The 56302-nt window shown below is 40.9% G+C and overlaps 1 protein-coding gene across 2 annotated transcripts; it reads right to left on the reverse strand.

Annotated features, from left to right (window-relative positions):
- Positions 1-7861: 7861 nt before the first annotated feature.
- On the reverse strand, positions 7862-40654 carry LOC112229668 (potassium voltage-gated channel subfamily G member 2-like). 2 transcript variants are annotated; one of them, XM_024395621.2, is made up of 5 exons: positions 40145-40654; positions 34877-34917; positions 34442-34750; positions 33698-34286; positions 7862-9069 (listed from the first exon to the last, which is right to left on the reverse strand). In XM_024395621.2, exons 3-5 carry the CDS (start codon positions 34633-34635, stop codon positions 8248-8250), a joined length of 1605 nt encoding a protein of 534 aa, XP_024251389.1. In that variant the 5' UTR covers positions 34636-34750; positions 34877-34917; positions 40145-40654; the 3' UTR covers positions 7862-8247. The 2 variants fall into 2 exon arrangements, with proteins under 2 accessions (XP_024251389.1, XP_024251390.1); XM_024395622.2 differs by lacking the exon at positions 34877-34917.
- Between the last annotated feature and the right edge of the window lie 15648 nt (positions 40655-56302).

Consider the following 56302-nt stretch of genomic DNA (forward strand, 5'->3'; position numbering starts at 1 on the left):
TCTCCAGTATTTGAACACTAACAGTTCTTAACTGACTTGCCTAGTTAAATAAAAAATTCTATAAATTATTTCTATATGACCTACACTTTCTTGTTCTGAACTTCTAACACGTGCGGCTTTGTGACAATGATCGCAAGAGCAGCTGCTCACCGATTTGGGGGCTCCAACGCAGTTCCACCTCCAACACTGCCAAAACATCTGCTATGCGGGTGTCTTCTATCACCGGTTAACACTTGATCTGATGGAATCTAGGCCTTGATTCTCCCTTACGAAAAACCCATCAACCCCTACAAAAATGTCTATTAATTATAATCCACATCAATCCATTCCCGTTGCTGCAGGATTATTTTCCCGCTGTAGCAAACTGGCTCAAATTAAGATCCTACATCTGTCTACTGCTTGGATCGTTCCATCTGAGCCACTGGCTTAATCCCATTCTTGAATTGAATTGGAGATATGAGTCCAACATATCATTTTTAAATTGTCGTCACGTTAATAGGCTATTTGTTGTATTTCAAACGTGATGTTGAATTGTGTTTGTCAACTCAACCAAATATCAACATTTGAAAGAGATTTATCTTCTGCTTGGATAGTTCCATCTGTCTCACTTGACTAAATATCTGAGCATTTGGATTGACAAAGATCATGTTTAAAAAGCCTATGGATGAGCTAGTTAAAAAGCTAAGATTTAAAGCTTATTTGTTAGGAATAGATATTGCGTCTCCCTAGTGGTAGGAAGCAGATTGTACAGTCAACTTTCTTGCCAGTTCATGACTATGGTGACACCATTTACCAGATTGCAGCAACCACTACTCTTAAGCCTTTGGATGCCATCTACCATAGAGCCAAAAATACAAAATACATTAGAATTGGATGTTCTGGTGCCGCTCAGGTCATTTAAAATATTGATTGGGAATCTTCTTACTGAGTATCTGTTTTTCTTGAATATTTGTGTTGTATTTGTTTTACATTGTGTCTGATTTTGACTTCATTTTGTCTCCTGAATTGTGTATGCAGGGCTCCCTTGTGAAAGAGACCCTGGTCTCAATGGTGACTCCCTGTTTTAAAAAAATGATTTAAAAAAATCTGTCTTTAATTTCAGTTGGTCTACAAATTAATAATATATCTTGGATTTAAGTCTCCATCTTAATAAAAAATCTAAGTTATCGAATAGGACTAAATCGAATCAAACATTAAATGCACTTTAAATATAGTTTGATTTGGTCCTATTCTTAAACATTTTTGGTTGAGATGGGGACTTGAATCCAACATGTAATTTTGTTTTATTTGAAGACAAACTGGAATTAAGTGAATGGCACAGATGGAACTGACCAAGCAGAATATACATCTACTTCAAATGGTAATATTTTGTTGTGTTGACAACCAAACACAATTCAATATCATTACAATTTAATATCATTACATTTTAAATCAACCAGAGCTTGAAACCCTATTGTCTAATGTATTGTACATTTTGTTGAATTCTGGGTAAAAAAAAACATTATTTTGATGAATTTGCAAATGCCTTATAGGCCTAAATAGCGTCATTGATGGTCGATAAAGTATGGTTACATTTAATTTGCTCCGTTAAAACTACTCTTTTGAATGACTTCGATAGCACCAGTGAATCTATTTAGTTTAGTGAAGATCTCTCGACAAACAATCATTCTCACAATAGCACATTGGTAAAAAGACAGTGAGAAATATCATAGCTAAACAGGGCTGGGCTTGGTTAAAACCCTTGATGGGAGACCAAAGGGTAGCTGTAGATCAATTCTCCAGGAGGAGCTGCCCAGCTACGTTATTTATTTACGTAAGGATTCAGACCCTTTGTTATGATACTCGAAATTGAGCTCAGGTGCATCTTGTTTCCATTGATCATCCTTGAGATGTTTCTACAACTTGATTGAAGTCCACCTGGGGTAAATTCAATTGATTGGACATGATTTGGAAAGGCACACACCCGTCTATATAAGGCGCCGCAGTTGACAGTGCATGTCAGAGCAAAAACCAAGCCATGAAGTCAAAGGAATTGTCCATAGAGCTCCGAGACAGGATTGTGTCGAGTCACAGATCTGGGGAAGGGTACCAAAAAATGTCTGCAGTATTGAAGGTCCGCAAGAACACGTTGGCCTCCATCATTCTTAAAATGGGAGAAGTTTGGAACCACCAAGACTCTATGGTCACTCTGACAGACCTCCAGGAGTTCCTCTGTGGAGATGGAAGAACCTCCCAGAAGGACAACTATCTCTGCAGCACTCCACCAATCAGGTCTTTATGGTCAACTGGCCAAATGGAAGCCACTCCTCAGTAAAAGGCACATGACAGCCTGCTTGGAGTTTGCCAAAAGGCACCTAAAGACTCTGACCATTAGAAACAAGATTATCTGGTCTGATGAAACTAAGATTGAACTCATTGTCCTGAATGCCAAGCGTCACGTCTGGAGAACACCGTAGGGATGGTATCAGATTAAGCATGGTGGTGTCAGCATCCTGCTGTGGATATGTTTTTCAGCGGCAGGGACTGGGAGACTTGTCAGGATCGAGGGAAAGATGAATGGAGCAAAGTACAGAGATCCTTGATGAACACCTGCTCAGGACCTCAGACTGGGGCGAAGGTTCACCTTCCAACAGGACAACAACCCTAAGCACACAACCAACACAACGCAAGAGTGACTTCGGGGACAAGTCTATGAATGTCCTTGAGTGGCCCAGACGGAGCCTGGACTTGAACCCAATCGAACATCTCTGGAGAGACCTGAAAATAGCTGTGCAGCGACGTTCCCCATCCAACCTGACATAGCTTGAGAGGATCTGTAGAGAGGAATGGGAGAAACTCCCCAAATACTGGTGTGCCAAGCTTGTAGAGTCATACCCAAGAAGTCTCGAGGCTGTAATTGCTGCCAAAGGTGCTTCAACAAAGTACTAAGTAAAGGGTCTGAATACTTATGTAAATGTGATTTGTATTTCATTTTTAATAAACTTGCAAAAATGTCTAAACCTCTTTTTGCTTTGTCATTATGGGGTATTGTGTGTAAATTGATGAACAAAACAAATTATTTAATCAATTTTAGAATATGCCTAATGTGGAAAAAAGGGTCTGATACATTCCGAATGCACTAACTGAAAATTTGGCATTGTTTTAAAAGTACACATTTAAAATGTCTGAAATTTGGTTTCCATGATCCTGTGGTTGACTTGTCACCCTCAAAACAACAGTTTTGTATTTTCCACATTGGGCCAGTAACTGAAGGGTTGCTAGATCGAATCCCAGAGCTGACAAGGTAAAAATCTGTCGTTCTGCCCCTGAGCAAACATCAAAATCATGTTGATTCAACCAGCTTGAGCCCAGTGGGAATGTATTGCTTTTTAATTCTTGAGGTCTGTGTTTCTTAACTGAACCCTGTCTACTTGTTGTGAACATATGTGTCCATTGTCCTGAACTTGTCCACATTCAGATTCTGCCCACATTTTTAGACGGGTGTAGACGATTATAACTGATTGATCATCTTCCTGACCACTTCTGGAGTCGGGGACGAATTGATTGGTTTGATGAAAGTTCTGGGAAAACTTAGTGACAGGTCAGTTTGGAGTTTGCAGGTGAGAGTCAAATAATGGAATGTCTCGAAGGGAGGCAGGTTGGAGGGCATTAAACACAAGGTTGCCAGTTCGAATCACAATGCACCTTTTGATTTCCAACCTTAGCCAACATACTGAAGGGCAGCTGAACTCAACTAACTTCGCTGGTTGAAAACGGCCTGTTGCATCATTATTAGTCAGACATTGATTCTAGTGTAAAAATGTACTAAACTCAGCAAAGAACGAAACGCCCCCTCACTGTCAACTGCATTTATTTTCAGCAAACTTAACGTGTAAATATTTGTATGAACATAAGATTCAACAACTGAGACAAACTGAACAAGTTCCACAGACATGTGACTAATAGTAATGGAATAATGTGTCCCTGAACAAACAGGGGGTCAAAATCAAAAGTAACAGTCAGTATCTGGTGTGGCCACCAGCTGCATTAACCTGTTGAATCTAGGGGGCACTATTTGCATTTTTGGAAAAATAACGTTCCCAAAGTAAACGGGCTATTTTGTCAGGACAAGATGCTAGAATATGCATATAATTGACAGCTTAGGATAGAAAACACTCTAAAGTTTCCAAAACTGTAAAAATATGGTCTGTGAGTATAACAGAACTGATATTGCAGGCGAAAGCCTGAGAAAAATCCAATCAGGAAGGGACTCTTATTTAGAAAGCTCTGCGTTCCTATGCCTCCCTATTGAGCAGTGAATGAGATATCAACCAGATTCCCTTTTCTATGGCTTCCCTAATGTGTCTAGTGTCACAATACATAGTTTCAAGCTTTTATTTTGAAAAATGAGCCTGAACGTCAACATTGCGTCAGTGGTCAGCTGGAGTCTCTCAGAGTGTTTTGTGCGTAAGAGACAAATGCGGCCATTGTTTCTCTCTTTCCTACTAAGAAGCCACCTGTCCCGGTTGGTATATTATCGAATAAATATTTGAAAAACACCTTGAGGATTGATTATAAACAACGTTTGCCATGTTTCTGTCGATATTATGGAGCTACTTTGGAATATTTTTCGGCGTTGTCGTGACCGCAATTTCCGATCGAATTCTCAGCCAAACGTGAAAAACTAACAGAGTCATTTTGGGTACAAAAATAATAATTTGGAAAAAAGGAACATTTGCTATCTAACTGAGAGTCTTGTGAGTGAAAACATCTGAAGCTCATCAAAGGTAAACGATTTAATTTGATTGCTTTTCTGATTTTCGTGACCAGGTTGCCTGCTGCTAGCTAGGCATAATGCTATGCTAGGCTATCGATAAACGTACACAAATGCTTGTCTTGCTTTGGCTGTAAAGCATATTTTCAAAATCTGAGATGACAGGGTGATTAACAAAAGGCTAAGCTGTGTTTCAATATATTTAATTTGTGATTTCATGAATATGAATATTTTCTAGTAATATTTATGTCCGTTGCGTTATTATAATTAGTGTCAGTTGATGACAACGCTCCCGGATCCGGGATGGGAGTTACAAGATTAAATACTGCAGTGCATCTCCTCCTCATGGACTGCACCAGATTTGCCAGGGCACCTGCAAGGTCCTGGACAATTCTGGGGGGAATGGCCCTAGCCCTCACCCTCCTATCCAACAGGTCCCAGATGTGCTCAATGGGATTGAGATCCGGGCTCTTCGCTGGCCATGGCAGAACACTGACATTCCTGTCTTGCAGGGAATCAAGTACAGAACGGGCAGTATGGCTGGTGGCATTGTCATGCTGGAGAGTCATGTCAGGATGAGCCTGCAGGAAGGGTACCACATGAGGGAGGAGGATGTCTTCCCTGTAACGCACAGTGTTGAGATTGCCTGCAATGACAACAAGCTCAGTCTGATGATGCTGCGACACACCGCCCCAGACCATGACGGACGCTCCACCTCCAAATCGATCCCGCTCCAGAGTACAGGCCTCGGGGTAACGCTCATTCCTTCGACGATAAACGCGAATCCGACCATCACCACAGGTGAGACAAAACTGCAACTTGTCAGTGAAGAGCACTTTTTGCCAGTCCTGTTTGGTCCAGTGACGGTGGGTTTGTGCCCATAGGTGAAGTTGTTGCCGGTGATGTCTGGTGAGGACCTGCCTTACAACAGGCCTACAAGTCCTCAGTCCAGCCTCTCTCAGCCTATTGCGGACAGTCTGAGCACTGATGGAGGGATTGTGTGTTCCTGGTGTAACTCGGGCAGTTGTTGTTGCCATCCTGTACCTGTCCCGCAGGTGTGATGTTCAGATGTACCGATCCTGTGCAGGTGTTGTTACAAGTGGTCTGCCACTGCGAGGACGATCAGCTGTCCGTCCTGTCTCCCTGTAGCGCTGTCTTAGGTGTCTCACAGTACGGACATTGCAATTTATTGCCCTGGCCACATCTGCAGTCCTCATGCCTCCTTGCAGCATGCCTAAGGCACGTTCACGCAGATGAACAGGGACCCTGGGCATCTTTCTTTTGGTGTTTGTCAGAGTCAGTAGAAAGGCCTCTTTAGTGTGCTAAGTTTTCATAACTGTGACCTTAATTGCCTACCGTCTGTAAGCTGTTAGTGTCTTAACGACCGTTCCACAGGTGCATGTTCATGAATTGTTTATGGTTCATTGAACAAGCATGGGAAACAGTGTTTAAACCCTTTACAATGAAGATCTGTAAAGTTATTTGGATTTTTATTAATTATCTTTGAAAGACAGGGTCCTGAAAATGGGCCATTTCTTTTTTTGCTGAGTTTATAAAGTGTACATTTTCATAAAGTCAGTATCTTCCAAAACTGAGATTTGAGAGACATGGGGAAGCGGTTACATCCCTAGATCCATTGGCTATTTGAGCGTTGGGTTTTGATTTCACGTTTGCCCACCAACACAGGATGGTAACGCCTAGCTCTTTAACTCTAGAAGGCATTCTGCCTTCTCCCTACAGTTTCCAGCCTTTAGCTTCGCCCACGACTGGCTCATGTGAACTACAATTCCGACGCGGTGTTTTAAAGTTTAGAAACGTCAATAATCATCGCTTGCGATACAGCTTTCAAAACATATGGCCCTGATCTTTCACCAGCGAGCAAAAATATACATTTACTGTAGCAGTTTTGCACAGATCCATACAGCTATGGGTGCCTCCATCCAATGAAACCACTTCCGCTACACTTCCCAAGTTATGCTTACACACACCGGTGTTTGGCGCATGATAGACAGCTAACAAAACTGCCCTATGCAAAACTGCCCTATCCATCCAATGACTCTTGCGTGTAATGTAACCATGCCTGAAAGCAGAACCATTCAGAGGAGATGTGCAACTGGAGGGAAACGTAACAGAATCATGGGCTGAAATTCATTGAATAAAGTTGAGTAGAAACATACATTACATCAGCCGAGGTCATAGTTTCCTTACATTTATTAAAATATGCAGATCCTGAGTCTAGATAGAAGCAAACTAAGCATTCAGAAATCTGTAAAATGTGTTTATCGTCAATCTTTCTTATTGCACTTATCTTATTGCAATCCTTTTTATCCTAAATATATACCAACATTATAATATTTTAATCAAAGGTGTTTTTCCACTAAAATAATATCTTTACCATACTGAATATTTGTGAGAGAGAAGCTTTCTCCCCATGCTGTGTTGAAGGGCTATACTCCTGTGTTGTAGGGCTATTCTCCTGTGTTGTAAGGCTTCTATACTCCTGTGTTGTAGAGTTATTCTCCTGTGTTGAAGGGCTATACTCCTGTGTTGTAGGGCTACTCTCCTGTGTTGTATATTCTCCTGTGTTGTAGAGTTATTTGTAGGGCTCCTGTGTTGTAGGGCTATTCTCCTGTGTTGTAAGGCTTCTATACTCCTGTGTTGTAGAGTTATTCTCCTGTGTTGAAGGGCTATACTCCTGTGTTGTAGGGCTACTCTCCTGTGTTGTAGGGCTATACTCCTATGTTGTAGGGCTATACTCCTGTGTTGTAGGGCTATACTCCTATGTTGTAGGGCTATACTCCTGTGTTGTAGGGCTATTCTCCTGTGTTGTAGGGCTATACTCCTGTGTTGTAGGGCTATTCTCCTGTGTTGTAGGGCTATACTCCTGTGTTGTAGGGCTATAGGGCTTCTATACTCCTGTGTTGTAGGGCTATACTCCTGTGTTGTAGGGCTATACTCCTATGTTGTAGGGCTATACTCCTGTGTTGTAGGGCTATACTCCTGTGTTGTAGGGCTATACTCCTGTGTTGTAGGGCTACTCTCCTGTGTTGTAGGGCTATACTCCTGTGTTGTAGGGCTATTCTCCTGTGTTGTAGGGCTACTCTCCTGTGTTGTAGGGCTACTCTCCTGTGTTGTAGGGCTATTCTCCTGTGTTGTAGGGCTACTCTCCTGTGTTGTAGGGCTACTCTCCTGTGTTGTAGGGCTATTCTCCTGTGTTGTAGGGGTATTCTCCTGGGTGAAATGTCCTTTGACCACAGAGAACTTATCTTCTGGTCAGCTCTTAACCAATAATGTCAGCAAAAATACTTTTGCAGCTGTCTTATAAAATCTTAGAAACTCTATTGAAGTCTGATGGACAGAGCTATGAGGATCACAAACATCAGAGTTCCTTTTCTTCTTAAGCTTGAGAAAAATGTCCAATCCCTGTTTAGTAGTCCTCTAGCTCTAGTAGAGCACTGCACAACCTCAGGCTCTCACATTGCACACACACACACTCAGTCTTGAGTCTGCATGGCCCTCCTCTGTGACGCAATGGCGATGGACTTCTTGCGTAATGCGGAGGCGGCGGCCTCAGTGATGCCATGATAACTGTCGGTCTCGGCCGAGTCCTCGCTGTTCTGAGACTTGGTGGAGTCCTGGAAGTCTGGTTTCTGTCTCAGCGTTCTGTTCTGCTCCTCCTTCAGCTCCAGGTAGGACCGAGAGAATGTGTGGAAGATGGAGGTGACGGGGAACGCCATCAGGAGGATCCCACTGAGGATGCTACTGAGTGCCACCACCTGACCCGGGATGCTCCGCGGCACCATATCCCCGTACCCCACCGTTGTCATGGAGATCACCGCCCACCAGTAGGTGCCAGGGATGCTGGTGAAGTCATACTTGGCGCCCATCTCGCTCTCCGCCAGGAACACCAGAGGGGAGAAAAGTGCCATGGCAACACACAGGAAGAGGAGGAGCAGGCCGAACTCACGGGTGCAGCGTCGGACCGTCAGGCCTAAGGTCTGCAGCCCCAGGGAGTGGCGCGCCAGACGCATCACGTAGAAGATCCTCAGGGCCCGGAGTACCCGCAGCACCAGGCCCACCTTCTCCAGGTAGTTGTTCCCGCCGCTGGGCTTCTCCCCTCCCTCAGACAGAGAGTCTACGATCAGGGTAATGTAGTAGGGCAGGATGGCCACCACGTCGATGATGTTGAGGGGCGTCTTCAGGAACACACACTTACTCGGCGTCTGGATGAAGCGCAGCAGGAACTCCAGAGAGAACCAGGCCACACACACCGTCTCCAGGACAAAGATATTGTAGCACCTCTGAGAACACTCACCCTGGAAGACAGAGGGAACCGTGGTAAGAAAAACACAGTGGAAGAGAGAGAACAGTGTTAAGGGTTTTAAAAGTGTTGTTGAAAAAGTTAAGGGGTAAAAGTGTGAAGGTGAGCAACAATTATAATGCAAGACATTGTTAGGAAAGGACAATACATTCACTATTATAAAACACTATGGACAACTGTCTCCTAAATCACACAAGTCAGTTGTTCCTATCTGGCTCGAAGGGCCAGTTCAAGAGCCACCAGTGGTGCCAAACTCCTCTACACCAGCGTGGGGGGGCTGGGGAGAAGAGGAGAGGGAGGGTGCCAGACTCCTCTACACCAGCGTGGGGGGCTGGGGAGAAGAGGAGAGGGAGGGTGGCATGGGGGCTGGGGAGAAGAGGAGAGGGAGGGTGCCAGACTCCTCTGCACCAGCGTCGGGGGCTGGGGAGAAGAGGAGAGAGAGGGTGCCAGACTCCTCTACACCAGCATGGGGGCTGGGGAGAAGAGGAGAGGGAGGGTGCCAGACTCCTCTACACCAGCGTCGGGGGCTGGGGAGAAGAGGAGAGAGAGGGTGCCAGACTCCTCTACACCAGCATGGGGGCTGGGGAGAAGAGGAGAGAGAGGGTGCCAGACTCCTCTACACCAGCATGGGGGGAGATGGAGGGTGCCAGACTCCTCTACACCAGCGTCGGGGGCTGGGGAGAAGAGGAGAGAGAGGGTGCCAGACTCCTCTACACCAGCATGGGGGGGAGATGGAGGGTGCCAGACTCCTCTACACCAGCATGGGGGGGAGATGGAGGGTGCCAGAGCAGTGATTGAGGGAGAGCTGGAGAGGGTTTTGTACTCTGATGGAGCAGCACACAAAAAAATCTGAATGTTCCTGCTAGTTGATTGGGATCAACAGGAAAAGAGATCAGTTTCTTTGATCAAACAGCCAGAGGGAGATGTCAATTTGTCTTCCTTTGTATTATAAAAAGGCAGGCTGTCTGTCGACAGTACTTTACATGATTTATAAAGGTAAGAGGAGAGGCTTTGATGATTCATTGAGGTTGAACACTGACTGAGGAAACACTATTCCCTTCCTTTAATTGACAAGACAGTTGGGCTATACAGTACAATGTACAACTCTTTTAGACAAACCACCCTGGTAGCAATATCTGGTCACACATACAGAATCTTTGTACCCAAGATGTCCATCCACACCAGTAATCTCTCTCTCTCTCCATTAAGTGAAAATGATTTCCTTCCTGGGATCAGCAGGTAGAAAGCTAAAGCCAACTGTGACTACATTATAAATATATTATAAATACATTTACTTCTGACATGCTGAAACATCCTTACTTCCTGTAGCGTAATACATTTCCCGTCTGCTCTAAATTGGTCCATAAATATTATAGAACTGTAATTACATGTGATTATGAAAACAGGCCCAGAAGGAGAACTGTGAGAAAGGGGGAGGAGGGGATGGAGAAGGGGGTGGATGCGTAAAGCCATCTATAATGATTTATTTGTATAAAAGAAATAACCCAAGCTGTTGCTCCTCCTTTCATTGCACTCTTACTCTGGGAAACCTAGCTACGCTTCAACATGTTTAAGAACAAGTGAGCATAAAATAATGTCTTAATTACTTTTGCCAACTTTTTGTGACTTGCCTTCCGTTTCATTATACATTCTACCCAATTACTCCTTAAATGTTATTAGGGAACATGTGTCTTTGAGCAGCTATTGCGCTCTAACCTGATAGAGAATCATCCCTTGTGAATAAGAGGTGCTTAAAAACCAATCCGGTGTATCCTTGGAAACATACAACATCGCATAGTGAGGAGGGAGAGTAAGAACAGAGCTGGGGGACAATTTAGATTCTCATTATTGTAATAAATATAATTTAATCAAAGCAAATCTATGTATCTGAAAGGCTTAGAAGGCAGAACAGAAATAAACATTTCAGAAAACAACCTTTCTTCCATGTTTACTAATTCAGACAACATGCAACCACGTCACTATGCTTGGTTATTCACAGAGCACAACGATAAACCCACTGGCACAGACGTCTGGTTGAGTTATCAACTAACGTGAATTCAACATGAAGTTAACAAAAGATGCCACCATGACATTAGATTTAGGTTAAATGTTGGGTAAAAAAAGAAAGAAAGAGGAAATTCCCTTGAGTTGATGACTTTTGTAAATCCAATCAGTTTTCCACGTTGATTCAATGTCATGACATTGATTTTGTTTGTTTGTTAAAATGACATGGAAACGATGTTGATTCAATCATTTTTTTTTGTGTGCACCTGTAAAACATATTTACAATTTGGCCAGTCGTTGTTGTAGTAACGTTGTCCTTTGATGGGAATCTTTCTAGTGGAGTAGGCTACATGCACCGCAGGCCCCCTTCCCCCCTTCCCCATGCCCTACAGTGCTCTGTGATACACAGACACGGCCACAGTGGATCAAATTAAAAACACACAATTATCCGATTCAGCAAACATGCTACTCTGACCGTATCAGAGCTCCAGACAGGCGTGTACCAGCCATGAAGTGTGTTAACCAAACTTTCCCCACTCAAGCCCCCCTGCGCACGCCACGTCTATTTCTATGGGAACAAGCACTGTTCATGAAACAATCTGTTCACACCCCTCTTGTTGGCGGAGAGAAAATGTTGCAGGTTTAAAGCGGGGTGAGGACAGGACTGTTAACATAGCAGCTATGAACATGGTAACCATTTTTGAATTTCAAGACTTCCTCATCTGAGAACACACATTTCTTGGGTCTAGATTCTCCAACTTCTGTTTTGACCCCTGGGTTGAATTGAAACAATAGCTGTTGATGACTTTGCAAATGCTTTAAAAGGCCTAACTAGTACAATTGATGATAATGATGTATTAAGTATGGTTACATTTCCTTTGCTGTGTTAAACCTACCCTTTGGAATGACTTTGATAGCAACAGTGAATGTATCTAGTTTTAAGTGGGGATCTCATTAATTATTCTCATGATAGCACAGTGAGTGACAAAATCATATCTATGCAGGGCTGGGCTTGGTTAAAACCCTGGATGGGAGACCAAAGGTAGATGTAGATAAATCAATTCTCCAGTAGGTGGTGCTGCCCAGCCTATTGTTATTTTTTCTGATACTGGATATAATATAGAAGATCTGATGTTATTTTTTTAAAGGTACAAGTGCAACAGAGAAACCTTGTATAAAATATGTTGACATTCCAAAATGGGAAAGCTGTTCTGAATGTGGCAGTGGTATCTAGTGGAAATCGCTCTGTCTTTTCCCTTGTTGCAAAAATGTTACACTGTTCGCTCAATTTCAGACTGAAGACTGACACTTGGTAGTACATGTAGACTGTGGGCCGACACTTGGTAGTACATGTAGACTGTGGGCTGACACTTGGTAGTACATGTAGGCTGACACTTGGTAGTACATGTAGACTGTAGGCTGACACTTGGTAGTACATGTAGACTGTGGGCTGACACTTGGTAGTACATGTAGGCTGACACTTGGTAGTACATGTAGACTGTAGGCTGACACTTGGTAGTACATGTAGACTGTGGGCTGACACTTGGTAGTACATGTAGACTGTAGGCTGACACTTGGTAGTACATGTAGACTGTAGGCTGACACTTGGTAGTACATGTAGACTGTGGGCTGACACTTGGTAGTACATGTAGACTGTGGGCTGACACTTGGTAGTACATGTAGACTGTGGGCTGACACTTGGTAGTACATGTAGACTGTGGGCTGACACTTGGTAGTACATGTAGACTGTGGGCTGACACTTGGTAGTACATGTAGACTGTGGGCTGACACTTGGTAGTACATGTGGGCTGACACTTGGTAGTACATGTGGGCTGACACTTGGTAGTACATGTAGACTGTGGGCTGACACTTGTAGTACATGTAGACTGTGGGCTGACACTTGGTAGTACATGTAGACTGTGGGCTGACACTTGGTAGTACATGTAGACTGTGGGCTGACACTTGGTAGTACATGTGGGCTGACACTTGGTAGTACATGTGGGCTGACACTTGGTAGTACATGTAGACTGTGGGCTGACACTTGGTACATGTAGACTGTGGGCTGACACTGGTAGACTGTAGACTGTGGGCTGACACTTGGTAGTACATGTAGACTGTAGGCTGACACTTGGTAGTACATGTAGACTGTAGGCTGACACTTGGTAGTACATGTAGACTGTGGGCTGACACTTGGTAGTACATGTAGACTGTGGGCTGACACTTGGTAGTACATGTAGACTGTGGGCTGACACTTGGTAGTACATGTAGACTATAGGCTGAGACTTGGTAGTACATGTAGACTGTGGGCTGACACTTGGTAGTACATGTAGACTGTAGGCTGACACTTGGTAGTACATGTAGACTGTGGGCTGACACACCTAGTCGTATACAGTGCCTTCGTATACAGTATTAACATCCCTAGACCTTCCCACACGTGTTACAGCCTGAATTTAAAATGGATTACATTTATATTTTGTCACTGGCCTACACACAATACTTCATGTTTTTTGTTGTCGACATTTTTACAAAATAATAAATGAAAAGCTGAAATGTCTTGAGTCAGTAAGTTGAACACTTAGTTGAATGCTCATTTGTTATAGCAAGCATAATTAACTTCACGATTTAAAAGTGTGCTTAACAAGTCACATACCTTGCATGGACTCACTCTGTGTGCAATAATAGGGTTTAACATGATTGAATGACTACTTTGTCTCTGTACCCCACACATACAATACTCTGTAAGGTAAATAATGACTCAACCACAAAGACCAGGGAGGTTTTGCAATGCCTCACAAAGAAGGGCACCTATTGATAAGGTAAACAAACAAAACAATCTTTGGATGGTGTATCAATACACCCAGTCACTACAAAGATACAGGCATCCTTCCTAACTCAGTTGCCTGAGAGGAAGGAAACATCTCAGGGATTTCACCACAAGGCCAACGGTGACTTTAAAACAGTTACAGTTTAATGGCTGTGGAAAACTGAGGATGGATCAACAACATTGTAGTTACTCCACAATACTAACCTAAATGACAGAGTGAATAGAAGGAAACCTGAATAGAATAAAACTACTCCAAAACATGCATCCTGTTTGCAAAAAGGCACTAAAGTAATACTGCAAAAAATATGGCAAAGCAAATAACTTTTTGTCCTGAATACAAAGTGTTATGTTTGGGGCAAATACAACACATTACTGAGCACCACTATCCATATTTTCAAGCATAGTGGTGATGGCATCATGTTATGGTCATGCTTGTAATTTGTTAAAGACTGGGGAGTTTTTTTTGAATAACAAAGAAAGGGAATGGATGTCACATTCGTCATAATGATGAGACCAAGGCGCAGCGTGAGTAGAGTTCCACATAATTTTAATAAACTGCAACTCACCTAAGAAAACAACAAACAACCCAACGAAACGTGATGCTACTGCTGTGCACTAAGGAAACTATACATAGACAAGATCCCACAACACAAATTAGGAAAATGGCTACCTAAATATGATCCCCAATCAGAGACAACGATAAACAGCTGTCTCTGATTGGGAACCATATCAGGCCAACATAGACATACAAAAACTAGAGTACCCACCCTAGTCACACCCTGACCTAACCAAAATATATAGAAAAACAGAGATATCTAAGGTCAGGGCGTGACAATGGAGCTCAGCACAGACAAAATCCTAGAGGAAAACCTGGTTCAGTCTGCTCTCCACCAGACACTGGGAGATGAATTCACCTTTCAGCAAGACAATAACCTAAAACACAAGGCAAAATCTACACTGGAGTTGCTTACCAAGATGACAGTGAATGTTGGCAGAGTTACAGTTTTGACTTAAATCTACTTGAAAATCTATGACAAGACCTGAAATTTGTTGTCTAGCAACGATCAACAACCAATTGGACAGAATTTGAAGAATTTTTGAAAGAATAAAATGGACAAATGTTTCACAATCCAGGTGTGGAAAACTCTTAGACTTACCAAGAAAGAGTCATAGCTGTAATTGCTGCCAAAAGGGTTTCTACAAAATATTGGCTCGGGGGTGTGAATACTTCATTTAAATATGTCGGTATTTCATTTTCAATACATTTGCAAAAAAAAAACATAAAAAACATGTTTTCACTTTGTCATTATGGGGTATTGTGTGTAGATGGGTGAGAAAGAAAATGTATTTAATCCATTTTGAATTCAGGCTGTAACAACAAAATGTGGAATAAGTCAAGGGGTATGAATACCTTTCTGAAGGCTCTGTATGTTAATACTGATTTTAGATTTAAATAGCAGAGAAGACAAACCTGGTAGTATATGTAGACTGTTGGCTGACACACCTGGTAGCATTTGTACTGTGGACTGACACACCTGGTAGTATTTGTAGACTGTGGGCTGGTATAGGGGCAGCTGCCGAAGGAGAAACAACAGGGGCACTCTGAACTCAGGGAGCTGCTGTCTCTCTAACAAAGGATCAAGGTGCTGCCCGCCAGCCATGCTGTGTGCGTGTGTGAGAGAATTTGCTTGAGGCTAGATGGCCTCAGGATCCTGTTGTATGATTAGAGCAGAGAGAGATAGTAGCCGTCTCACTGCAGCGTTTGGTTTTCGCCAGACATAAATGGGACCCATCTCGTCCAAAAAGTTGACTCGCCTTAATAGAAGGAACCATGCATTCTGCTCTGAGAAGTCTACAGGAGAATGTCAGGCCATCCGTCTAAGCTAAAGCTGAAGCGCAGCTGGATCATGCAGCAAGACAATGATACAAAACACACAATCAAGTTTACATGAAAATGGCTAAAAAGCAATACATTTGAAGTTTTGGAATGGCCTAGTCAAAGTCCAGACCTAATCCCAATTGAGATGTAGAAGGACTTGAAACGAGCAGTTCATGCTTGAAAACCAACAAATGTCGCTGAGTTAAAGCAGTTCTGCATGAAAGTGTGTGCCAAAATTCCTTCACAGTGAAGTGAGAGACTGATCAACAACTACAGGAAGCGTTTGGTTGGAGTCATTGCAGCTAAAGGTGGCACAACCAGTTGAGTGTAAGGGGGGGCAATTACTTTATCACACAGGGGCATTGGGTGTTGCATACCTTTTTAAATTAAATAAGTATGTAATTCTTGTGTCATTTGTTCACGCAGGTTCCTTTTATCTAATATTAGGTTTTGGTTTGAAGATCCGATAACATTTAGTATCAAAAATATGCATAAATAGAGAATCTGAAAGGGGGCAAATCATTTTTCTTCACGGCACTGTATACAAGAGAGGAGACAGAGTAGCTGAGTGAGGGAACAAGCAAGAATTGTATTCATTCAAGACTAAAGTATCCCAAAGTCTCATGAGGAGGATTCAGTGTAAAGAATATGAGTTATTAGTATTCCATTTACAAACAGAAAAGCAACAATTCAAGGCAGAACAATTTAAAGATTTAAAGTCATTTCCCCTTGTTCTCTTGTACCTGTAAAGATGGTAACCTGAAAGCTCAGCTCTCCATTAAATCAGCCAGAGATCTCCCCAGTCATTTATCAGAGAGATCAAAACGGATAAAACAAGTCCTACATTTCCACAGACGTTACAGGGGGAGAAATAAGCCATTTTGACATGGATGAAATTGACATCCCAATCCTACTACTCTGAGGAGATAACTCTGAAGACACATTACATAGAGGACACACAGTTCTTAATCCTCTATTCATCCAGATAGAGGCAATAAGCAGACCCATAAAACTGTGTGTGCGTGCGTGCGTGCGTGCGTGCAGCGGTTATGTGGCCCCGAATCGCTCTCAGAGCTATATCAGAACAGAGAAGCTAAGTGCTTTAAAATCACCATCATCACATTGGATTTGTCCTCTGACACTTTTACACAAACCACAACATTGTTTCTGTTTTAATGGATCCACACCTGCACACAGGCAAAGGGATGTGAAAGTTAGAGCCTAACTGGAGTCAGGAAGACAAGGGTTGTCAGAACATCTCTGAGCAGGTGAGATAAGCCTGTCCTCTGGACGGAGGAACAAGCTAAATTCCTGAACAGAATGTACGATTTAACATGGTTGAGGACGCCAGCTCTTAGTGTAAGACTACAAATGTACAGTTGAAGTCAAAAGTTAACATACACCGTAGCCAAATACATTTAAATTCAGGTTCACAACTCCTGACATTTAATCCTAATAAAAATTCCCTGTCTTAGGTCAGTTATGATCACCACTTTATTTTAAGAATGTGAAATGTCAGAATAATAGTCGAGAGAATGATTTATTTCAGCTTTTATTTCGTTCATCGCATTCTCAGTGGGTCAGAAGTTTACGTACATTCAATTAGTATTTGGTAGCATTGCCTTTAAATTGTTTAACTTGGGTCAAACATTTCAGATAGCCTTCCACAAGCATCCCACAATAAGTTGGGTGAGTTTTGTCCCATTCCTCCTGACAGAGCTGATGTAACTGAGTCAGGATTATAGGCCTCCTTGCTGCACACACTTTTTCAGTTCTAACCACAAATTTTCTATACGATTGAGGTCAGGGCTTTGTGATGGCCAATACCTTGACTTTGTTGTCCTTAAGCCATTTTGCCACAACTTTGGAAGTATGCTGTGTGTCATTGTCCATTTGGCAGACCAATTTGCAACAAAGCTTTAACTTCCTGATTGATGTCTTGAGATGTTGCTTCAATATATCCACATCATTTTCCTTCCTCATGTTGCCATCTATTTTGTGAAGTGCACCAGTCCCAGCAAAGCACTCCCACAACATGATGCTGCCACCCCCGTGCTTCACAGTTGGGATGATGTTCTTCGGCTTGCTCCCCATTTTTCCTCCAAACATAACGATGGTCATTATGGCCAAACAGTTCTATTTTTGTTTCATCAGACCAGAGAACATTTCTCCAAAAAGTACGATCTTTGTCCCCATGTGCAGTTGCAAACCGTAGTCTGGCTTTTTTATGGCGGTTTTGGAGCAGTGGCTTCTTCCTTGCCGAGCAGCCTTTCAGGTTATGTTAATATAGGACTCGTTTTACTGTGGATAGAGAGTGGGGAGAACAAGTATTTGATACACTGCCGATTTTGCAAGTTTTCCTACTTACAAAGCATGTAGAGGTCTGTAATTTTTTATCGTAGGTACATTTCAACTGTGAGAGACGGAATCGAAAACAAAAATCCAGAAAATCACATTGTATGATTTTTAAGTAATTAATTTGCATTTTATTGCATGACATAAGCATTTGATACATCAGAAAAACAGAACTTAATATTTGGTATAGAAACCTTTGTTTGCAATTACAGAGATCATACGTTTCCTGTAGTTCTTGACCAGGTTTGCACACACTGCAGCAGGGATTTTGGCCCACTCCTCCATACAGACCTTCTCCAGATCCTTCAGGATTCGGGGCTGTCGCTGGGCAATACAGACATTCAGCTCCCTCCAAAGATTTTCTATTGGGTTCAGGTCTGGAGACTGGCTAGGCCACTCCAGGACCTTGAGATGCTTCTTACGGAGCCACTCCTTAGTTGCCCTGGCTGTGGGTTTCGGGTCGTTGTCATGCTGGAAGACCCAGCCACGACCCATCTTCAATGCTCTTACTGAGGGAAGGAGGTTGTTGGCCAAGATGTCGCGATACATGGCCCCATCCATCCTCCCCTCACTACGGTGCAGTCGTCCTGTCCCCTTTGCAGAAAAGCATCCCCAAAGAATTATGTTTCCACCTCCATGCTTCACGGTTAGGATGGTGTTCTTGGGGTTGTACTCATCCTTCTTCTTCCTCCAAACACGGCGAGTGGAGTTTAGACCAAAAAGCTCTATTTTTGTCTCATCAGAGCACATGACCTTCTCCCATTCCTCCTCTGGATCATCCAGATGGTCATTGGCAATCTTCAGATGGGCCTGGACATGCGCTGGCTTGAGCAGGGGGAACTTGCGTGCGCTGCAGGATTTTAATCCATTACTAATGGTTTTCTTTGAGACTGTGGTCACAGCTCTCTTCAGGTCATTGACCAAGTCCTGCCGTGTAGTTCTGGGCTGATCCCTCACCTTCCTCATGATCATTGATGCCCCACGAGGTGAGATCTTGCATGGAGCCCCAGACCGAGGGTGATTGACCGTCATCTTGAACTTCTACCATTTTCTAATAATTGCGCCAACAGTTGTTGCCTTCTCACCAAGCTGCTTGCCTATTGTCCTGTAGCCCATCCCAGCCGTGTGCAGGTCTACAATTGTATCCCTGATGTCCTTACACCCTCTCTGGTCTTGGCCATTGTGGAGAGGTTGGAGTCTGTTTGATTGAGTGTGGGGACAGGTCTTTTATACAGGTAACGAGTTCAAACAGGTGCAGTTAATACAGGTAATGAGTGGAGAACAGGAGGGCTTCTTATAGAAAAACTAACAAGTCTGTGAGAACCGGAATTCTTACTGGTTGGTAGGTGATCAAATACTTATGTCATGCAATAAAATGCAAATTAATTACTTAAAAATATACAATGTGATTTTCTGAATTTTTGTTTTAGATTCCGTCTCTCACAGTTGAAGTGTAGCTATGATAAAAATTACAGACCTCTACATGCTTTGTAAGTAGGAAAACCTGCAAAAATCGGCAGTGTATCAAATACTTGTTCTCCCCACTGTAGATACTTTTGTACCTGTTTCCTCCAGAATCTTCACAAGGTCCTTTGCTGTTGTTCTGGGATTGATTTGCACTTTTAGCACCAAAGTAAGTTCATCTCTAGGAGACAGAACGCGTCTCCTTCCTGAGCGGTATGATGGCTGCATGGTCCCATGGTGTTTATACTTGCGTGCTATTGTTTGTACAGGTGAACGTGGTACCTTCAGGCATTTGGAAATCTTGGCTGATTTCTTTAGATTTTCCCATGATGTCAAGCAAAGAGGCACTGAGTTTGAAGGTAGGCCTTGAAATACATCCACAGGTACACCTCCAATTGACTCAAATGATGTCAAGTAGCCTATCAGAAGCTTCTAAAGCCATGACATCATTTTTTTGAATTTTTCATGCCGTTTAAAAAAGGCACAGTCAACTTGGCGTATGTAAACTTCTGACCCACTGGAATTGTGATACAGTGAATTATAAGTGAAATAATCTGTCTGTAAACAATTGTTGGAAAAATTGTATATGTGTTATGCACAAAGTAGATGTCCTAACCGACTTGCCAAAACGATAGTCTGTTAACAAGAAATTTGTGGAGTGGTTGAAAAAGTAGTTTTAATAACTCCAACCTAAGTGTATGTAAACTTCCGACTTCAACTGTAGTAGATTTTTATCCTGCTGGTCTAGTTGTTCATGCGTTTAGCCTATAGCTGAAACATCACATCATGATAAACTGATTCTGAATCTACATCTCAATAAAGAAGGCGTTCTGGGGATTTAATTTCATTAGTTTCATTTGCAGCCATAGTGGGAAGATCTGTGCCATCAGAAGCCTCCTGTTAATGGATATTAGCTAAATGGAAGAGGTTGGTGGGTGGACTCCGTTCAAAAAAGGTTATTAGCTCTGGCTAATGAAGCTAGTTGATCTGGATTTCACTGAAGTGTTTAGTCACAATATTGTTCTGCCTAACATTAACACATAAACATACAGCCCACAGCACAACCTACACACCTACAGCATGGGGCTACACACCTACAGCATAACCTACACAACTCTCCTTGAACCCCCCTTATGAAAAAAGACTGCAGTCAGAGTGCAGTATAACTGCACCGTTGTCTTTTACTGCAGTAATTATGCAGTGTAACTGCAGTACAACTGCCGTACACTGCAGTTATTCTGCAATTACTGCGTCCAAAATACCAGTCGACTGCAGTTACTGCACTTTTACAGCAGTTTCAAAACGGCAATAATTTTTTGTAAGGGTCCAAACATTGAGATGGGAATACATAGAAAACATTCCATAATACTGCTCCCTATCACCAAATACAGAGTATTCTTGTTTGTTTGTCAAGTCTCTCTCATTGTAACACAGCAGTATATATCCTTGCCTGACCTCGGTCTCCCGCACTCACTTACAGTATTTACTCTTTTAAAGCTCATCCAGTAACCTCCCCTCCACTAATAGGAAATGAGCACTCCAAGAGAAGGTCTTGGTTTGGGGAGTTAGCTCGCTAACGCTATCCCTCTTTGTACAGTAACTAACCCTCCATGTAGCAACTGCAACTAGGGACTACAGACAATCATAGACTACAAAAGGAAAACCAGCCACGTCACCGAGACCGACGTCTTGCTTCCGGACAGGCTAAACACCTTCTTCGCCTGCTTTGAGGATAACACAGTGCCACCGACGCAGCCCGCTACCAAGGACTGTGGGTTCTCCTTCTCCGTGGCCGACATGAGTAAAACATTTAAGCGTGTTAAACCTCGCAGGGCTGCCGGACCAGATGGCATCCCTAGCCACGTCCTCAGAGCATGTGCAGACCAGCTGGCTGGTGTGTTTACGGACATATTCAATCTTTCCCTATCCCAGTCTGTTGTCCCCACATGCTTCAAGATGGTCACCATTGTTCCTGTACCCAAGAATGCAAAGGTAACTGAACTTAATGACTATCGCCCCGTAGCACTCACCTCTGTTATCATGAAGTGCTTTGAGAAACTAGTCAAGGATCATATCACCTCTACCTTACCTGCCACCCTAGACCCACTTAAATTTGCTTACCGCCCCAATAGATCCACAGATGATGCAATCGCCATCACTCTGCCCTATCCCATCTGGACAAGAGGAATACCTATGTAAGAATACTGTTTATCGACTATAGCACAGCATTCAACACCATAGTACCGTACCCTCCAAGCTCATCATTAAGCTCAAGGCCCTGGGTCTGAATCCCACCCTGTGCAACTGGGTCCTGGACTTCCTGACAGGCCGCCCCCAGGTGGTGGGAAACATCACCGTCACTCCGCTGATCCTCAACACTGGGGCCCTACAAGGGTACATGCTCAGCCCCCTCCTGTACTCCCCGTTCAACCACGACAGCGTGGCCAAGCACGCCTCCAACGCAATCAAGTTTGCAAATGATACAACAGTAGTAGGCTTGATTACCAACAATGATGAGACAGCCTACAGGGAGGAGGTGAGGGCTCTGGGAGTGTGGTGCCTGGAAAACAACCTCTCACTCAACATCAATAAAACAAAGGAGATGATTGTGGACTTCAGGAAACATCAGAGGGTGCACCCCCCCTATCTACGTCGACGGGACTGCAGTGGAGAAGGTGGAAAGCTTCAAGTTCCTTGGCACACATCACTGACAAACTGAAATGGACCACCCACACAGACAGTGTGGTGAAGAAGGCGCAACAGAGCCTCATCAACCTCAGGAGGCTAAAGAAATTTGGCTTGTCAACTAAAACGGCAACTGCAACGCCCGCAAACTCATGGCTCTCCAGATGGTCTGCCAAACGCATTACCGGGAGCAAACTACCCACCCTCCAGGACACCTACAGCACCCGATGTCACAGGAAGGTCAAAAAGATCCTCAAGAACATCAACCACCCAAGCCACTCCCTGTTCACCCCGCTATCATCCAGAAGGTGAGGTCAGTACAGGTGCATCAAAGCTGGGACCGAGAGACTGAAAAACAGCTTCTATCTCAAGGCCAGACTGTTAAACAGTCATCACTAACACAGAGAGGCTGCTGGCTATAGGCATAGACTAGGAATCACTGGCCACTTTAAGGAATGGAACACTAGTCACTTTAATAATGTTTACATATCTTGTATTACTCATCTCTTATGTATATACTGTATTCTACACACTATTCTACTGTATCTTAGTCTGTTCTGCTCTGACATCGCTCGTCCATATATGTATGTAGTCTTAATTCATTCCTACTTAGATTTGTGTGTATTGGGTTTATGTTGTGTAATTGGTTAGATATTACTTGTTAGATATTACTTGTTAGATATTGCTGCACTGTCTGCGAGAAGCACAAGCATTTCGCTACACCCGCAATAACATCAGATAAAATTGGATTTGAACTAGCTAACCCTCCTTGTAGTTAGCTCTGTAACCATCCTTGTAGCTACTGTAGCACGTTACACTTACAAAAAAATATAGCATTTTTGAAACTGCAGTAATTGCAGCATACTGCAGTTATACTGCACTTTAACTGCATTTTTTTGTACAGGTAACATTCCTTGTAGCTACTGTAACTAGCTAACCCTCCATGTTGCTAGCTCACTAATCCTCCTTGTAGCTACTGTAGCTTGCAATCCCTCCTTGTAGTTACTGTAACTAGCTAACCCTCCTTGTAGTTAGCTCTAACCCTCCTGGTAATTACTGTAGCGCAATAACCCTCATAGGTACTGTAACTAGCTAACCCTCCTTGTAGTTAGCTCTCTAACCCACCTGGCAATTACTGTAGCGCGATAACCCTCATAGTTACTGTAACTAGCTAACCCTCCTTGTAGTTAGCTCTCTAACCCTCCTGGTAATTACTGTAGCGCGATAACCCTCATAGTTACTGTAACTAGCTAACCCTCCTTGTAGTTAGCTCTCTAACCCACCTGGCAATTACTGTAGCGTGATAACCCTCATAGTTACTGTAACTAGCTAACCCTCCTTGTAGTTAGCTCTCTAACCCTCCTATCAATTATTGTAGCACGATAACCCTCATAGTTACTGTAGCTCTCTAACCCTCCTGGTAATTACTGTAGCTCGCTAACCCTCCTGGTAATTACTGTAGCGCGATAACCCTCAGTTACCGTAGCTCTCTAACCCTCCTGGTAATTACTGTAGTGTGATAACCCTCATAGTTACTGTAGCTCTCCAACCCTCCTGGTAATTACTGTAGCGCGATAACCTTCATAGTTACTGTAGCTCGCTAACCCTCCTGGTAATTACTGTAGCGCGATAACCCTCATAGTTACTGTAGCTCTCCAACACTCCTGGTAATTACTGTAGCGCGATAACCCTCATAGTTACTGTAGCTCTCTAACCCTCCTGGTAATTACTGTAGCTCTCTAACCCTCCTGGTAATTACTGCAGCGCGATAACCCTCATAGTTACTGTAGCTCTCTAACCCTCCTGGTAATTACTGTAGCGCGATAACCCTCCTGGTAATTACTGTAGCGCGATAACCCTCATAGTTACTGTAGCTCTCCAACCCTCCTGGTAATTACTGTAGCGCGATAACCCTCATAGTTACTGTAGCTCTCCAACCCTCCTGGTAATTACTGTAGCGCGATAACCCTCATAGGTACTGTAGCTCGCTAACCCTCCTGGTAATTACTGTAGCGATAACCCTCATAGTTACTGTAGCTCTCTAACCCTCCTGGTAATTACTGTAGTGCGATAACCCTCATAGGTACTGTAGCTCTCTAACCCTCCTGGTAATTACTGTAGCTCTCTAACCCTCCTGGTAATTACTGTAGCGCGATAACCCTCATAGTTACTGTAGCTCTCTAACCCTCCTGGTAATTACTGTAGCTCTCTAACCCTCCTGGTAATTACTGTAGCGCGATAACCCTCATAGTTACTGTAGCTCTCCAACCCTCCTGGTAATTACTGTAGCGCGATAACTCTCATAGTTACTGTAGCTCTCTAACCCTCCTGGTAATTACTGTAGCGCGATAACCCTCATAGTTACTGTAGCTCTCCAACCCTCCTGGTAATTACTGTAGCGCGATAACTCTCATAGTTACTGTAGCTCTCTAACCCTCCTGGTAATTACTGTAGCGCGATAACCCTCATAGTTACTGTAGCTCTCTAACCCTCCTGGTAATTACTGTAGCTCTCTAACCCTCCTGGTAATTACTGTAGCGCGATAACCCTCATAGTTACTGTAGCTCTCCAACCCTCCTGGTAATTACTGTAGCGCGATAACTCTCATAGTTACTGTAGCTCTCTAACCCTACTGGTAATTACTGTAGCGCGATAACCCTCATAGGTACTGTAGCTCTCCAACCCTCCTGGTAATTACTGTAGCGCGATAACTCTCATAGTTACTGTAGCTCTCGAACCCTCCTGGTAATTACTGTAGCTCTCTAACCCTCCTGGTAATTACTGTAGCGCGATAACTCTCATAGTTACTGTAGCTCTCTAACCCTCCTGGTAATTACTGTAGCGCGATAACCCTCATAGTTACTGTAGCTCTCCAATCCTCCTGGTAATTACTGTAGCGTGATAACTCTCATAGTTGCTGTAGCTCTCTAACCCTCCTGGTAATTACTGTAGCGCGATAACCCTCATAGTTACTGTAGCTCTCTCCTGGTAATTACTGTAGCTCTCTAACCCTCCTGGTAATTACTGTAGCGCGATAACCCTCAGTTACTGTAGCTCTCAACCCTCCTGGTAATTACTGTAGCGCGATAACCCTCATAGTTACTCTCTCTAACCCTCCTGGTAATTACTGTAGCGCGATAACCCTCATAGTTACTGTAGCTCTCAACCCTCCTGGTAATTACTGTAGCGCGATAACTCTCATAGTTACTGTAGCTCTCTAACCCTCCTGGTAATTACTGTAGCTCTCTAACCCTCCTGGTAATTACTGTAGCGTGATAACTCTCATAGTTACTGTAGCTCTCTAACCCTCCTGGTAATTACTGTAGCTCTCTAACCCTCCTGGTAATTACTGTAGCGCGATAACTCTCATAGTTACTGTAGCTCTCTAACCCTCCTGGTAATTACTGTAGTGCGATAACTCTCATAGTTACTGTAGCTCTCTAACCCTCCTGGTAATTACTGTAGCGCGATAACCCTCATAGTTACTGTAGCTCTCCAACCCTCCTGGTAATTACTGTAGCGATAACTCTCATAGTTACTGTAGCTCTCTAACCCTCCTGGTAATTACTGTAGCGCGATAACCCTCATAGTTACTGTAGCTCTCCAACCCTCCTGGTAATTACTGTAGCGCGATAACTCTCATAGTTACTGTAGCTCTCTAACCCTCCTGGTAATTACTGTAGCTCCTGGTAATTACTGTAGCGTGATAACTCTCATAGTTACTGTAGCTCTCCAACCCTCCTGGTAATTACTGTAGCGCGATAACTCTCATAGTTACTGTAGCTCTCTAACCCTCCTGGTAATTACTGTAGCTAACCCTCATAGTTACTGTAACTCCCCTCCTTGTAGTTAGCTCTAACCCTCCTATCAATTATTGTAGCACGATAACCCTCATAGTTACTATAGCTCTCTAACCCTCCTGGTAATTACTGTACTCCCCTCCTGGTAATTACTGTAGCGCGATAACCCTCAGTTACCGTATAACCCTCCTGGTAATTACTGTGTGATAACCCTCATAGTTACTGTAGCTCTCCAACCCTCCTGGTAATTACTGTAGCGCGATAACCTTCATAGTTACTGTAGCTCGCTAACCCTCCTGGTAATTACTGTAGCGATAACCCTCATAGTTACTGTAGCTCTCCAACACTCCTGGTAATTACTGTAGCGCGATAACCCTCATAGTTACTGTAGCTCTCTAACCCTCCTGGTAATTACTGTAGCTCTCTAACCCTCCTGGTAATTACTGCAGCGCGATAACCCTCATAGTTACTGTAGCTCTCTAACCCTCCTGGTAATTACTGTAGCGCGATAACCCTCCTGGTAATTACTGTATATAACCCTCATAGTTACTGTAGCTCTCCAACCCTCCTGGTAATTACTGTAGCGTGATAACCCTCATAGTTACTGTAGCTCTCCAACCCTCCTGGTAATTACTGTAGCGCGATAACCCTCATAGGTACTGTAGCTCGCTAACCCTCCTGGTAATTACTGTAGCGCGATAACTCTCATAGTTACTGTAGCTCTCTAACCCTCCTGGTAATTACTGTAGTGCGATAACCCTCATAGGTACTGTAGCTCTCTAACCCTCCTGGTAATTACTGTAGCTCTCTAACCCTCCTGGTAATTACTGTTAACCCTCATAGTTACTGTAGCTCTCTAACCCTCCTGGTAATTACTGTAGCTCTCTAACCCTCCTGGTAATTACTGTAGCGCGATAACCCTCATAGTTACTGTAGCTCTCCAACCCTCCTGGTAATTACTGTAGCGCGATAACTCTCATAGTTACTGTAGCTCTCTAACCCTCCTGGTAATTACTGTAGCGATAACCCTCATAGTTACTGTCCAACCCTCCTGGTAATTACTGTAGCGCGATAACTCTCATAGTTACTGTAGCTCTCTAACCCTCCTGGTAATTACTGTAGCGATAACCCTCATAGTTACTGTAGCTCTCTAACCCTCCTGGTAATTACTGTAGCTCTCTAACCCTCCTGGTAATTACTGTAGCGCGATAACCCTCATAGTTACTGTAGCTCTCCAACCCTCCTGGTAATTACTGTAGCGCGATAACTCTCATAGTTACTGTAGCTCTCTAACCCTACTGGTAATTACTGGCGCGATAACCCTCATAGGTACTGTAGCTCTCTAACCCTCCTGGTAATTACTGTAGCGCGATAACTCTCATAGTTACTGTAGCTCTCTAACCCTCCTGGTAATTACTGTAGCTCTCTAACCTTCCTGGTAATTACTGTAGCGCGATAACTCTCATAGTTACTGTAGCTCTCTAACCCTCCTGGTAATTACTGTAGCGCGATAACCCTCATAGTTACTGTAGCTCTCCAACCTCCTGGTAATTACTGTAGCTGATAACTCTCATAGTTACTGTAGCTCTCTAACCCTCCTGGTAATTACTGTATATAACCCTCATAGTTACTGTTAACCCTCCTGGTAATTACTGTAGCTCTCTAACCCTCCTGGTAATTACTGTAGCGCGATAACCCTCAGTTACTGTAGCTCTCAACCCTCCTGGTAATTACTGTAGCTCTCTAACCCTCCTGGTAATTACTGTAGCGCGATAACCCTCATAGTTACTGTAGCTCTCCAACCCTCCTGGTAATTACTGTAGCGCGATAACTCTCATAGTTACTGTAGCTCTCTAACCCTCCTGGTAATTACTGTAGCTCTCTAACCCTCCTGGTAATTACTGTAGCGTGATAACTCTCATAGTTACTGTAGCTCTCTAACCCTCCTGGTAATGACTGTAGCTCTCTAACCCTCCTGGTAATTACTGTAGTGCGATAACCCTCATAGGTACTGTAGCTCGCTAACCCTCCTGGTAATTACTGTAACTCTCTAACCCTCCTGGTAATTACTGTAGCGCGATAACCCTCATAGGTACTGTAGCTCGCTAACCCTCCTGGTACTCAGATTGATTTCCCCTTTGAAGATTCAGCACTTCCTCAGTCCCCTCACCCCCCTCTCCATCGTTGTTTCACCCCGACATGGAGGTCTCTTTGATAGTGGGAGAAGCCTGCAGAGGTTCTCTTTAATCATTTTAAAACTTTTTTGATGTCATTCGGGAGGTTGTCAGTTTATTCCACCACAAAGACACTCCAGCAGGAACCCTGAGGTCTCAGAGGCACAACTACTAGTTCTGAAACACCCAGAAAAGATTATGATATAATTACTTCATATAGTTACTTATCCCTCAGGCTGTCAGGGGAATTGATGCAGTAAGTGGCCAATGCCCAATTTCTAACCCCTATGAGACCCCCAAGAGGACAATATCTGGCTCAATGTGCCTTCAGAAAGTATTCACATCCCTTGGACTCTCGTCACTGGCCTACACATAATACCCCATAATTTCAAAGTGGAATTATGTTTTTAGACAGTTTTACAAGTTAATTAAAAATGATAAGATGAAATGTCTCGAGTCAATAAGTATTCAACCCCTTTGTTATGGAAAACCTATTAAGTTCAGGACTAAAAATGTGCTTAACAAGTCACAAATTGCATGGAATTCAATAATAGTGTTTAACATGATTTTTGAATGACACATACAATTATCTATGAATTTCGAACAGAACCACAAGAGCAGGTTTTTTTCCAAACACTCGCAAAGAATGGCACCTATTCGCAATAATTATGTGAATTCTGCCATCTACTGTGCAGGTGGACAATAAAGATCCCCAAAATTAAACAATGCAAGGTAAAAAATAAAAAGATAGATATACACATTGCAGAATAATAGTGAAGACATCAAAACTATGAAATAACACATATGCAATCATGTAGTAACCAAGAAAGTGTTAATCAAATCTAAATATATTTTATATTTGAGATTATTCAAAGTAACCACCCTTTGCCTTGATGACAACGTATTAAAAAAATACAAAATAAATGGAAATATAACATTTACATAAGTATTCAGACCCTTTACTCAGTACTTTGTTGAAGCACCTTTGGCAGCAATTACAGCCTCGAGTCTTCTTGAGTATGATGCTACAAGCTTGGCACACCTGTATTTGAGGAGTTTCAAGCTCTGTCAGGTTGGATGGGGAGTGTCGCTGCACAGATATTTTCAGGTCTCTCCAGAGATGTTCAATTGGGTTCAAGTCCAGGCTCTGGCTGGGCCACTCAAGGACATTCAGAGAATTGTCCCGAAGCCACTCCTGAAAAAGAATCCAGCACCTTCTTCACCATCCTCGTGACTTCAAAAGGGTTTCTCAAATCAAATGTTATTAGTCACATGCACCAAATACAATCCTTACCTACATTTTCTTAACTGCATTGTTGGTTAAGAAAATATTTACTAAAAACTAAAAGGAAAACATAACTTTATTTCAAAGTAAGAATAATAATAATAATAATAATAATAATAATAATGAGGCTACATTATATACAGGGGGTACTGGTACCAAGTCAATGTGCAGGGGTACAGGTTAGTCAAGGTCATTTGTACATGTAGGTAGGGGTAAAGTGACTATGCATAGATAATAAACAGTGAGTAGCAACAGTGTAAAAACAAAGGGGCACAGTCTGGTTGGCCATTTGATTTATTGTTCAGCAGTTTTATGGCTTGGTGGTAGAAGCTGTTAAGAAGCCTCTTGGACCTAGACTTGGCGCTCCGGTACCGCTTGCCGTGTGGTAGCAGAGAGAACAGTCTATGACTTGGGTGAGTAGAGTCTTTGACAATCTTTTGGCCCTTCCTCTGACACCGCCTAGTATATAGGTCCTGGATGGCAGGAAGCTTGGCCCCAGTGATGTACAGAGGGCTGTATGTACTACCCTCTGTACCGCCTTATGGTCGGATGCTGAGCAGTTGCCATACCAGGCGGTGATGCAACTGGTCAGGATGCTCTCGATGGTGCAGCTGTAGAACTTTGAGGATATTTTTTTATTTAACTTGGCAAGTCAGTTAAGAACAAATTCTTATTAAGAATAACGGTCTACCAAAAGGCCTCCTGCGGGGACGGGGAATGGGTTTAAAAAAATATATATATATATAGGACAAAAACCACACATCACGACGAGACACCACAACACTACATAAGAGACCCAAGACAACATAGCATGACAAAAACACAGGGATGTATGTGGGATCTGAGGACGCATGCCAAATCTTTTCAGTCTCCTGATGGGGAAAAGGCGTTGTCGTGCCCTCTTCATGACTTTGTTGGTGTGTTTGGACTAGAGGTCGACCGATTAATTAGGGCCGATTTCAAGTTCATAATAATCGGAAATTGGTATTTTTGGATACCAATTTGGCAGATTTAAAAAAAAAAAAATTTAATATACATTTTTTTTACACCTTTATTTAACTAGGCAAGTCAGTTAAGAACACGTTCTTATTTTCAATTAAGGCCTAGGAACGGTGGGTTAACTGCCTTGTTCAGGGGCAGAACGACAGATTTTTACCTTGTCATCTTAGGGATTTGTTTTTGCAACCTTCCAGCGCTCTAACCACCTGCCTTACATTGTACTTCACGAGGAGCCTGCATGGCAGGCAAACTACCTGTTACATGAGGGCAGCAAGAGGCCAAGGTAAGTTGCTAGCTAGCATTAAACTTATCTTATAAAAAACAATCAATCTTAACATAATCACTAGTTAACTACACATGGTTGATATTACTAGTTTATCTAGCATGTCCTGCGTTGCATATAATCGATGCGGTGCCTGTTAATTTCACATCGAATCCCAGCCTACTTCGCCAAACGGATGATGATTTAGCACTGTCGTTGCACCAAACCTAACCATAAACATCAATGCCTTTCTTTAAAATCAATACACAAGCATATATTTTTAAACCTGCATATTTAGTTAATATTTCCTGCTAACATGAATTTCTTATAATTATGGAAATTGTGTCACTTCTTGCATTCCGTGCAAGCAGCCATGGTATATGCAGCAGTTTGGGCCGCCTGGCTCGTTGCGAACTGTGTGTAGTCCATTTATACCTAACAAAGACCGTAATTAATTTGCCAGAATTGTACATAATTATGACATAACATTGAAGGTTGTACAATGTAACAGCAATATTTAGACTTAGGGATGCCACCCATTAGATAACATACGGAACGGTTCCGTATTTCACTGAAAGAATAAACGTTTTGTTTTCTAAATGATAGTTTCCGGATTTGACCATATCAATGACCAAAGGCTCATATTTCTGTGTGTTATTATGTTACAATTAAGTCTATGATTTGATATTTGAAAGAGCAGTCTGACTGAGCGATGGTTGGCAGCAGCAGGCTCGTAAGCATTCATTCAAACAGCTCTTTGGTGCATTTACCAGCAGCTCTTCGCTGTGCTTCACGCATTGAGCTGTTTATGACTTCAAGCCTATCAACTCCCGAGATTAGGCTGGTGTAACCAATGTGAAATGGCTAGCTAGTTAGCGGGGTGCACGCTAATAGCGTTTCAAGCGTCACTCGCTCTGAGACTTGGAGTAGTTGTTTCCCTTGCTCTGCAAGGGCCGCGGCTTTTGTGGAGCGATGGGTAACGATGCTTCGAGGGTGGCTGTTGTCGATGTGTTCCTGGTTCGAGCCCAGATAAGGACGAGGAGAAGGACGGAAGCTATACTGTTATACTGGCAATACTAAAGTGCCTATAAGAACATCCAATAGTCAAAGGTATATGAAATACAAATGATAGAGAGAAATAGTCCTATAATTCCTACAACCTAAAACTTCTTACCTGGGAATATTGAAGACTCATGTTAAAAGGAAGCACCAGCTTTCATATGTTCTCATGTTCTGAGCAAGGACCTTAAAGGTTAGCTTTTTTACTTTCTTCTCCAACACTTTGTTTTTGCATTATTTAAACCAAATTGAACATGTTTCATTATTTATTCGAGGCTAAATTGATTTTATTTATGTATTATTTTAAGCTAAAAGAAAAGTGTTCATTCAGTATTGTTGTAATTGTCATTATTTCAAATACAAATAAAACAAAAAAAATATTATTTGAAATCGTCCGATTAATCGGTGTTAGCTTTTTTTGGTCCTCCAATAAATCAGAATTGGCGTTGAAAAAACATAATCGGTCGACCTCTAGTTTGGACCATGATTGTTTGTTGGTGATGTAGACACCAAGGAACTTGAAACTCTCGACCCGCTCCACTACAGCCCTGTCATTGTAAATGGGGGTGTGTTCGGCCCTCCTTTTCCTGTAGGAAATGATCATCTCCTTTGTCTTGTTTACATTGAGGGAACAAGGTCACTGACAGGTCTCTGACCTCTTCTCTATAGGCTGTCTCATCGTTGTCAGTGATCAGGCCTACCACCGTTGTGTCATCAGCAAACTTAATGATGGTGTTGGAGTCATGCTTGTCAACGCAGTTGTGGGTGAACAGGGAGTACAGAAGTGGACTAAGCACGCACCCCTGAGGGGCCCCCCGTGTTGAGAATCAGCGTGGCAGATGTGTTGTTGCCTACCCATACCACCTGGGGGTTGGCCCGTCAGGAAGTCCAGTATCCAGTTGCAGAGGAAGGTGTTAAGTCCCAGGGTCCTTAGCTTAGGGCTTATCCTTATCCAAAAAACGCATTTCAACAAGCAACGAATCATTTAACAACAATTTTTTGCCCTTTTTGTTCAATTCTTGGGCTTCACTGTTATCTACTCATCTTTTTTACTAACTGTGCTTGACTCACTTTCAGCTTCAAACAACACTTCTGCTTCAGCCATCTCAACCTCTCCTCCATCAAAGATTCATCACCACAGAGAACGAGCCACCCTGCCCAAACTCATTTCCCCACAGCTGTAATCGCTGCCAAAGGTGATTCTAACATGTATTGACTGTGTGTGAATGGTTGTGGGTGTGAATACTTATGTAAATTAGATTTCTGTATTTCATTTTCAATGCATTTGCTAAATGTTCTAAAAATATGTTTTCACTTTGTCATTATGGGGTATTGTGTGTATATGGGTGAGAAAAGCCCCATCTATATTTTATCCATTTTGAATTCAGGCTGTAACAACAACATTTGGAATAAGTGAAGAGGTATGAATACTTTCTGAAGGCAATGTTAATTACAAAGACCATGTGGGCAAATAAGATTCCTTTAATGCATGAATAGGAGCAAGACCAGAGTGCAGCAGCAGTTACCTGGCAAAGGCAATACATCTGGTATTCATGTAATTGAAGTTGTAGCGTAGCAGTCATCCATGACAACATCCCTGAGCCATCACACTACCTCGGTGATGATGATTTACTATCAGAGTGAAGACTCACTATGCGGAGGTTGTCTCTCAAACATCATCCGACTAACAGTAGAATGCAGATATGGATGTACCCAGAGTTTTTCCAGGTCTGTAACTCAGTCAGGTGAAACTCCTGGCCCAATATATAACCCAACTGAGTGTGACCCGGAAGTAAAGCCTGTGAGCAGAGAATAAACAGGAAGTGAACTCACCCTCTCCTCCTCCTCCCTGAGGTCAGGCATGGTACTGATGCAGAGTGTTACCGCGGTGATGGCCACAAACACCACTGACAGAAAGGCAAAGATCTTCCCAGGAAGTCCAGATTGAGGGTTCTCCACCATGTCATGGAGACTGCGCATACACCCCGCCATGCGGCTCTCCTCCTCCTCCTCCCCCGCCGCCCCGGGGGGCCCAAGCCCATCCTCACAGCTCTGGGGGGTCAGGGTGGTGGTGAGCTCTGCTTCCTCCTCCTCCATCCTAAGCTGCTCCTTGAGCTCCTCCTGTCTTATGCGTAGCTTCCTGAGGCAGCACCACTCCAACCTGGTGTCCTCCAGGCCCCAGTAGACAAGCTCCTCCTGGAAGGACAGGGCACACATCTCCCTCAGCAGTCGGAGCCGCCCTGCCGCAAGGAACGTCACAATGGTGCGGAACGCAGATGGGCTGCGGTCGAAGAAGAACTCCTGGCGCCCGTCGTCATAGTCGTCACACACCTCCATGATCTCGTCCAATGAGCTGCAGCTCCTCAGCCGGCCCAGCCGCGTCAGAGGGAACTCCTCCAGAACGGACCAGGGGATACGGTACCTGGTGGGAGAGGAAAACATATGTTTCTGTGCCCGGTTTATATGCCTTTTAAACCTTGCACCACAGGCCTCCCGAGTAGCGCAGCGGTCTAAGGCACTGCATCGCATTGATTATAGAGTTGAACACGCCAACTCCTGATTCTGTGGGTACAGTACCTGATCCCGCCTACATTGATAACGGCTGACAGGTCGTTCTCCTCCTGCGCCTCATTGGGCCTCCGCAGCAGTCGCTGCCGTTTAAAGAACACACCCTTCTTAGTGACCACCTCCTGCTGGTTCTCCAGGGGGAAGTGGAAGGGCGTGAACTCTTTTTCCGTGCTGCCCGCTAGGAAGGCCACCTCCTGGTACATCCCTGCTGCTCCTCTGGAGGACCCTGGTTGGGAGGAAAGGGGTGGGGTGGGGGGTGTGTTTCACTGGCCGACTGGGTTGGCAGGGACCTCACCCATCCAGGAGCAGGGCTGGTCTCTGTGGAAACAAAGCAGAGGAAAGAAAGTTCTGGGTTTTTTCGAGAAGAACTCCACAGGTTTATTGGGACAAATTTGGTCAGAATCTCAAGGTTAAGCCGTTTCTAAAATCACTCTTCATACTCACTCTCTCATCACACCACAACAAGTCTTACATCAGCAGAAACCCTGATGCAGAGAGAGGAATTGGTTAAGTTGTGGTATTTAACATTGCTGAGGCCCTAAATGAGGTGCTTCTCTTTAAAGTATTGTTTATCAAGGTTCACTAAATTACAGTAAATACAGACCAATTAACTGTGGAATTTCAACAAAGAAAATAAGTAACAGGTTGGTAATACCAGAGGAAAACTTCCTGTGATTCATCTTTCATGGGCCATTGACTTAGTTTACAACAACAGAAAAAGGGCAATTCATTCTGCAGCATTAATGTCTTGTTTTAATCTTCTTCTTCCAATATATATTTTTTAGTTAGTATAACCATAGCTTCAACCAAAGAAACAAACCCCTAAGATGTGGCACTTTCTAATGGCACCTTCCAGTCTTAATACTGACAGAATGCAGCTCCGCTCCACGTAGTGAGGGTTAAATGATTCATACCAAGCCAAATGAGATCACAGTGAACTACTATCAGCCACAATACTCCTCTTCATGATTCAGCATTACACTCTAAAACTTGTCAGTTTCAATTAAGAGTAGTCATTCACGAGAGTGATCCGAACCTCAAAACCCCCGAGTGGCACAGTGGTCTAATGTACTGCATCTTAGATGCAAGAGGCGTCACTACAGTCCCTGGTTCAAATTCAGTATGTATCCCACCCGGCCGTGATTGGGAGACCCATTGGGCGGTGCACAAGTGGTTTAACGTCGTCCGGGTTTGGCTGGGGTAGGCAGTCATTGTAAATAAGAATTTTTTCTTAACTGACTTGCCTTGTTAAATAAAATTAAAAACAGGACACTGACTGTTGTTCTATCTTTTGAGAAATGATAGAATGTATATGTCCTTCATCAAACCCTAATCTCTCGTGTCCAATAATACAAGTCCACTCCAAAGTCTCCAGAGACCAGAGTGCTTTGATGAGGTATTGATTTATTGTGATGTATTTTACATTATATTGCTGCAGATGGGTGAAAATGTTTCAATCAGGTCTACTGCAACTAAAGTAGAGCGCTGAAAGATGCTAGCCTAATGATAGAGATGACAGCCTAATGAGCTAGGGAGGAGACCTCAAACAGACGACAATGATTTTACCTACCTGTTACTCGTATGCATGAAAGACAACTGCAGATTTAGGAAACCCCAAAAAAGCCAGGTTGAGCCAGGAGTATCCATCGCCCGCTGATTAAACACAGTGAAATGTGTCAGTGTGCTCCAGTGCCTGGCTCGAGGGGAAAATAAGCTCCAAATATATAATATGTCACATCTTCTGCTGAAGCCTTGTGTTCTAATGCATTTACCACATTCTCTTTGGTTAATTTTACAATGTACAAAAGGGGGCACAAAAATGGGGATGGATCCATGGTCAAGTGCAGATAACTGAGTGTGTTTTTCCTATGTCCAGGGTTGGGTAGGTTACTTTCTAAATGTAATCCGATAGTTACTATACCTAACAAAAAATATAAACGCAACATTTTCAATGATTTTACTGAGTTACAGTTCATAAGGAAATCAGTCAATTGAAATAAATAAATTAGGCCCTAATCTATGTATTTCACATGACTGGGCAGGAGCGGAGCCAGGCCCAGCCAATCAGAATGAGTTTTGCCACAAAAAGGCTTTATTACAGACAGAAATACTTTTCAGTTTCGTCAGCGGTCCGGGTGGCTGATCTCAGACGATCCCGCAGGTGAAGAAGCAGGATGTGGAGGTCCTGGGCAGAAGTGGTAACGCATGGTCTGCGGCTGTGAGGGTGGTTGGACATACTGCCAAATTATCTAGACCGAAGTTTGAAGTGGCTTATGGTAGAGAAATGAACATTAAATTCCCTGGCAACAGCTCTGGTGGACATGCTCCCTCAAAACTTGAGACACTTATGGCATTGTGTTGTGTGACGAAACTGCACATTTTAGAGTGGCCTTTTATTGTCCCCAGTACAAGGTGCACCTGTGTAATGATCATGCTGTTTAATCAGCTTCTTGATATTTCACACCTGTCAGGTGGATAGATTATCTTGACAAAGGAGAAATGCTCACTAACAATGTGTGCACAAAATTTGAGAGAAATAAGCTTTTTGCACATATGAAACATTTCTGGGATCTTTTATTTCAGATCATAAAACCAACACTTTATTAAAAAGATTGGTGTTTCCAATGACATAATCTGTGTGCATCGTGTGATTTTGACCAATTGTGAGTAGGCATTGCCTACTAATTGGTTGATGATGTCTTTGGAAATGCTTATCTTCATATTTTTTACTACAAAACATAGAAATGCACCATTTTCACATATGTTCATGATTGGGTGGTGCTGGAGATGATGAATATGTAGTTGAACAATTTGGAAATTTCCCTTTAGAAGAATTAGAAGCGTTAGAAGAAAACAACCCATCAAGCACATTTGGTGTCATAGTGGTCTCTGACTTGTGGTCTGACTCACTCAAGTGGAACAAACACTCATTTACACCTTTTTTCAATGCTGAATTGAATGTCATCGACAAAACAGAAAAGGTGTCAATGTATTTTTTTTTCTGCAAACATCCTACACATCAGATGTCATTGGTTAGCATGACATCTGTCTCTGGGGGCTCAGGTCCATAAATGCACAGAAAACCACCCCCGAGAGGAGGAGGTTATGAACTGTGACATAACACCCACAGACCATACAGTGCCATCATTTACAATCACAGGTGTAGGATCTTATATTTGATCACTTTTATTGCTGAGGATTTTCCAGCTCCACAGGAAATGCAGATGAGCTTTGTGATTTACATAAATTCACTGAAAACCCACACAGTTATAACAGTATTGTACTTTTCATGTAGCCTCCTTTTGACCAGCTAATAGACTAACCACTGATCAAACAACATCATGGACTAAACGTTCAAATGCTGTTGATGCAGGATTATTTTGCTACGACAATACTGGTCAAATGAAGATCCTACATCTGTATGATGGACCACGTAATCATACATATAGGGCCTTTGACTAGTCGTCAACATAATGAATGCTGAGACAGTAGCCTGGTCCCAGATCTGTTTGTGCCGTCTTGCTGGAAAACGGAGGATAGTACAATGCTTGGTCCTACATACAGGACTGCTGAGAGAGATGACTTTAAACTATAGGTAGCCTCTCTCCAGTTGTCCTCACCAGTGGTGACCGCTGGAGGGTCTACACTATCCTTCAACAACAAAATAGGTCCTGTGTAGTCTCTGTAGTACGATATTGTATCATAGCATTGTCTACTCTACATATCCTGCCATACTGGAGTGACGTGGGCTTCCAGCTTAATCTGCGATAATGTCTAACAGTGCACGGATGGTTTGGGGAAGAGGACAATATCCATATTTGAATGAGTAAACTTTTACCGGCTGAGAACAGAGCATGGCTGCTGCGCTGACCACGTTCATAAACACACGTCATTACATAAACATCCTGAAAGCCCAAAGATGGGCTCATGAAAATCATCCGGGCTTTATTTAACTAGGCACCTCAGTTAAGAACAAATTCTTATTTTCAACGGCTAGGTAATTGTGACCTATTTATTCAGCCCTTTAATGAAAGCAATTATAAAATACACCAGGGAAAAGTAACAACGAAAAGGCAGATGAAGGTAGCCCTAATCTAGAGGGATTCTAAAATGTAACATGTGCATCAGATTTGAGCCATCTAGTGGACCAATACTCAGAACAGTCCTGACCAACAGTCCTGACCCCTTGCCAAGGTCCCGCATCTGCTATATCCCATGCGTCAAGCTGCATGTGGAGCACATGGCTGTAAAAAGCATAGGATAGTTCATCCTTACAGTCGTAGATGGGAGATGTACTTTCAAGGTGGAGAGGAGGATGACATCAAAATAGGACAATGTAACAGAAAATAGCCATTTTGGGAGGGATTCATACCCCACGAGGAAGACAAAACAGCTCCTGTAAAAAGAGCTTGATGGTCTATTCAAACAGAAAGGCATGAACTCTTAGTAAGGTTGGGTAGTTTTGTTTATTAAAAGTGCTGTACTTTGTTCATTTGCAAAAGGGCTTTAGAGAGAATGCAAGGTACAGTATCAGATAAATAGCCTCAAGGTAGAGACTTAGAGGTTGTTTGATGCCTACTGAAATGTACAGTAGAGCACTTGTTTCTGTACAGGCATCGGTATGAGAAGTCCATCCACAATAACACTCTATTCTTCCATACATCGTTACACAACCACACAAGGGAGTGGCTGCTTTCCTACTGTTATAATGTGATTTATGCAATTAGTGGCTGCATCACATCCTTCATGTAGTTTTGAAATAGTGCAGCTACAATGTCCAAGACACATTTCCCCCTTGAGGGCAATAATGTTTCTATCGCCTTTAGAATTAGTCTTGAAGGTAATTATTTCTCCCTGCATCTACTCAGATATTACATGGACTATCTGTGTGTGGTTCCAGGACATATAGGAAAAATGGGAGAGTACTGTCATGTGTAACAGCATTAACCTCCCCAACCCCCTGTCCAGTCCACACATCAACAAGTGAATGAAATGTGGGAGGAATGCATAGACCTATATATAGATTCCATACAGGCAGTACAAGGAGAGCCATTTGAGAGGGTAGGAGCTGTTTTAAAAGGGTGTACAACCCATTGACTTGTATGGAACTCAATCACAGTCCATGATAGGAAAGGGCTAGAAAGGGCTTAGCTGAGAGGGTGGAATTCAGTAGACTATAGAAATCTTTTGTTTAATACAATTATAGCCCCATTTGTTTTGGGGTTATACAATTATTGATTGTCAATCAGAACGCTTGCACTGAGCCAAGACGGCCAAAAATCCAATATTCAAAGGCCTATATTTGAAATAAATCACCTATAGATCAATCTTATCTCGGATACAACTTTAAACCTGGCTCTGTCAGATTTTGCACATCTTGCAAAAAAGAACCCGCTGCCATAGCCTACGGTGCTTTGGGATATGAGAGAGACACACCGTTGGACAAGTCGTTCATAGTAAGGAAAGGTTTCAAATGCATCCCAATTTCTTCCACACTGCATACATCGTGAATCAACATTCGCCTAGCCAGTTAATATGGATGGACATTAGATCATAGACACATTTGTAGACACCATAGCCCTCTAACCTAAGTGCGCCGCGCACTCCAACATTTAGAAAAATGTTATGGCTACAATGTAATAGATGCTGAATAAATATTTTTCAAAGTGTCTGTACAAACATTGAAATACCATTCATGATTACCACACCTACCCGCTGTGTTCGGTTTGTGTCCATCGGCAGAGAACTTCCCCACATTTCGATATCAATTATGAAAGCGCATATTGGTCAACATGAAATACATGCTCCAGTCGACTCCGTCCTCCGTATAAATGATCCTAACATGGTAATTGACTTTATACCAGGTGCACTCAATCCCAGGTAACGTCACGTGCTTTACTTCCGAATCATATGGAGCAAGTTTGAAGGTTCGGTAAACTTGCTGCACACCCGCATTAGCAAGATCAAGGGGAGAATAACAAATACTGAAAACTACTTTGATTGTTTTAAGTCGAATGAACTACAATAATTGCAAAAGAATCCAAATTCAACAAAATCACGAGAGAACAGTTGGAAAAAGACACCGCGGATTTGAGAAGAGCCCAGCGTGAATGATTGGGTGTTGCCGCTTTGTGATAACTCCAATTTGAGGGCTCTGCTCTGACTGTCTAGGATGCCGACAGAGACTACTCCGCTCACGCGCAAAATCGCGCTGCGCGGTTTGTGCCATGCTCTGCTTCTTCCCCGAATTGAATCCTGCTTCCAACAGCCATTTCAAGAAGCTCACACTGTCATTGCAGAAGAAAAAAATCATGAGGCATACACATGTTTAAATGCGCACAAATGAATGTATGCGCAGAAATAAAAAATATAGGTTATACATAATTTGAGTTTGGAAAAAGATCGACGGGATAAACACAGCTAGGACTACTACAATGACGCTACTGTATTATTACATGGTTATAGGCTCCTCTCGTTTTACTATAATGGTGTAGGGCCTACCTTAGGCTGTGGTGTAGGCCTATGAAATAAATGATTTCAGAGTGATTGTGCATACAATTTATGGAAAGTGAAAGATGAGGGGAAGTGAAGGAAGACTAGGCAGTTGGTCCTTCTTGATTGACTGGTGTGATGATAGGTGTCTCATTTACAAAGCAGGTAGCAGCCAGGCACAGCAATGCATCATTTGTCTGTTCATTTCAGTGCCAGTGTCTGTCACAACATATATCAGTACCATAGGACCCATTTGCGTCACAAGGCTGTAATTGCTTCATGTGTTTGAATGAAGAAACAATGCAACCGTGGTAATGATAACATCACTAATGAAGGTCTGATGGATGGACCTCTATAGATGAACAGCCTAGTAACAGATGAGGGTCGACACAGGGCAGGTGATGACACTGGCTTACATTAGGCCTACTACAATTCTAATGTTTACATTGATACTGTTATTCACCAGCACATCATTGACTGGAATGAACAATTGCCACAGTCAGTTGGTGACTGGATTGAGTTCGCCTCTCAAGTAATATTACGGTAAATACAAATATAGAAACAGAGAGTTGGGGCCAGGAGTTTTCCTAACCAGGTGACCCAGGTAAAAACTCTGGACCCTAGTTATGATGAGGTCTAATTATGAGAGCCTGAGCATTGGTACCATTCACTGTAAAGTCACCAGTCCGCAGCTGACAGATCCTAGACTCTCACCTAGACCCTCACCTCTAGAGGAGGAGTCTGTCCTACCATTCAGTGATGACTAAAAGGGCCAACTAGCTGTCATCGCTATGCCATATCAATGACACAAAAGCCTTTTGTGAGTGAAGGATGCCTCAGGTTATGATGTGATTCAGCTTCACCAGAGGATCTGAGCCCCAGTGGAATAATTTGTTGTGGAAAAAGTGAATTAGATTTTCTACATTGTGAGGGACATCTCAAAGTCTTATCCCAAAGAAAACACACCTCAGATGTCTCCAGCAAGAGATCATATGTATTTAGAAAAGATCTGGAGCAAATGACTCCTGTTGTCTAGGCTAAAGGTCATTCATCTCCATTCCTTCTCTCATATTGTCCCTCAGACATTAAAATGTCTCTTTAACTTCATGGTGATAGAGAAAGAAAGTTCCAGAGATTGTTCCCTAAAATAAAAGTTTGTTCGGTTTTAACTTGGCTCGAATTGCTGAGAGAGAGCTGACTGGTGGATGAGATTAGCCTTGAACTATATGAAGTGGGAAGAGTGGAAGTTGTGTTAAAAAGAGCTATAGTCTATTGATTGATTGTCAATCACTTCTAAATGCTTTTATGTCCTCAGGAGGTTTTCTGAGTGCACATTACAGGTTTACCTCTTCCTACCACACTGTACGAGAAAGCAACAAATCAGCAGAAACTAGATTACACTGTCTAAGATGAGTAAACGTGAATTACATTACAGCGCTATTAAACGGCCGCTATGGTTTGTGACATTGATGAATTACCGTGTTCAGAATGTCCAACATCAACTGATTCCACTGTCTCTGTCTCCAGTCCTCCTATACAACCAACCCCTCGGAGGGAGAATCTACTGACTCCATCAGGGTTGTGAGTAATGAGTTTATAAACCCATGATTATGTTTACACACACTCCGGGTTGTGCCGTAGGTTTAGGATAGAGTGATGGAGAAGGATGAAGAGGGAAACCCATAGATATAAAGTATAGAAGAGAGGAAGACTGTCGGAACTCTGACAAACAGGACCTGTGAGTCTGTTGTGAGTCCCAAATGGCACCCTATTCCCTATGCAGTGTACTACCAGAGGGCCGGTCAAAAGAAGTGCACGATTGGGAATAGGGTGCCATTTAAACCAGTGTGTTTCCACTGAGGTTAAAAATGCAGCTCTGTTTGCTCTGAGCTAATGATTCATAGTGATGCCGCTGTCTGTATCAGCTATTGATTAAGCCGACTAGGATGCTCCGAGCCATTAGGGATCAGTGATACACAGGAGGAGGGTGGTTTAAACCTTTAGAATGGGACTACCTTCTCCTTCAATGGCATGCTTGCTAACCACACTGGAAACATCACCAGATTAGGAATAATAAAGGAAAATACTAAAGCCAAATCATTAAATTGGGTCGATAATGTCAGTATTCAGGTCACGGGAAAGGTTGAGCAGCATAAAAGCTTTGTCCACTGAACCACCACACTCACTTGCTGTTTGGACTAATCTCGGTTAACCCAGAACTAAAATCTTGCGTAATTTCATCAGACGTTTACGAAGTCTGTCCACAAGATATTACGTTTGGAGAAACCATTCCTACTAAGTAGACAAAACATTATGAACACCAATGACAGACTGACAAGGTGAATCCAGGCGAAAGCTATGACCCCTTATTGATGTCACCTGTTAAATCCACTTCAATCAGTGTAAGATGAAAGGGAGGAGACAGGTCAAAGAAGGATTTTGAAGCCTTGAGATATGGATTGTGTATGTGTGCCATCCAGAGGGTGAATGGGTAAGACAAAATATTTAAGTGCCTTTGAACAGGGTATGGTAGTAGGTGTCAGGCACACCGGTCAAGAACTGCAATGCTCAACAGTTTCCCGTGTGTATCAAGAATGGTCCACCACTCAAAGGACATCCAGCCAATTGGTGGGAAGCATTGGAGCCAACATGGGCCAGCATCCCTGTGGAATGCTTTCGACACCTTGTAGAGTCCATGCCCTGACGAATTGAGACTGTTCTGAGGGCAAAGGGGGGGGTGTTCCTAATGTTTGGTGTACTCAGTGTACGTTCCCTCATTAGTAGGGCACATACTTCTTCAGTTCTGTTCTGTGGAAGTAAAGAGAGAGACATAAACACTATGAGCACATATCAGTGTAATTATGGTGCTCTTGACCCATATTAAAATGGCCACAATCACAATTATCTCCAGAGTAGTGCTGACACAGGGCAGCTCTGCTCCTAAGCTTTTACAAGCATTTCGCTACATCAGCAATAACATCTGCTAAACATGTGGATGTGACAAATAAAATTAGATTTGATTTCACAGTGGACCAGACGCCATATTAATCAAAACACTTTATTGTCTACGTACACATGTTGTACACACACACACACACACACACACACACACACACACACACACACACACACACACACACACACACACACACACACACACACACACACACACACACACACACACACACACACACACACACACACACACACACACACACTATCTTTCACAAATGCATTTCATGGTCACACATAATAATAAGAAATATTCATACATATAAACCGACACCCACACAAACATAAAAAGTACAAATCTCTACTCTAAATACCATTTATTCCCAAATCAGCCTTTTATTCTGGCTAAGCTTTCAAGCTTATTGCCTTCTCCCTTCATTAAAATAATAATATTTCCTCTGGAGAAGCATGGAGAGAAACTATCACTTAAATACAGCATTCAACTTAATCATTACAAGATAATTACCCATAATAGTCACATCCATTTGAATAAAGTGCCCATTTAGATAATGGAAGTCGGAATCATAAAACATTTCTCCTTTTCAATCGTTCTCCTTTGAAATGTTGCCTCTGTGATGACTTGGAGCTGGGAGTGGATTCAGCAGGGATCATTCATAGACAGGCCTTGGAGGAGAGAGCTGAGTGGAGCGGAGCAGAGGCGAGAAATGTTCATCCCTGCTCTTTACTCAAGGTCTCTGTCCATCAGAGAAAAATGTAAGGGTGCTGAAAGAACAAGTAATGTGATTGACAGGCTCTGAGTCAGCTGTATTAGTCATATTAACCTTCTCCTCTCCATAGCAGAGAAGAGAAAAGAGAAGAGAGAGATGTATACATGAAAGTATGTCTTTCCTTCCATTGCCTGCTGTGAGGTTGTAGCTCAACTAGGATCTAATCCAAAGACATACTGTAGGTCTATAGATGAAGCAGGGTTGTCACTCCTTGTACTCTGTCACATGACACGGAGTACAAGCAGTGGAATGTTAGCTAAACAGAGACTGGCAACCAGGCTACTAAATATCTCACTTCGCCTCTTCCTCTCTGGTTATATTGATAAAGACCCAACAGGGACCAACCACTAACAGAGACCAGCTTTGCATAATAAATCCATGACCGTCGCAAAAATGAACTTCATCCAATTCCATGAAATTTGACTTGATCCGATTAAATTAGATTAGTAGGTGAACTCGTTCAAAAACACTTTCCCTAACATGGCACCATGTATAGATTCCATATGGTCAAACCTGAGAATAGAAGAGCAAATGTATAGTAGAAATGACTAGTGAGACGCCACGGAGTGTGTGTTTGTTTTACTGTGTGAGGCTCAGCATTATGGGTTGGAGAGCAAGAGAGGAGAAGACGAGAGAAAGAGAGAGATGAGAAGGGGAGTACGGCATGTCTCAGGGAGGTGTGCGTGTGTGTAGTTTTGTAGCACATGTCAGAGAGAAGTGTGTGTGTAGTTTATAAAGTAAACATGAAGGTGCAAGAGAAATTCAATAAGGCAGCATCTGACAGAGTATCTGTGTGATGTCAGAACACTTTATCTCCTGATTGGTCCTGTCTGACAAGGAGACGTGTTGTGTAATACTGAAGAGCATTGTCTACACTAAGGGACAACTGTCACGTAGGAGTGATGCCATCTGAAGTAAGACAATGACTGAAAAGAGGAGAGAGAAGGTAGGCCTATATGGGAAGGACCAAGAGACTGAAAAACAGCTTCTATCTCAAGGCCATCAGACTGTTAAATAGCCATCACTAGCCGGCTTCCACCCAGTTATGCAACCCTGCACCTTAGAGGCTGCTGCCCTATAGACATAGACTTGGAATTAATGGCCACTTTAATAATGGAACACTAGTCACGATAATAATGTTTATATACTGCATTACTCATCTCACATGTATTCTATTCTACTGTATTTTAGTCAATGCCACTCCGACATTGCTCAATCTAATATTTATATATTTCTTAATTCCATTCTTTTACTATTAGATTTGTGTGTATTGTTGTGAATTGTTGGATACTACTGCACTGTTGGAGCTAGGACACAAGTGTCACGACTTTCGCCAAAGTCTGTCCCTCTCCTTGTTCGGGCGGTGTTCGGCGGTCGACGTCACCAACCTTCTAGCCATCACTGATCCATTTTTTATTTTCCATTGGTTTTGTCTTGTCTTCCTTCACAGCTGGTTCCAATCCCATCAATTACATGTTGTGTATTTAACCCTCTGTTTCCCCTCATGTCCTTGTTGGAGATTGTTTGATTGTATGTGATGTGCAAGTTATGTTTTGGTGTGCGTTTTGTACCCACTTTGGTTATTTTGTACATTTTGTTTTTTGGAGTTTTGTCAGTACTTATTAAACAACTCTGTTTATACTGACTTCCCTGCCACCAGCACGCACCCTTTACAACAAGCATTTCGTCACACCTGCAATAACATGTGTATGTGACCGATAACATGTGACCGATATACCCAAGAAGACTCAAGTCTAAAATCGCTGCCAAAGGTGCTTCAACAAAGTTCTGAGTAAAGGGTCTGAATACTTATGTAAATGTGGTATTTCCTTTTTTGTATATATTTGCAACAATTCCTAAAAACCTGTTTTTGCTTTGTCTTTATGAGGTATTGTGTGTAGATTGATGAGACACTTTAATTTTATTTTTTAAATTATAGAATAAGGCTGTAACGTAACAAAATGTGGAAAAAAGTCAAGGGGTCTGAATACTTTCCAAATGCACTGTGCTGTCTGGCTATCATTATAGTAGATCCTTTGATGGACTTTGACATCGCATCAAGATATTTCTGCGGCTGGCAAATCAATGATATTGCTGAGCGGAATCATAACTCACTTCCAGCTAAAAAAGGAAAGATAGTAATTCACTCATCCAACTTTATTTACAGTCAAGTATTTACAATGAAATAAATCCACTATTTACTCATGACTGCTGCTTAGAGGGAGTTTTGACGAGAGGCAGTTTTGACACTCCACCTTCTACAAAAAGACAAAGTCACAGGAAAGGTCCCAGCCTGTTTGGTAGGCTGCTGCTGTGGGCGACTTCCCCCTCCTCCTTCTCCTCTTCCTCCTCCTCCTCCCATGTCCTTAACCATCATAATGGTTAATGTGCCCCACATTCAATTGCAAATCATTGAACATCAATGGGGAAAACAGCCATAAAATAGAGAGTTGCATGTGGGGGCGATAGGTAGCCTAGCGGTTAGACTGTTGAGCCAGTGACCGAAAGGTTGCTGGATTGAATCCCTGAGCTGACAAGATAAAAATCGGTTGTTCTGAAAAAGGCAGTTAACCCACTGTTCCCCGGTAGGCTGTCATTGTAAATAAGAATTTGTTCTTCACTGACTTGCCTAGTTAAATAAAAATGCAACTGGTTTTAAATGTGCTGCATGGCTGAGGCGTCTGTCCATAGATGAACTGTATACTACACCTTCCGCCATGATTATTACGACACGTCTTATAAACAGAGCAGGCTGCAGATGTTAGAGAAGTCTGTCTGTCTTTCTCTTTTCATGTTTTTCTTTCTCTTCCGCTTGACTTCCTGTCAGCAGCCCATCCGCCATAAGGTTCTGTACTGTATGGCGTGTTGTTGTTATGAAGTGTCAAAGTGTCACAACAGCAGCGTCCTAGACGTCAGCACTGCGAACTGCTAGTTTTTCAGTGAGGCTCAAGAATGAAAAACATACACTTTGTGAGTTTCCAAGAAGTTGGGGAAGCCAACATTAATTAAGAGGCTGCAGCACATGAAAAGGAACATCTTAAGTCATGGTGATCTGTATGTCCAAACATTAAAAGCCTCACAGTTTCTCAAAATATCTCCAGGCGCAACACTACCCAAGGAGCTGCTCTGCGATTGAGCCTGTCTGGAGTGGTTTTCACTTTGGGGACTATCACGTTGGTTCCATTTCACCAGGAAAGCTAAAACAAGCCCAGCTAAAGAATTTGAAAGAAAACCAAATACTTTTTTAACACAGTTCTGCAAAATGATATCTACCCACTGACTTCCACTTGAGTAGTGCAGTGGCAGTAAATGTTATCATGTCCTATAGCAGCTAAATGTTATCATGTCCTATAGTAGTTAAATGTTATCATGTCCTATAGCAGTTAAATGTTATCATGTCCTATAGCAGCTAAATGTTATCATGTCCTATAGTAGTTAAATGTTATCATGTCCTATAGCAGTTAAATGTTATCATGTCCTATAGCAGTTAAATGTTATCATGTCCTATAGCAGTTAAATGTTATCATGTCCTATAGCAGCTAAATGTTATCATGTCCTATAGTAGTTAAATGTTATCATGTCCTATAGTAGTTAAATGTTATCATGTCCTATAGCAGTTAAATGTTATCATGTCCTATAGTAGTTAAATGTTATCATGTCCTATAGCAGTTAAATGTTATCATGTCCTATAGCAGTTAAATGTTATCATGTCCTATAGTAGCTAAATGTTATCATGTCCTATAGCAGTTAAATGTTATCATGTCCTATATTAGCTAAATGTTATAATTTCCTATAGTAGCTAAATGTTATCACGTCCTATATTAGCTAAATGTTATAATTTCATATAGTAGCTAAATGTTATCATGTCCTATATTAGTTAAATGTTATAATTTCCTATAGTAGCTAAATGTTATCACGTCCTATATTAGCTAAATGTTATAATTTCATATAGTAGCTAAATGTTATCTTTCCCTATATTAGCTAAATGTTATAATTTCATATAGTAGCTAAATGTTATCATGTCCTATATTAGCTAAATGTTATAATTTCATATAGTAGCTAAATGTTATCACGTCCTATATTAGCTAAATGTTATAATTTCCTATAATAGCTAAATGTTATCATGTCCTATAGTAGCTAAATGTTATCATGTCCTATATTAGCTAAATGTTATCACGTCCTATAGTAGCTAAATGTTATCACGTCCTATAGTAGCTAAATGTTATCATGTCCTATATTAGCTAAATGTTATCACGTCCTATAGTAGCTAAATGTTATCATGTCCTATATTAGCTAAATGTTATCATGTCCTATATTAGCTAAATGTTATCATGTCCTATATTAGCTAAATGTTATCATGTCCTATATTAGCTAAATGTTATCATGTCCTATATTAGCTAAATGTTATCACGTCCTATAGTAGCTAAATGTTATCATGTCCTATATTAGCTAAATGTTATCATGTCCTATAGTAGCTAAATGTTATCATGTCCTATAGTAGCTAAATGTTATCATGTCCTATATTAGCTAAATGTTATCATGTCCTATATTAGCTAAAGCTAAATGTTATCATGTCCTATATTAGCTAAATGTTATCATGTCCTATAGCAGCTAAATGTTATCATGTCCTATATTAGCTAAATGTTATCATGTCCTATAGCAGTTAAATGTTATCACGTCCTATATTAGCTAAATGTTATAATTTCATATAGTAGCTAAATGTTATCACGTCCTATATTAGCTAAATGTTATAATTTCATATAGTAGCTAAATGTTATCATGTCCTATAGCAGTTAAATGTTATCATGTCTTATATTAGCTAAATGTTATCATGTCCTATATTATAAATGTTATCATGTCCTATAGCAGTTAAATGTTATCACGTCCTATATTAGCTAAATGTTATAATTTCATATAGTAGGTAAATGTTATCATGTCCTATATTAGTTAAATGTTATAATTTCCTATAGTAGCTAAATGTTATCACGTCCTATATTAGCTAAATGTTATAATTTCATATAGTAGCTAAATGTTATCTTTCCCTATATTAGCTAAATGTTATAATTTCATATAGTAGCTAAATGTTATCATGTCCTATATTAGCTAAATGTTATAATTTCATATAGTAGCTAAATGTTATCACGTCCTATATTAGCTAAATGTTATAATTTCCTATAATAGCTAAATGTTATCATGTCCTATATTAGCTAAATGTTATCACGTCCTATAGTAGCTAAATGTTATCATGTCCTATATTAGCTAAATGTTATCACGTCCTATAGTAGCTAAATGTTATCATGTCCTATATTAGCTAAATGTTATCATGTCCTATATTAGCTAAATGTTATCATGTCCTATATTAGCTAAATGTTATCATGTCCTATAGTAGCTAAATGTTATCATGTCCTATATTAGCTAAATGTTATCACGTCCTATAGTAGCTAAATGTTATCATGTCCTATATTAGCTAAATGTTATCACGTCCTATAGTAGCTAAATGTTATCATGTCCTATATTAGCTAAATGTTATCATGTCCTATAGTAGCTAAATGTTATCACGTCCTATAGTAGCTAAATGTTATCATGTCCTATATTAGCTAAATGTTATCATGTCCTATATTAGCTAAATGTTATCATGTCCTATAGTAGCTAAATGTTATCATGTCCTATATTAGCTAAATGTTATCATGTCCTATAGCAGTTAAATGTTATCATGTCCTATATTAGCTAAATGTTATCATGTCCTATAGCAGTTAAATGTTATCACGTCCTATATTAGCTAAATGTTATAATTTCATATAGTAGGTAAATGTTATCATGTCCTATATTAGTTAAATGTTATAATTTCCTATAGTAGCTAAATGTTATCATGTCCTATAGCAGTTAAATGTTATCATGTCTTATATTAGCTAAATGTTATCATGTCCTATATTAGCTAAATGTTATCATGTCCTATAGCAGTTAAATGTTATCACGTCCTATATTAGCTAAATGTTATAATTTCATATAGTAGGTAAATGTTATCATGTCCTATATTAGTTAAATGTTATAATTTCCTATAGTAGCTAAATGTTATCACGTCCTATATTAGCTAAATGTTATAATTTCATATAGTAGCTAAATGTTATCTTTCCCTATATTAGCTAAATGTTATAATTTCATATAGTAGCTAAATGTTATCATGTCCTATATTAGCTAAATGTTATAATTTCATATAGTAGCTAAATGTTATCATGTCCTATATTAGCTAAATGTTATAATTTCCTATAGTAGCTAAATGTTATCATGTCCTATATTAGCTAAATGTTATCATGTCCTATATTAGCTAAATGTTATCATGTCCTATAGTAGCTAAATGTTATCATGTCCTATATTAGCTAAATGTTATCATGTCCTATAGCAGTTAAATGTTATCATGTCCTATATTAGCTAAATGTTATCATGTCCTATAGTAGTTAAATGTTATCATGTCCTATATTAGCTAAATGTTATAATTTCATATAGTAGCTAAATGTTATCACGTCCTATATTAGCTAAATGTTATAATTTCATATAGTAGCTAAATGTTATCATGTCCTATAGCAGTTAAATGTTATCATGTCTTATATTAGCTAAATGTTATCATGTCCTATATTAGCTAAATGTTATCATGTCCTATAGCAGTTAAATGTTATCATGTCCTATATTAGCTAAATGTTATAATTTCATATAGTAGGTAAATGTTATCATGTCCTATATTAGCTAAATGTTATAATTTCCTATAGTAGCTAAATGTTATCATGTCCTATATTAGCTAAATGTTATAATTTCCTATAGTAGCTAAATGTTATCTTTCCCTATATTAGCTAAATATAATTTCATATAGTAGCTAAATGTTATCATGTCCTATATTAGCTAAATGTTATCACGTCCTATAGTAGCTAAATGTTATCATGTCCTATATTAGCTAAATGTTATCATGTCCTATAGTAGCTAAATGTTATCATGTCCTATAGTAGCTAAATGTTATCATGTCCTATATTAGCTAAATGTTATCATGTCCTATAGTAGCTAAATGTTATCATGTCCTATATTAGCTAAATGTTATCATGTCCTATAGTAGCTAAATGTTATCATGTCCTATAGTAGCTAAATGTTATCATGTCCTATATTAGCTAAATGTTATCATGTCCTATATTAGCTAAATGTTATCATGTCCTATAGTAGCTAAATGTTATCATGTCCTATAGTAGCTAAATGTTATCATGTCCTATATTAGCTAAATGTTATCATGTCCTATATTAGCTAAATGTTATCATGTCCTATATTAGCTAAATGTTATCATGTCCTATATTAGCTAAATTGTATCATGTCCTATATTAGCTAAATGTTATCATGTCCTATATTAGCTAAATGTTATCATGTCCTATATTAGCTAAATGTTATCATGTCCTATAGCAGTTAAATGTTATCATGTCCTATATTAGCTAAATGTTATCATGTCCTATAGCAGTTAAATGTTATCATGTCCTATAGCAGTTAAATGTTATCATGTCCTATATTAGCTAAATGTTATCACGTCCTATAGTAGCTAAATGTTATCATGTCCTATATTAGCTAAATGTTATCATGTCCTATATTAGCTAAATGTTATCATGTCCTATAGCAGTTAAATGTTATCATGTCCTATATTAGCTAAATTGTATCATGTCCTATAGTAGCTAAATGTTATCATGTCCTATATTAGCTAAATGTTATCATGTCCTATAGCAGTTAAATGTTATCATGTCCTATATTAGCTAAATGTTATCATGTCCTATATTAGCTAAATGTTATCATGTCCTATATTAGCTAAATGTTATCATGTCCTATAGCAGTTAAATGTTATCATGTCCTATATTAGCTAAATGTTATCATGTCCTATATTAGCTAAATGTTATCATGTCCTATATTAGCTAAATGTTATCATGTCCTATATTAGCTAAATGTTATCATGTCCTATATTAGCTAAATGTTATCATGTCCTATATTAGCTAAATGTTATCATGTCCTATATTAGCTAAATGTTATCATGTCCTATATTAGCTAAATGTTATCATGTCCTATATTAGCTAAATGTTATCATGTCCTATATTAGCTAAATGTTATCATGTCCTATAGCAGTTAAATGTTATCATGTCCTATATTAGCTAAATGTTATCATGTCCTATATTAGCTAAATGTTATCATGTCCTATATTAGCTAAATGTTATCATGTCCTATATTAGCTAAATGTTATCATGTCCTATATTAGCTAAATGTTATCATGTCCTATAGCAGTTAAATGTTATCATGTCCTATATTAGCTAAATGTTATCACGTCCTATAGTAGCTAAATGTTATCATGTCCTATATTAGCTAAATGTTATCATGTCCTATAGCAGTTAAATGTTATCATGTCCTATATTAGCTAAATGTTATCACGTCCTATAGTAGCTAAATGTTATCACGTCCTATATTAGCTAAATGTTATCACGTCCTATAGTAGCTAAATGTTATCACGTCCTATAGTAGCTAAATGTTATCACGTCCTATAGTAGCTAAATGTTATCACGTCCTATAGTAGCTAAATGTTATCATAAAGCTAAATGTTATCAATAGTAGCTAAATGTTATCATGTCCTATAGTAGCTAAATGTTATCATGTCCTATATTAGCTAAATGTTATCACGTCCTATAGTAGCTAAATGTTATCATGTCCTATATTAGCTAAATGTTATCATGTCCTATAGTAGCTAAATGTTATCATGTCCTATATTAGCTAAATGTTATCATGTCCTATATTAGCTAAATGTTATCATGTCCTATATTAGCTAAATGTTATCATGTCCTATAGTAGCTAAATGTTATCATGTCCTATATTAGCTAAATGTTATCATGTCCTATAGTAGCTAAATGTTATCATGTCCTATATTAGCTAAATGTTATCATGTCCTATAGTAGCTAAATGTTATCATGTCCTATAGTAGCTAAATGTTATCATGTCCTATAGTAGCTAAATGTTATCATGTCCTATAGTAGCTAAATGTTATCACGTCCTATAGTAGCTAAATGTTATCATGTCCTATAGTAGCTAAATGTTATCATCCTATAGTAGCTAAATGTTATCATGTCCTATATTAGCTAAATGTTATCATGCCCTATAGTAGCTAAATGTTATCATGTCCTATATTAGCTAAATGTTATCATGTCCTATATTAGCTAAATGTTATCATGTCCTATATTAGCTAAATGTTATCATGTCCTATATTAGCTAAATGTTATCATGTCCTATAGTAGCTAAATGTTATCATGTCCTATATTAGCTAAATGTTATCATGTCCTATATTAGCTAAATGTTATCATGTCCTATATTAGCTAAATGTTATCATGTCCTATATTAGCTAAATGTTATCATGTCCTATAGTAGCTAAATGTTATCATGTCCTATATTAGCTAAATGTTATCATGTCCTATATTAGCTAAATGTTATCATGTCCTATATTAGCTAAATGTTATCATGTCCTATAGTAGCTAAATGTTATCATGTCCTATATTAGCTAAATGTTATCATGTCCTATATTAGCTAAATGTTATCATGTCCTATATTAGCTAAATGTTATCATGTCCTATAGTAGCTAAATGTTATCATGTCCTATATTAGCTAAATGTTATCATGTCCTATATTAGCTAAATGTTATCATGTCCTATATTAGCTAAATGTTATCATGTCCTATAGTAGCTAAATGTTATCATGTCCTATATTAGCTAAATGTTATCATGTCCTATATTAGCTAAATGTTATCACGTCCTATATTAGCTAAATGTTATCATGTCCTATAGTAGCTAAATGTTATCATGTCCTATATTAGCTAAATGTTATCATGTCCTATATTAGCTAAATGTTATCATGTCCTATATTAGCTAAATGTTATCATGTCCTATAGTAGCTAAATGTTATCATGTCCTATATTAGCTAAATGTTATCATGTCCTATATTAGCTAAATGTTATCACGTCCTATAGTAGCTAAATGTTATCATGTCCTATAGTAGCTAAATGTTATCATGTCCTATATTAGCTAAATGTTATCATGTCCTATAGTAGCTAAATGTTATCATGTCCTATAGTAGCTAAATGTTATCATGTCCTATAGTAGCTAAATGTTATCATGTCCTATATTAGTTAAATGTTATCATGTCCTATATTAGCTAAATGTTATCATGTCCTATAGTAGCTAAATGTTATCATGTCCTATAGTAGCTAAATGTTATCATGTCCTATATTAGCTAAATGTTATCATGTCCTATATTAGTTAAATGTTATCATGTCCTATATTAGCTAAATGTTATCATGTCCTATATTAGCTAAATGTTATCATGTCCTATATTAGCTAAATGTTATCACGTCCTATAGTAGCTAAATGTTATCATGTCCTATATTAGCTAAATGTTATCACGTCCTATAGTAGCTAAATGTTATCATGTCCTATATTAGCTAAATGTTATCATGTCCTCTCAACACTGGAAACAAAGAGCAAACAAAGACAAACCGGCCGCAGTAAGGCTCGGGCCCTGTGAGAGGTCTTATGACTGTAATAAATCATACAACCACAGATAGATGTGCTAGAGTTGGAATCTTTAGGAAGTCCACAAATTCTCTTCATGAAATTGACATAACCTTAGTTCACATTGCAATGAGGGGAAGACAGATAGAGAAAAGGAAAGAGGAAGACAGATATAGAGAAGGAAGGAGGGGAGAACAGATAGAGAGAAGGAAAGAGAGGAAGACAGACAGAGAGGAAGAAGTTTCACCTTACAACAGGACAGCGACCCTAAGCACACAGCTAAGACAACGCAGGAGTGGCTTCGGGACAAGTCTCTGAATGTCCTTCAGTGGCCCAGCCAGAGCCAGAACTTGAACCTGATTGAACATTTCTGGAGAGACCTGAAAATAGCTGTGCAGCAACGCTCCCTCTACAACCTGACCGAGCTTGAGAGGATCTGCAGAGAAGAATGGGAGAAACTCCCCAAATACAGGTGTGCCAAGCTTGTAGCATCATACCCAAGAAGACTTGAGGCTGTAATCACTGCCAAAGGTGATTCAACAAATTACTAGTTACGAGTAAAGGGTCTGAATATTTCTGTAATATATATTTTTTATAATCATTTTCTTTATTAAAAAATGTTTTGCTTTGTCATTATGCTTTGTCATTACTTTGTCAAAATGTGGAACAAGTCAAGGGGTTGGTCTACTTTCCGAAGGCACTGTAGGTAAAATTGCGCTTCCCTCGATGTATAATATCTCACCATCAATGAAAATATGATTATTCCCACTATTAATTTATAATACAGGGAATCTTGAAATATAAGCCAGCTACTATATACACTATGAAATTAAATGGTCTTCTTTGACTGTCTGTGTGTGATGAGCTAGCCTCATAACAGCTAGCGGCTAAAAACACAGTAACCATCTGAGAGAGAGGGGCTTTAAAGGGAAGGTTGTTGTATAGCTTGTTAGCTCTGTTAGAATGCTTAGCCCTTGTGAAGCAGCCAAGGGAAGCATGGCGAGAGAGGTGATTGGCTACTTGTTGTTGTGTTGTGGAAGGAACATGAATATCAGAGGCTGGTGGGAGGAGCAATA

This window comes from Oncorhynchus tshawytscha, linkage group LG31 (assembly GCF_018296145.1).
Source record: "Oncorhynchus tshawytscha isolate Ot180627B linkage group LG31, Otsh_v2.0, whole genome shotgun sequence".
NCBI classification, from domain to species: domain Eukaryota; kingdom Metazoa; phylum Chordata; class Actinopteri; order Salmoniformes; family Salmonidae; genus Oncorhynchus; species Oncorhynchus tshawytscha.

What these genes read in the sequence shown, in the direction of transcription:
- LOC112229668 (XM_024395622.2), bottom strand. Translation starts at nt 34,635, where the DNA reads ATGTACCAGGAGGTGGCCTTCCTAGCGGGCAGCACGGAAAAAGAGTTC. An exon ending in ATCAATGTAGGCGGGATCAG is followed by an intron (nt 34,287 to 34,441) that starts GTACTGTACCCA and finishes CTCTCCCACCAG; the next exon opens with GTACCGTATCCCCTGGTCCG. An exon ending in TCAGGGAGGAGGAGGAGAGG is followed by an intron (nt 9,070 to 33,697) that starts GTGAGTTCACTT and finishes TCTGTCTTCCAG; the next exon opens with GGTGAGTGTTCTCAGAGGTG.